We start from the raw sequence: 58,603 nt of genomic DNA, 5'->3' as shown, positions 1-58,603 counted from the left end.
CTGAGCTGTGGCCAGCAGAGCCAGCTCGGTCTGTCACACCGTGCATGGTCTGGGTGGTGAACACGGCGACTGGCTGGTGGCTTCGCTGTCAAAGCGTCTTCAGGTTGGGAGGAAGCGGTGGCACCTGGCCGTGTGCTGCGGACCACATCCTGCCATCCCCACCGAGGCCAAATCCCACCGCCCCGGAAAGCCCGGAGATGCGGGGCCGGTGTTACTGCCCGTCGGATGCTGGCGGATTGATTGCTTTCTGATTCAGTCCAATAATCAAGAGATGCTAATTGCCCGGTAATTCCCCTCCCCGCCTAATGGGCCATCTTGCCTCCGTGGCTCCCCAGCCCCGCTCCACCCAACCGGCTCACCGGGATGCAGCGGAGCGGAGCACCCCGTCCCTCTGATACACGCCCCGTCCAGCTGACCAAGACCCCCATGAGCCATGGTGGCCCTTCCACCTGGTCCTGACCTCTGGCTGACGTTCCCCATCCCAAACCCATCACTCCAGTGCTATTGTAGGACCTTTTCCTCCTGGTGTTTTCTGCAGACCCCTTATCAGCGCATTTGCGGACCATGCTTTACACCCGCAAGGGCCATCAGCTGTACCCATGCCTTGTGGCTCCCCTTATTTGACGTATAATCTTCTAATTAATAATCAGGCTTTTCAAAGTGGAGCGCAAACATTAATTAAGTCCTCGTGAGGTAGGTAATTAACAGCGATGACTCCCATTTTACTGCAAGGGAAGCTGCGATACAGAGATCTTGCACGATTCACCCAAGGTGTCAGGGAAACGACTGTGCAAAGGCAGCTCTGCTCCGGCACGGCCCTGCAGAAACCCCAGCTTGCCCAGGCTGGGTCTCCTTCCACAGAGAGCTTCCCGTGGGGACAGTCCCTGTGCGCTGGGTTATCTCTGCTCCATCACCATGGCCACCTCCAGTGTGGAGAGGATGGCATGGTCCTAAGGTGGCCTGGCAGGGTGGTCCATCACCATGGCCAACTCTGCATCGAGGGATGAGGCATGGTCCTGGTGTGGTCTAGCAGAGCCCACGGGGCTCCTGTCCCTCTTCTCCACACCGTCCCCACCAAAGCACCCATCTGGTAGCAGCCATGGTGGCGGGCGTTGGAGCACCTCTGCCAGCTTCCGGACAAGGTGCTCCTGGGGAAGGGGATGCCATCCCATGGAAAAGGGTTGCTCCTCCTGTTCCCATCCATCCCTCGTGTCCCATCTCCTCCTGTCTACCCCCAGGTAATTGCAAGTCTCCATCTCAGCAGGCTTTTGCAGGTTCCTCGTGCAGTTCTCCTCCTTTGTTTGTCCCACAGCAGGGTGCAATGCTTGGGGAGGGGGGGATAACTCCTGGGTCCCCCCCTTGGCCAGACCCCACGCTGGGGAGGGTGGCTGGCGGTTCAGGGAGGGACCCCCATCCTCCAGGCCCCATCCTCACCATGATCTCGGCAGCTCCCTGGTGACAAAGAGCTCGCTGGCATGGGCTGCAAGACCCCTGTGGCAGGGCCGGCTCTCCCAGCCCAACCTGTGATGCCGGGCGAGGGGTGTCCTGTGGAGAACAGACATTTTTAGCATATTTTTTCCCAGATTTTAATTTTTTTTCCCTGTCATTGCTGTTTTCAAACCGCTGAGATTAGACACGCAAGGTCCCCACGCCAAAGTCTGCGTGCTTCCAACCGGAAACAGATTGTGAGTGGCTGCTGCTACTTTACTTACAGGGCTGCTTAATTAACTTGATTAATCAGCCCGTGTTCGCACAACGCTCTGGAGACGTAAAGCCCTCTTGTCACTGCTGCCTGCTGCTCCGCGGACGCTGCCCTTGCCTTTATTTCCAGCCGATATTTGACCGTAACAGCCAAAGAGGGAATTGCGGAGAGGCAACCGGGGCAGGAGCAGCCACGTCTCCCGCTCCGGCAAGCTTTGGATCAAAGAGGAAAGAAACAAATATTGCCCCAATCTGACCGAATCGCTGCTCCCACGGTGACCCCCGCCAGCTCCGGGGCGGGATGGGGAGCGGGGACCAGGGCCCCCCCGCTCGCCTCGGTGCCCGGTCAGCGCCGGTGGAGCGTTTCCTCCCCCCAGGTATCGCCGCCGCCGTAGGGACGCGGCCCTTAACGGTGCCCGGGGGCGACCCCGACGTGCCCCGGGCGGGTTCAAGGGCCGAAGGCCTGGCAGCGGGCTGGCAGCGGGCTGGCAGCAGCCGTGTCGCCGCTGCCTGCTGACATCAGCAGTGAACTTGGCCCCGCGTCCCGCTCCGGGCTGGGACCCGCCGGGGGCGACGGTGCTCGCCTGGGGGTGCAGGCGACGCCCCCCCCCCCCCCTCCCCCCGGGCCAGGGCGCTGGGCAGCGCTGCAGGCAGGAGCAGGCAGGAGCCACCCCCGGCCCCGGGGGAAGCGGGGTCCCGCCGCACGTTGCCCCGGGGGCGCCCCCTTCCCCCCCTGCGGGGCTCAGCTGCCCGCCCGCCTCCCGCACAGCCCGGGCCCCCCCCGCCCCCGCGGGGCTTTGTGTGAGGGCTGCGGCCGTTCCCCTCGGGACGGGGGGATGCGCGGGGCGGCCGGACCCCCGGGGGGGGAACCGAGCAGGGGGACACCCGGCCCCCTCCCCGGCAAAGCGCGGTCACTGGGGGGGTGCACCCACCCCCACCATTTGCTCTGCCCGCCCCCCCCCCCCCCAATATTTTTTTCTCTGTGCAGGGCGGGGGGCGCTGCCGCGCCGCCGGGAGGTGGGGCGGCACGAGGCGGGGAGGCCCGGCGGGGGCCCAATCAGAGCGGCGCGCTCCGAAAGTTTCCTTTTATGGCGAGGCGGCGGCGGCGGCGGCCCCATAAAAGGCGGCGCGCGCGGCGGGCGGGAGCCGCTGCGAGCTCTGCCTGCCTCACGCGCGCGCGCGCCCCGCTCCCGCCGCCGCCTCGCTCCGACCGCGCAACTCCCCGAAGGTGAGCGGGACCGGGACCGGCGGGCTGCGCTCCGCCGTTGCACCCTTGTTGTCGTTAATATTTGCTTAATTAAGCTCATTGGGAGATGGCGTGCCCGCTCCTCGGGGGCGCCCTTTGTTTGCTGAGGGGGAGGGGTGGGGGTGTGGGGTGGGGAGACCGGCCCGCCGTGCGCTGCAGTATTTTTAGGAGATGGTGCTTTCGGGGTGCTGGTTGCATTTCGGGGGCGTCGCCCCCCTGCCGCCCGTGGGGGTTAATCCGCCTCCTAAGAGGATTGCTGGCGGCCGTGCATGGGGCCGGGGGGAGCGGGCGGCTCGGCTATTGTGTTGCGGGGAGCGGCGGGGGGGCAATGGGGCGCGGGGCTTTGTCTGCTCCGCGCTGCCACCCCCCTCCCCAGCCACCGATGGGGGGGTTTGGGGGTCCCGCAGCGCGGCTGGGCCTGGGGGCGTTGCCCCCCGCTGGGGAGGGGCGCGGTCCCCCCCGCCCGGGCACATGCAAACGGCCCCGGTGGCTTTTTCTTGCAGGGGAAGGGGGGCGGCACCCTCTCCCGAGGGCGAGGTTGTTGCATCGGAACGAGAGCTGCGTGCAAAGGGGTGGGGGGGAGAAGGGGAGAAGCCCCCGGGCAGCGGCGGTGCCCTTCTGCAGGCGGGCCGCCCGCTGCGGGCGGCGACTCCGCTTCCCGGGCTGCCCCGTGCGGGGCTGGCACACGTGCCGGCAGCTGCCCCCGCCTTGCCCGCGGATTAAACCGGCGCGGTCGGAGGCGCCGGAGCCGAGCTCGCCCTCCTCGGGGCGGGCGGGCGGCGCTTGCATAAGACCCTGGCTTTAATCCCACCCGTGCTGCGGGATGGGGCAGAGCCCCGCTCGCGCTGGGCTAGAGGGCCGGGCGGGGGGGGCTACTGCGGCTCCTCGCGATGGGCCTCTGAGGCTGCAGGGGCGCGTCTGGGGCGGCGGCCGGCCGGGGCGAGCGCCGTGCCCGGCCCGCAGGGGCTGCGCCGAGCCCCGCTGGCGGGCGGCGGGCGGGGCGCTGGGGCGTGGCCTCCCGCCCGCGGGGCGTGGCCTCCCCGCCCGCGTCCCCCCGAGCGCCGGCGGCGGGCGAGGCCGGCGAAGCGCGGCGCGCTCCATCCATTGCCTTTTATGGTAACAGCGCGAGCGGGCGCGGGGACTTCCTTTGTCCCGAGCCCGTGCGGCGCCGGGCCCGGCGCGCGCCGCCCCCTCTAGCGGGCGGCGGGCGAAGCGGCGCGGCGCCGTCAGGAAGGAAATGGGCGGGGGAGGCCGCGGCGGCACCGGGGACGCCGCTCGGTGGCCGGCCGCGCTCACGTCTCGCCGTCTCTCCTCTCCTTCCGCAGCCAGCCATGGATGACGATATCGCCGCGCTCGTTGTTGACAATGGTTCCGGTATGTGCAAGGCCGGTTTCGCCGGGGACGACGCCCCCCGTGCTGTCTTCCCGTCCATCGTGGGTCGCCCCAGACATCAGGTAGGGGGCTGGGGTGCCCGTTACCGGACAACAGAGAGGGGCTTTCTGTGGAAGCGGTTCCCTTAGAGCCGCGGAGCTTCAAGAAGCCCTTTTATTTGGCTTTGTAACGCAAGAGGCTTCCGCGCGGCAACGCAGCGGGTGGGGATGCAGCCTCCTGCAGAGCTGTCGTGCAGCGTCGGTCGGAGCAGTTGGCTGAATTTGATAGAGTGGGGACAGTAACTGGAGACCTGGCTTTGGGGAAATGGGGTTATCCACCCAGTGGGGCTTGCCCTTCAGCTGTGCTTACTGCCTTCTCTTTGTTGTGCAGGGTGTGATGGTTGGTATGGGCCAGAAAGACAGCTACGTTGGTGACGAAGCCCAGAGCAAAAGAGGTATCCTGACCCTGAAGTACCCCATCGAACATGGTATTGTCACCAACTGGGATGACATGGAGAAGATCTGGCACCACACCTTCTACAACGAGCTGAGAGTAGCCCCTGAGGAGCACCCTGTGCTGCTCACAGAGGCTCCCCTGAACCCCAAAGCCAACAGAGAGAAGATGACACAGGTGTGTAAAACTCCGCAGCTTGGAGCTACAGCAGATGTTGCTGCAGGCCAGCTCTCCTCTTTCATGTTGTCCTCTCTCCTCCTTCACCACTATTCTCCCTTTTTGCCATCTTTACAGGGTTTTCCTTTCCTGACCTGAGTCTGCTCTTTGCTGGACCTTGACAGGTTTTGTTTGCTCTTCTAAGCTGGCTTTCTCTGAGACTGAACTAGCAACTTGTCTAACTGCTGTTTCTGACTAGACACACTAACCGATTGACCAGCCTTGAGTGACTGTACTATAGTTTCCTTGGCGTTCCTTTTGTTCCTTGCTGTGACATGTGGACGGGTCTGTTGTGGTGGTGTCCCTGCTCAGGCTCTGACCTGGCAGGTGTGGGTGGAGACCAGGCAAGATAAGCATGGACTTTGAGGGGGAGTGGAGAGAAGTCTCTTACCTAGGGGCAAAAGTAAAACCATTTGCATGGACTTGGTGTGGGCCTGTAGCAAGAACCCTGTTTTTTGCTGTTGACTCAACCCCTTCTCGTCTCTCCCTAGATCATGTTCGAGACCTTCAACACCCCAGCCATGTATGTAGCCATCCAGGCTGTGTTGTCCCTGTATGCCTCTGGTCGTACCACTGGTATTGTGATGGACTCTGGTGATGGTGTTACCCACACTGTGCCCATCTACGAAGGTTATGCCCTCCCCCATGCCATCCTCCGTCTGGATCTGGCTGGCCGTGACCTGACGGACTACCTCATGAAGATCCTGACAGAGAGAGGCTACAGCTTCACCACCACAGCTGAGAGAGAAATTGTGCGTGACATCAAGGAGAAGCTGTGCTATGTTGCCCTGGATTTTGAGCAGGAGATGGCCACAGCTGCCTCTAGCTCTTCCCTGGAGAAGAGCTACGAACTCCCTGATGGCCAGGTCATCACCATTGGCAATGAGAGGTTCAGGTGCCCTGAGGCCCTCTTCCAGCCATCTTTCTTGGGTAAGTCCAGCTCTTCTATAATGCCCTGTGCCCCTCAATGTTCCTTTCTGTAAAGGGTGACCAGGAGACCATGGTAGCCAGTGACCATATTATTGCTGGTCCATAGCAAGGTCTGTGCTGTCCCACCAGTTAGCCTTACTTTCCACACAGCCTAAAGCTGTTTGAGGGACTTGGAACAGCACAACAGGAGGTTGAGCCTGCCAGAGCCATGGCTTTGTAGTGCCTTCCCCGGAAGGGACTGCTGGTCTCTTGGTTGCTCTTCAGGCTCCTTTGGCTGTGCCTGAGCCCTTGCTGACTTGAGACTGCTTCATCCTCACAGGTATGGAGTCCTGTGGTATCCATGAAACTACCTTCAACTCCATCATGAAGTGCGATGTGGATATCCGTAAGGACCTGTATGCCAACACAGTGCTGTCTGGTGGTACCACAATGTACCCTGGCATTGCTGACAGGATGCAGAAGGAGATCACAGCCCTGGCACCCAGCACAATGAAAATCAAGGTAGGACGGAGTCAAGGGAACCTGTCAGTGCCCCCATTAATGCTGACATCCAGAGCAGGTGTGGGGGGGGGTAAGCTAAATTCCTACTAGAGAAGATAGAAACCATACTTCAGTGTTTGGTGCAGCCTTAATGGCCTTGCTCTGGACAAGATGGCATCCACCCAACCATGTGAATAATGGGATTAGTGTGAACGCTGGCTGCAAGGGAGGGAGGAGGGTGTGTGAGGTTGTGTCTTAAGCCTGTTTGGACTTCATGCTGCCTTGGCCAAGGCTAGGTAAGGGAATTCGGCAGCTCTGTCCTGCAGGGCTGTGCGTGGGCGGCGAGTGTAGTATGACACTGTGCATCTGACTGATTCCTCCTCTTCCCTGCAGATCATTGCCCCGCCTGAGCGCAAGTACTCTGTCTGGATCGGAGGCTCCATCCTGGCCTCCCTGTCCACCTTCCAGCAGATGTGGATCAGCAAGCAGGAGTACGATGAATCCGGACCCTCCATTGTCCACCGCAAATGCTTCTAAACCGGACTGTTACCAACACCCACACCCTTGTGATGAAATGAAACCCATAAATGCGCATAAAACAAGACGAGATTGGCATGGCTTTATTTGTTTTTTTTTGGCGCTTGACTCAGGATTAAAAAACTGGAACGGTGAAGGTGTCAGCAGCAGTCTTAAAATGAAACATGTTGGAGTGAACGCCCCCAAAGTTCTACAATGCATCTGAGGACTTTGATTGTACATTTGTTTCTTTTTTTAATAGTCATTCCAAATATTGTTATAATGCATTGTTACAGGAAGTTACTCGCCTCTGTGAAGGCAGCAGCCCAGCTCGGAGGAAGCCGATGCCAGTTACTGGTGTTAGGTTATAATTGCTTGTCTGTAAATTATGTAACCCAACAAGTGTCTTTTTGTATCTTTCCGCCTTAAAAACAAAACACACTTGATCCTTTTTCTCTTCGATATGTCAAGCAAGCGGGCTGTGATCCCCAGTGATAGATGTGAATGAAGGCTTTACAGTCCCCCGCAGGGTCTAGGAGAAGTGGTGCCAGTATGCGGGGAGGGAGGGGCTACCTGTACACTGACTTAAGACCAGTTCAAATAAAAGTGCACACCATAGAGGCTTGACTGGTGTTGATTGTTCATTTTCTTTCTTCCATGTCACTGCTTTGACAGTTGCTGCATGCTCTGATCTGGGCCTGCCAGGCTGTGTAGGTCAGCTGTCTGATGGGGGGTGGATGCTGGTGCTGCCTGCTGTGCAAGCCAGATGGCTTGCGGTGATACAGCGGGGAAGAGCTGAGCCTGCCAAACCTGCGGGCCTCCAAGGCTGCTCTGGGCTGTGGAGCTTTGAGCTGCTGGAGGAGCTGGGCTTAGTGGGGATCCAGCTGCACCCTCTGAAATGCTGCCTTGTGTGTGGGAGGGTGGTGCCATAAACATCATGCCAAAGTGGCTGGCTTCTCCTTTGCTAGTCTGCAGCTGCCCATGGGGCGATGTCCCCTCTTGTCCCTGCACTGGGTGCCTGAGCCTGTCCTGCTCTGGTTTGCCCTAGGCCTGGGTTCAGGCTGGAAAACTCGTGCTCTCTGCCAAACTGCTTGCTGGGTGGAGCAGCTTTTGGGAGAAGGCCAGAGAAAGTCTTATGAAGTGGAAAAAACAGACTTCAGAGAGCAGGGCCACTGGGCTGTGACACAGGGGTGGTGCTGGGAAAAGGGGTGTGGGGAGAGGAAGCTCTTGCATAGCGAGTGACACCTACAGCTCCAGGAGCTGCTGTGGGCAGTGCAGGTACCTGCCTCTAGCCCAGCCGCTGCCAGGAAGGAGGTTTGCCCAGCTTCTTGGCTCTGTCCCCATCCTCTGGGCTTCGGAGCCTCCTGTGAAGCTTCAGCCTTGTTTGATGGATCGAGTTCTCCAGTTGCACGAAAAGGAGCAGCCACAGCAGAGACCCTCACAAAGCTGTGCTGGGAGCTGAGACCCTGGTGGGCACAGCAAAGCCTGCGAGCTCCAGGAGCTGCACCCACTGCTGTGGAAGGAAGGAGACGGAGAGGACCAAGGCTGCCAGGTCGGGGACCAGGGAGAGCAAAGCCAGGTGACACCGTGCATTGCCAACACAGGCAGACCAGACCTTGGAGCCTCGCTCACAGGCATGCTGGCTTCCTAAGGCTCCTCCAACCTGCCTTTGAAGAGCTAATGGCCGTGATTGTGTCATGCTCACAGCAGATGAAAGGCAGGGAACAGGCTCCATTGGCTCTTTAATCCTCTGCCTGGCCTGATCCTGCGCCGGCATCACGCTGTGTTCAGGGTGGACCTGCCAGTTTCTGCCCTTCATCTCCCCAGCCTCCCTCCCAGCTGCCCCGGGTGCAGTAGGAGCCTGGCAGGGCTGTAAGTGCAGACACTGGGCTGGGCAGACGAGTTACTGGAAGCACCAGTTTGCAACAGAGGAGGTGAAACAGGTTGGAACAAGGCCCAAACTGGGCTTATAACCTGAGGTCTTGGGGAAATGGGGTGAGGAGGCAGCTCCTGGGGAGGGAGCTGGTGGGAGCAGGGCAGGAAAAAGGCCAGGAGGCAAGAAGAGACGATGGCCATAGGGAAATGGGGCGCCTTTCTTCAGCCCTCCCTGAAACGGTCACCGGTCACTGTGGAAAAATGTGTTGAGACACAAGGAACAGAAGAGATGATGGTGGCAGTGAGGGAGAAACCACAGAGCAGCAAAACGCTGGGGGCCACAAGCAGCTCAGGCAGGGAGAGGTGTGGGCACGGGGAGAGGGTGAGCGATGGGCTGGTGCAGAGCCGCTGGGTGCAGAGCAGCTGGGCTGATTTTTGTGCTCCAGAGCGCAGCAGGCGAGGCTTTCTGTTAGCTAACACTTTGCAGGGTGTTTTTTTTCTCCTTTCTTCCTATTTCGCTTGCTGTTCCAGGCAACCACCCCCCCAATAAAACGAGGCTGAGCCTTCCACAGCCCTTCCCGATGCCTCTCCGGTGCGAGGCTGTGGTGTGCACAGCTACTCTGCAGGCTGCTCCAGCAAGGCTCGGTTTATTCCTCCTCTGGGCCATTACATGCTGGAGAAAAGAATGTGGAGCCGGGCAGGGAAGCCTGCGAGCATTACTCACTGCTCCCAACTCCAGGAAGCAGGGGGGAGCCCAGGGTGGTTTCTTCTCAGGAGCGCCAGGCGCTGGAAGAGGGGGGATTTTTTTTTTTAACCGCAGTTTCTCTGCATTTTGGAGGGCTCGGTTTGCCCCTTGCTGTTTCACAGAGGTGGGGAAATGCCGAGGGGCCTGTCACAGGAAGGGCAGTAGAGAAGTTGGCTTAGCTGTGTCCTGGCTCTTGAAGCCACCAGCCATGGCAGACTCAAAGGAGAAGACACGCAGGGAATAAGCAGTCCTGGCTACCTCCTCCTCCTCTCCAGCTAGGGGCTGTGGGGGGACCAGGAGGTTTAAAACAGCCACCCATGGCTGAGCATGTCCCCCCATCTGGCTCAGCTGCAGTGACACACCAGGATTTCTCAGGCTGCAGAGACAGCAGGACTCAGCCGTAGATCCTTGCAAGCCACCCAGCCCTTTCTCACCTCCCTTTAGTTCCCCAGGGGGAGCTGGCTCAGCTAAAGGGAGCTGAGCAAACACGTTTTATGCCCTTTCTTCCCCAGAGCTCCCAACTTTCGCTCCTGCTGGAGACAGTCACTGGCACTTCACCTGCAATTAGCTGGTGACCTGGAAAGTCACCTCGCTGAGCCGCTTATGGAATCAAGCCACCGCCAGGAATTAGTGATGTCCTTGGCAAAGGAGACGGTTGCGGCTCTCGGGATTTAGCCCTGAAGGGCCTCCTCATTGTCTCATAGCCGTGTCGGGGAGTGGTGACCAGAAACAGTCCCCGGTTGGGGGGGGGGTCCCATTCTCTCGTTAGCAAGCGTGTGCTGCTTCAGGAGAGGTGCCAGCTGGCTGCATGCAAAAGTCCCAGGAAATCCCAGAGCATTCAAACAAAACTGGCCTCCTTGCAGAAGTCCCCTCCGAGGGTGCAAAGCATCAGCTTCAGAAAATGGGCTTTCCGAGGTATCAGTTCAGGGATGGGACTGTGGGTATCGGCCGTGCTTGCAGCAGGAGGAGTCCTGGTCTTTGAAGTTGCTCTTTGCAGAAGGATTGCTGACCTGGAGCCTGCCCTGACTTGTATTATACCCATCTGTAATCTACTTTAGCAGGCCTTACTCTAGTGAACTGTGTCAAGTATTGAAAATCGCTTACAGAAGTGGAGCTAGCAGTTCACCCAAGCTTACCAAGTGCTCTGGCCACTGCTGTCCAGCTGGGCTTTAGTCATGCTGACAAAAAGATGAGATGTCCAGACTGTATCAGTCTTAAGAAGAATCAGAGGCGAGAAATGACCCAAGACTTTCCAGAAGGAAAAACATAAAATCCCCAGGGCAGTCTGGCCTTGAACAGTTAAGAGATTTTGTCTTACACAGAGCAAAATATCTTGATACTAGCATTAATTTGTTTGTGTGCCCTCCTGGACTGGGACAACATGGTATGTGCCTGCCTGCTTTGGGCTAAGAAAACTATGTATTAGTCATAAGATGACCGAAGCCTGCCCTGAGATGTCCCAGCCCTGAACTGAACCCATCTTCATGGAAGGCTCCCAAGTGCCCACACCGAGAAGAGCGTTCCTGAAGCAAGGCGCAGCAGGGAGGGTTTCTCCTCTCACCGTCTGGCCACCTCCCAGCGACCATCAAGAGAAATGCCAGAGTTCGGCTTAGCTGTTCGTTTCTTTCCTCTTTCACTACCCATCTGATGTCCCGCTGCTGCCTTGTATTCAACCTCCATGTCTTATCTACACTGCCACATTGCTCATTTATTTGGTGGATCATGAGTCCAAGTGCAGCACCTCTTACAAACTGCTGCTAGCCTGGTTTCTCCTTGGGAGGTTCTTATACCTATCTCTGTTCCCAGCTCTTATTCAGGGTTGTCAACTGCTGTCTGGTCCATGTACGCCCCAGGGCTGGAGGGAACCCGTGGCTAGGCCTAACACAGGCTGCTCCAGCCGATCTGGCTCTGAGCAGGGCTTCACTCTGCTTGTGGGCCCTGCTGGTGATTTGTTACCATTTGCATTGGAAATGCAGGTCTCCTCCACCCTGGTCTCTGTTTTCCCTGATGACTGCAAATATGGTAGGTTGGTATTTTTCCCAGATGTCAAACAAGTCGGTCTTGACTGAAGGGCCTCCGGATTTAATTTGTCATTACCGTCTCTTTAAGTGGAACATATGACAAAGCAAGCAGGTACAGATTCTTTTACTGAGGCTCTCCCTCATCTAAGGGCTAAGAGGGGTTTTCCTCTTCAACTCCAGAGCCTTCTTACAGGCCTAGAAGCAAAACAGGTAATCAAGACTTGAGGCACTTGCTATTTCTAAGCTAAACCCCCAATCTACCCCTAATCTAATTCATGGCCTTAAATGGCAACAATCAAGCAGGAAGAAAGCAGCAACCTATTCATCTTCCTTTGTGGGTCATCTTTAAAACACATTTTCTATGAACAAAATTCCCGAAGCATACACGTAACTGGAAATTCCAGCGCTCCGGTCCTGTCTGTACTTGAGATTTGGGATGAGGAGCTAACAGTAACAGTGGTGAGCCAGCTGCTCCCCTTGGACGTTTCTGTGTGCAATGGCTGTGCTCACAGCAGCCCTGGATGACTTCTGCACGGCCCTCTGTGCATCAGCGAAGCAAAGGGCCATATCTCACACCTGCAGCCAAAGCTAGAGTATTTAGCCTGGTTAGAGCCCGGATTGATGACTGTTGCGTAAATGACGAGTGAACCTGAAGCCGATGGGTTTATATTTAGGGTTTTTCCTGAGAGAAAGGGGGTGGTACCCACAGCCCCCTTGTTAGCACCAATGTGTTCAGTGCTCATGGGTGTCCTGTCTTCCACATCCCGGCTGCTTCCAGCCCACAGCGTGAATCAGGAGAGGATCATTCTCCCAAATGCTTCAATGCCTCCCTGGAAAACCAGGGCGCTAACCCAGCGAGCGCCCCGGGGGCCGCATTACAGCGCAGCAGGGGTGTCCCGCCAACCCGGCGGGGCCTCCTCGGCCCCCCGCTCGCCTGCTGAGTCACCGCTGCACCCTGCAGCTCCTTGCAGGGCAGATTTACGTTTTCAGAGCTGACTCAGGGCTTCGCGGGGTGCGGGCCCGGTGTGAGTCAGCCGCAGGGGTGGCAGAGGGCCCACAGCTGGGAGCCACCGAGGGCAGAGGCGGCCGAGCGGCTGCTCGCCTGGATCCATCTGTCTCCAATGCCTCAGCACTGGCGTCCTTGGGGCAGAGGTGAGGGAGCCAGGCCCTCTGAACAAGCCGGATTTCGTCTCCGCACCCGCTCGGGGCAGAGAGCTGCCGCCCTCAAGATGAGGGCGCCCACAGAGACGTGAGGGGACAGCACAACTGAGGCGGGCGTCCCAACATGGACCCGCCACTCCCATCATGGCGACGCCGCTCTCAAGATGGCGCCGAGAAACGGCTGACACCGCCCGCCCCTCCCTCCCTCCCGCCGCACGCCGGGCCACGCTCAAGATGGCGGCGCGGGGCGGCCGAGGGGGCGGCGGGGGTGTGGCGAGCCGCGGAAGCCGGGTCATGGCAGCGCCGGAAGAACCGTGCGGCGGCCGGGCCGGCGAGGAGCCAGGCCGGGACGCGGCCGGTTTAAGCGGTGCCCCGGGGAGGCGGCTGCGGTGGCGGCGGGACCGCGCGGCCACTGCCATGTTCCGCTGTGGAGAGGTGAGCTGGGGCACTTCCCGCCCTCCGCTCCCCGCTCCGCTCCGGCCCCTCGGAGGGCCGTTAACCGGGGCTGTAGCGGGGCTCGCCCTCAGCCGCCGTCTCCCTGGGCTGGGGCTGGGGCTGGGGGGAGCTGGGCCCCTCTCAGGGATGGGGGCGAGGCGAGAGGGGCTGGAGCCGGCCTCGGGAGCGGTGAGGGGGTTCAGATGGCGGCGGCGGGGCCGGGAGGTGCCGGCGGCCCCTCTCCCCGCGGGGCTCGGCCCGGGCTGCCCGGCGGCGGGGAGAGGCCCCGGGGAGCGGGTTGCCGAGGCGGGCCTGCCGCCGTCTAACGGGGCTCGGCACGGGCGCCGGAATTGCCCTCCTCTGGGGCGCGACTGGGGGGGAGTTTAGAGGGGCTGTGAGGTGGGACCAGCTCCCCCCTTCCCTTTAGGGGACGCCACAGCGTTAATGCCAATTTGAGCTTCATTAAAGATGGTGCTAAAGTCCCAGCCGCCCCCCGAAACCTCCATCATCACGGTGGGGTGGGCTGGGGGCCGTGTCCGGTCCTTGCACCGCACCAGGCAGCGCGCACCCCCTTGCCGCCTTGTCAGGCGGCCCGGTGGGCCTGGGGGGCGGTTGCTGGGGTGCCCCTGGCCACCTCGGTGTTGAAGGCAGGCAGCTTGGGGTGGAGGAGCAAAGGGGCTCTCCTGTCCCCTTTGGAGCCCAGCTGTCGATCGTGTGGTTTCATATGGTTAAGGTGTAAGCATGTTGCAGAGAGCTATGGGTGATCTGATGCTGGACTGCAGTTTTGTTTGTGTGTATGTGTATATATAGATATGTCTATGTTTATATAACTCTTAAGGTTATTGAAATGGATGGCACTTACTTAGAGGAAAGATGTAGAAAGAGAGTGCTGCATTATATTTAGTAAGAATCAGAGATAGTCACTTTCCAATTGCAAAATAAGTGGCAAAAGTGGAATAAATGTAAACTTTTTTCCCCTCATTCTAAAGTAGCCAACAGCGAAAGAGTGAGTGAAGGTACTGTGGCTTTGTGTGAAGTTTTGCACTACCTCCATATTGCCTTCTAAGGGAAAGCTTTTGGTTTCTTCATGCAGATGGAAGTACTTGGAGATTCAAGCGTTTCTGTTTTGTCTCACTTTATAAATCCTTATGAGACTTGGGGTATCTGTTTTCTCACAAGCTTTGCTGAAGTTTCTGAGCTAGTAGCTTTTTTTTTTGTCTGTTTCTCCCTCTCCCCTGCCCCCAGGAGATCGTAAGTGGGGAGAGCGAGGAGGAAAGTAATGGCGTCAACTTGATGGAGTTCTCAGATGAGATCCTTTTGCACATCCTCAGCTACGTCCCTTGCACAGACCTTGTCCTGAACGTCAGGAGAACCTGCAGGAAACTCGCAACGCTTTGCCTTGACAAGAGTCTAACCCATACAGTTTTACTTCAGAAAGACTATAAGGTGGGGAGAGTAGCTTGCTTCTTCTGTTAGCTATGAAGACAAATCTGACTTCTGAAAAAATGCCAAGAAGTAGAACTTTCCTATGTGTCTCCATAAATGAACTGCTCTTGAACTCTGAAATCAAATAAACAATAAACTGTTTTATAAAAGCATTTGTTTTCCAGAATGCTTTGTTAGAACAGCTCTGTGCTCCCTTAGTTATATAAAATACCGTCAGTGAAAACTATCTTCTCTGTGTTTCTGGAAGCTAAAATGACAGTAAACGTGACTTTCTGTTTGTAGCTGTGGTTGTGTAAAGTTATCACTTTCTCAAAATACATTTTCCATGTTGTTGTGCAAAAAAAATCTTGTGCACATTGCTGTCAGGCATGCAGTCAGCTAAGCCCGAAATTGTATATGTGTTATAACAAAAATAAAGCTTGGGAATGAAGGGTGATACGTTTTATGAGAACTGTATCACCAAGTGCAGGCAAGGGGAAGCCTCTTTTACTGATTTCCAAAAGAGGAAACTGGATGAAGGAGAATGGGAACATTCTCCTTTCAATTTGAGTTTCCATAGATAGCTAGTTCTGCTGAAATAGCTTTGCTGTTAGAAAATGGAGATGGTCCTCCATTCCACTATCAGTTGCTGAACAGATTTTGCCTCACAGTCAGTAACGCAGAACTGCACAGACTAAGAAGCTAAAGGAATTGTAATCTTAAGAGTCCAAAGCATGGCTAACTAAGCCAGCTACCAGCAGTATAATAATTCTTAGGCTGTGCTAGCGTCTTGCGACCTTTGGATGAGCCACGTAATCTAAGTGCTAACCGCTGTTATCCCCATCTTCAGATGGGAAACTGAGTCAGTACACACCATTGCCATATATCTCATTGAATCTGGTTTTGTTTGAGTACAGGTAAACAAAGACAAAGTGAAGCAACTGATGAGGGATATCGGAAAAGAGATTTACCAGCTGAACATGGCTGGGTGCTATTGGCTGCCCAGCTCCACTATTGATCACGTAACACGATGCAAGAACCTGGTAAAACTGAACTTGTCTGGGTGCCACATCACCTCGCTCCGTCTCTCAAAGATGCTGTCCACGCTCCAGCACCTGCGCTCCCTGGCGATAGATGTAAATCCGGGTTTCGATGCCAGTCAGCTAAGCAGTGAGTGTAAAGCCACTCTTAGCCGTGTCTCGGAATTGAAGCAAACCCTTTACACGCCATCATATGGTGTCGTTCCGTGCTGCACTAGCCTTGAGAAACTGCTGCTTTATTTTGAGATCCTCGATCGCTCGCGAGAAGGTTTTATGCTCTCTGGGCAGCTAATGGTAGGTGAGAGCAATGTGCCCCATTACCAGAACCTCCGTGTCTTCTATGCCAGGCTGGCTCCTGGCTATGTTAATCAGGAGGTGGTGAGGCTGTACTTGGCAGTGCTAAGCGATCGGACACCTGAGAACCTTCACGCCTTCCTTATTTCTGCCCCCGGTAGCTTTGCGGAGACGGGAGCCACTAAAAACCTCCTGGACTCTATGGCTCGAAATGTACGCCTGGATGCTTTACAATTGCCCAAAGCCTGGATTAATGGCTCTGGGCTCCTGCAACACTTGAAGTTCAACAACCCTTTCTACTTCAGCTTTAGCCGATGCACCTTATCTGGTGGTCACCTGATCCAGCGGGTTATTAATGGTGGGAAGGATCTTAAAAGCTTGACTAGTTTGAATCTCAGTGGCTGCGTTCACTGTCTGGCTCCAGAGTCCTTGTTTCGAAAAGCAGAAGATGACATTGACAGTAGCATTCTGGAAAGCCTGGTAGTGGCTTGCTGCAACCTGAGACACCTCAACCTCTCTGCAGCTCACCATCACAGCTCAGAAAGCATAGGGAATCACTTGTGTCAGCTTCTGTCCAGGCTAAAGCACCTGCTCTCATTAGCACTACCGGTTTGTTCCATCACAGATGTTGCTGCAAATGTGGAAAAGCCTCCCACGGCATCTAATTTGGTGCCCCAAACCTTTGGAAGGAAAGTCCGGATTGGGATACAGACATATCCGAGGAACTTAGCGGACCAGGCAAATCAGAAGATAGAGTCTTCAGTATTCTGGGCTCTGATGGGAAGCCTCCGATTTTTGGAAACCTTGGAAATAATTGGGTCCAGCTTTTCCTCTGCTATGCCCCGCAATGAGCCAGCAATTCGGAACTCGTTGCCTCCTTGTGTCCGGGCACAAAGCGTGGGGGATTCAGAGGTGGCTGCCATTGGCCAATTGACTTACTTGCAGAGCCTCACCTTAGCACAACTGCCAAATATTCTCACTGGCTCTGGGCTCATTAACATTGGATTGCAGTGCCAGCATTTGCGGACTCTTTCGTTGGCCAACCTGGGCATGATGGGGAAAGTGGTCTATATGTCTGCTCTCATGGACATGCTGAAACACTGCAAGTGTTTGAGAGATCTCAGGTGAGGGGCTGCCGTTGAACATCTCCATTGGGTTTGTGGATCTCCAGAAATGCAGCGTGTGGTTTGTTGTGGCTAGTGATAAAACTGCGAGTGTTCCTGTTCTGGTCAAAAATAGCTGCAATGGCTTGAAAACTGGGTATTTTCCTTCCTGAGTTGTGGAGAACGGGAAGGCATCGCATGCTGTCCTTGAGGGCTCAGGACATGCCCTTTAACCAGTGTTTCAAGAGCAAAAAGTCTCTGTGCTGCAACTGCCTTCCTTTTAGATAAGGAAGAGTGGATGCTGCATATTTGGGAGCTAGCAGCCTGTCAGGGCTAGGTTAAATACTACATGCCTTTGCTGACTTTTTGGCTTTGTGTACATGTACATCTCCTAAATTTCCAGGAAGGAAGAGACTCCTAAAATGTCTAGATAACGTAGAGTTCTCCTTAGGTTTCCCAATGAGATATTTTTCTGCCTTTGGTTTGTATTAAAATCTTGCCTCTTTATTTTTTTATTTCATTTTCTTTTCTTGATAATATATTGAAAACATTCCAGATTTAGAGTTTGTCCTGTTGGTGTTCCTCTCCTGGTAGGATTTAAAGGATCCTACCAAGGATCTGATCCTAAAGGGTGCATAAAGCAGCTTCACAGTAGCCAACATGGGCATATGAAAGCAAAGGGCACGAACCGTGATGGTTTCCTTGCACTAGTCCATATGAACACAAATGTTACTACTTTAGAAAGAGGCTTTTTTTCTTCTTTTTTCCCTAAATCAGCTTCTGTTGGTGAAACTGCTAGATGTGTCAGTCCTGTTGTCATTCTGTGTTCACAAAATGGGTCTAAAATGCCTAACAGTAGTACCAGCAAGGTCGCTCCTGTGATTGCAAAGATAGTGTGACCAAAATTACTGCTCATCAGCTGAAACTGGTGTTTGTGTACATGTTCCTGATCCATTGCAATAGCGAAGGGATCCAGGGTGGCTAAAACACCTCAGGAGGGTTTTAATTTTCCACCACTTCCCATTTATAACAGGCAAGGAGTGTGTTGCTCTCTCATCCAAGGGATGGCAGCTGTTGGAAATTCAGTTGCTTAACGGTTTGGGTCATGTGAATGTATATTTAACCTTCAGGAGAGTAAAGAGCCATGGAAGAACTAAGATCTGGGGAAGGAGGTTTGGGTGTGCAGTGTTGCTTTGCTTGGTCTAGGCCTTGTAGTTTCCAGAGACTTTGAAATGGAGGCCAAGAGCGATAAAGATGAGAGGCAGCGTAGAGCCTTGAATAAAGGACCAACAAGGGTGTCTCCTTGTAACAGCCAGGCGTTTCGATGTAAGCTGTCATTGTTCTTTGTTGGGTAAAGTCTAAGGTTTTATATAGGTTTAAGAGGATTTTAACGTTTAGCACTTCCTCCTGATAATGTAGTTTCCTTTTCATTTGACTCATTCTCTGCTGCTTCTACCCTTTTTCCCCTCCCCATTTTACAGGCGGAGAAGCTAGTTTAAGGGGATATTCCAAAGCAACATTGTCATCTAGCGAGGGAAAGGCAGTATTGCAACTATGGCTGTCGTGTCACAGAGATTAACCTAGAAACCTGCTGTGAGGAGGTTGCAGGGGCTTCTGTGCTTTTTGTCCTAAAATTATAATGGACCAATAACGCTGTTGAAAAATTTGAGAGGCTTCCCATTTCCTTAATATTAAGCTATTACCCAAAGCGCTCGTGAGCCGTTAGGATCTCTTCAGGCAATGCTACCTGACCAGCAGTTGCAGGCTGAGACTCTAAAACAGAATTTATCAATTAACAGGATTAAGTTGCTGAGATACCCCCGCGTACTACAAAAGCCTACACAGAGATTATCCAGATCAGGTTGGGACCGACAGCTTGTTACCACCTAATGGATTAACCTTCTTGGTGCTCTTGGCCTTGCTGACCCAATGACTGGGATTCTCAAGTGCTCTGAGGCCCTGTAGTAAATCTGCGCTCAGCAGACGTACTCTGCTGGTGACACCGGCCCCCAGCAGGTTCTGTTTCCTGCAGGCTGGTTTCTGTGAGGGAGTCATCCCGTTATGCTGCTAGTTAAAACATGGACCCCTTGTTGGTCAGGTATGGCTTTACCATGTCATTTTGTTGTCCTGCTCTGGGCTGTAATGTAAGATTGTGGATAGCCATGATAGAGGATCCTGTCTCTCTTCTCTGGGCCAAGTGTTTAAGATAAAGGTTGAATTGATGATGGTGGTTCTTCCTGTGGGAGAGCAGTAGCTTTGATCCTTTGCCATCCTCTGACTGGGGAGGGCTGGTTGTGGTCACTCTTGGCTCAGAGGCCCAAGTTCTGCATCACTGTGTATGCATTGTGAATTTTTCATGCCTGCTTCTCTAGGCGGTAAACTGAAGATGACCAGTTTGATCAGTGTTTGGTGCACTGGAACAGTGAGTCCCTAAATCCACATCAACTGCTCGCTGGATGTCAGGTAGCAAAAGCCAGGCTGTGCTTCTCATAAGACCAGAATGGATCTGCTGGTCAGATCTAAGGCCCATCTTACCCAACGTGCTTTGTGGAAAACTTGTAAAACCAGGGTTACTCCCTGTGGGTGCTGGAATTCTGCAGTTTAGGGCCTTTCTGCCTATTTGTGTCCTTGTCCTTTAGCACACACCGTTCAAGAGTAGCTAGCAAGCAAGAGATCTGAGCTTGCAATGTCGGGTTTGTTAGGCCATACTGCTGGCACAAGCAGGTAGAAGGTTATCGCATATGTAAGTGAAACAGGCGGTGGTGGACACTGGCTGCTCGCATTTGCCAGCCCCCCATGAATGTGCTGTCTTCCCTCTTGTCTGAAAGTGGCCCAAGCATGAATTGCCCATTGACTTGGTTTTGTTTATTCTTGCAGACTGGAACAGCCATACTTCTGTGCGGGTGCCCAGTTCTTCCAGGCACTGAGTCATTGCTCCTCTCTCCAGCGGCTTTGCATCGTCTCCCGGAGTGGGACTCTGCAGTCTGACGCAGTGATGTCATTCATGGCCAACTGCCTTGAGGTCATCATGTGCCACATGTTTATGGGAGAATCTCTTACCGTTTGCAAAAATCTCCAGCAATCTATTGTCCGGAGGTGAGTGCGGAAAAGGGCTTGATGTGGGATTTCTGGAGCTGTTGAAGATTTATCTCCATTTCCTTGCCTGCCAAGGTTTATATGGCTTGGAGCACTTGTTCCAAGAAGCTAATAGGTACTGTGTAACCGCTTGGCACATGAACTAGCCTCTTATTTTAATAAGAGTGAATCAGTGAAATATTTGAAGGTATTATATGAATTTTTGATTCCATTCCCACCCATGTTCTCTGCAATTCCATTGGCTGAGTTTAAGTTCTGGATGTAAATCTTCATCATAAATCAAATGACACTTTTCGTGTAAACAAAACATCTGCCGACATTTTAAGTACTGAGAGATTTGACCTTGAAGCTTTCCTCCTTTCCCACAAGTGACTAAGATAATTCTTCGTCCTCTAATCACTTGTAAATGTCACTTACTGATAATCCCCTGGCAGCGCAATTCAAAGCTTTTAAAGGGTTGCTGTGAAGGGTTTTTCTTCAGGGGGTGTGCGTGGGGGAGAATTGGTACAAACTGCCTTTGCACGTTTGGCAGTTCTTAAATGCGTTTTGCTTGGCCCCTTGCAGTGTTCTGAGGCTCACGTGGTGGGAAACGTTTGTGTGTGAGCCGTGAACTGCATTTGAAAAGAGAGCTTTTAATTACGCTTGGCTTGAAATCTTCTAATAGTGGCAGTCATCTTACAAAATATTTCCCATGCAACAGACTTTCCATTATTATTTTTTTTCCTATATGGCTTTTTCTCCGCCTTCAGTCTGTTTTCTTTGTCACCTACTGTTGCTTTGCCCTGTTAAGCTCTAATAAAAATTTCAAATCACACGGCATTATTACTGCATCCTAAAGGGTGCTCCTCCCCCCCAGCCTTTCTCTACCTTCAAACTGACTTATTACACTTGGCTTGTTTCCGCGGATCAAATCCAGAAGAGCCTATGACTATATTAGCTACCTACCAAACTGCACACGAGATTGTTTGTTACAGCCTCTAAAAGGCTCTGTGTCCTTCTGGGATAGTGATTGTTGGAAATATCTAAGTAAATTCCTTGCGATGTGACAAGGATTCTTTGAGTTTGTTTTTCACGGGGATTCATATCTGTAAAAACATTTCTTGGTGGATTTCAGTTGTGCTTTGGGGATCCTTAGAAAGAATCAAGAATCCACAGTTCCCCTTTCTAGTTTTGCCCTCCCCTCTGAGATGCCATTGCAGCACCGGCCAAAATTTTAATGTCCACTTACTGAGCAGAAATATGCTGTTCTGCAGTCTTTTCTCCCTCTTTTTTCTGTCGTGGATGGATTCTCACTACATTCTGTACCTCTCAATAATTTAAACCCTGGGAACTTTCCAAAGAGCAGCTGATGCCTCATGGAAATGTTAAAAACTATTTTTATATTTAGCAACAGTTCTGGCTGTCATACTATTTTTCTTCTTTTGTATTTTATTAATAGAGACGTTTGTATGAAAACAGGATTTTTTGAAGTTGGTTTTTTTTCTGAAGAGAGCATCTGCTTCCACTGCAAATTTTACACCTGAAGTCATAATCCTCTATGACATTGTAATTGGTGGCTCTGGAAATGATTTTGATGTCACATAAGATTATGACTTCAGGAGGAGGATAAGCAGTGGGAGCAGATGCTCTCCTAAGCAACAAAGATCCCGTTCTCATGCAACTGTCTCTGGTAATAAAATGGAAGGAACAAAATACAGAAAATGATGTGTAAGCAAAGCCTGGAGTCTTCCACGAGCCATCAGTGAGTCTTTAACCACGTGACTTTTCCAGTGATCCCATTCTCATCCTTGCACAAATGTGCCTTCAGATGGGGTCAGGAATTGACTTTCTCTTGACTGCATTTTGTCTGCTACTCCAAGGGCAAAGAGATGTGCAGTAAAATCCGTGTGTGAGCTAGTTCATTGCTTAAACCGGCGGATAAAGCCCTAATTCACACAGCATGGCTTCCTCTAAAAACGTGCTGCTAGTCGCTCTTTAATCCAAGTTTTAAATTGGAAGAGCCCATTGGGCAGCAAGTTTGAAGTTACATATCCTTGTGCCAGAATGAAATAAGGTGATTTATCTCTTTTTTTTTTTTTTTTTTATGTGTGCAGATGCTGTGTGTGTGGGGAAACCATGGAGAGTGGGTGGGAAGGAGGAGGCAAGAGCAGGGAAGGCAAGGCTGTGAGCCTTTCTTTGTTTGCTCCCTTTCTTGAGCTGAGGGAATTGATCCATATTCCTCAGGTCCCATTAAGGGTTAGAGTTCCTGTTTTAGGGCTATGGAGATGGTCTTGTTTAGGCTGAGAGCAGCCAAGTGATTCTGTTTTTGAACAGAGAGATGGGGCCAAAGTGACTCCCATTCTCCCAGTGCCTCTAAAAAGAGAAGAAATGCGAGTGGGAACTGGAAAGGCCTAGGGCTGGGCATGCATCAGTAGTTTGCTGCAGGTGGTAGAGCTGGGAGGGCTTGCAGATGCAATCTACTGCAGTGCAATCCTTTTTCAGACATGGATGCACAGGAGGGTTTGGATCAAAGAGGCTGGGACCGATTTGGGGAGAACAGACTGGTGTCAGCTGTGGAGTTGTACTGGAAGATGGTGTATATACAGGGTGTGGTGATGGGTGCTTGGGTATTAAATCTCCTGCATCACACCGATGGCTTAAAGCCTGAACTGATTCTCAAACTCCTCCCTTTGACCGTAAAATAAGGTTAGTATTATGTATTTCTGTTCTATTGGCCTGAAAAGAGCGTTGTTCTCGTGTCTGTCTCTCTAAACCAGGCCCTGTGGTGTCCAGCTTTCTTGTGGGCAGTTTTCTGGTTGAAGTTTGCTGCTATTTGGGACAAAGTAGTTTACGTATTTAAGTCATTAAAAGCCTCTGATTCAGTTCTGCCTGTTTTGCAATGAAACACAGTAAGCCGAACAGCACTCATCTGGAGCCCTCATCAGCAAACAAGAGGCTTGCAAGGGCAAGGTCTCCTCTGAGCTTTAGAGAAGACTGTTTCCCTCTGGGCAGATAAATCATTGCAGTGTTTTTCTTTATTCTTTTTCCTTCTGTGTGAATGGGAGGGGTAATCTCCTTTATGGTTCAGGGAGATACTTTGTGCACATAAGAAGGGCCTAGTGGTTAGAGTGGGAGATGTGGCTTGAGTGATCCATATCCACTTCCCTGATCTTCCTCAGATTTCACATATGACGGTGGTCTAGTCTCAGTTTCACTGTAAAATGACCTTTTTTTTTTTTTTTTTCCTGTCACATGGTGCTCAGCTGCTGCCACACTTCAGATAGCAGTGGATCTAACGAACACAACGTTTTCAACGTTTTCCCTTTTATGCTTGGACCCTAACTTTGCCAAAGTGCTTAGCTCCAAGCGCATGTTGTCTTTGTTTAAATAACTCTTCTGTTAAAACCACTGCAGTGGTAATTCCAGAAACACTAAAATACCACAATTCAAGGACCCACAGTTGTAGGCTCAAGCGTGACCCCAGACCTGTTGCTGCACGAAGAGGCTTCTTTGCAGAAAGGGGAGATTTGCTTCTCCCTTTTGGGCTGAGTTGCTGCGCTGGGATTCTTTCTAACTGCTTGCAAAGAGCCCTGTGTCCAAAGCCCGGTCCGAGGGGACGGGGCTGGCTTCGCACAGCTTTCCCCGAGGGTTTCCACACTGTTATTTTGTGAATAGTCAGTAGATGGAGCTGTGACCTATGGAAGGTGTCCCACTGCTTACTGATGCGTTGCATACTAAATAATCGTATTTATACGCCTGTATTTCTCTGCCCCAGAAATCTTGCGGGCAAGGAATTTGGATGACTTCAGGGTTGCACAGCTACGTGGCGTGGTTAGTGGGCACTTCACAAATGTGCAGGAGAAGTCGCTTTTCTGGTGAAGCTTACCAGCAGAAAACAGGCTGGAAGAGGGGATGGGAAATGGTTTGGCAAATATCCCCATGGCCTCAAGGACAGATTTTATTTTGCAGTGTGTTCCTTCAGAATTTTGTCGGTTTTAGCTTAAGTGTTTAGATAGCTCCTATCATTGTAATGATTTCAAGGACTCTGCATCACCAGACAATACAAGCCTGTGAAAAGTCCTTGAAAAAACACCTTGGAGAAGATCAAGAAAGCAACAGTAAAAAAAACCACCAAAGTATAACAAAAAATCTCTGAGTGCGATGTCATTAGGGATTCTTCATACATAGGGGGAAAGTGTCACAGCATAGAGGTGGGTTGTGATTTATAGAAACACAATCCAAGATAAGCCATGGTAGAGAGCGTGGTTAGGAAGCGAAAGATTGTGGTGCAGCTGAAGTGTGTTTTGGGGAGGTGGGTGGGTAGCTGGGCTCAGCTGCTCACGCCTCCCAAAAGCACTGTTGTCATCTCCTGGGGTCTGATAGCTGTTGGGAGAAAGTGCAGAGGGCTGGGGCCGGCTGGGGTCCTGGTGTAGCATCCTCCAAGAGCTGCGGGGTGGGGAGTGGGGGGCTGGCAGTCCTAGCTCAAGCTCTTGGCCCCTGTTCCCCTAGCCATGCTGGCTACCTGTATCCAGCAAACGGCTTTGCAAAGCGACTGACTCAGGTGACTCTGAGGGTTAACCAGTGCTAGCAAGCACGGAGAATTTTACTGTTTTAGGACAGTCTGCCTGTTCTGGGGATCCACGACCCAGAGAAAGAGAAACACTAACTTAACCTTCCTTCTGCCTGCGTCAGGTATGAGCACCGCTTGGTTTGAAGTGACTTTCACGATAGGACTCCTGCCACTTTCCAGGAATAGCTATTTCAGTCTGAATTAGATCTTACTATTCAAGCTTCTGTAGCATTACCCAATTTTCCCCCTGCTTGTTATTGTCCCTTTTTAACATGAAACTCTTGGCTGAATCTTACCTTTTCTCAAACTGCTGATTCCAGTGGCCCTGTGTGGCTGTGAGAGCCATGATGCTCGCTGAAGGGATGAAGCACCCTCCTGGGATTCAGTTGCAGAAATAGGGCTTCCAGGTGGGAACATGGGGATGAAACTGAGTATTTGGAAAGTGCTGAGTGAGCCAGTCCCTCTCCTGGCATTTGGCACAGGACTGAACTATCACAAATGAATTTTTGCTCACCTCAGAGCTGAGCATTCCCCCCTCCCTTGCTGCTGTTGCCCTGGATATCCCTGCAGTATTCCTCTTGCCTGGCTTCTCATTGTGGGCTCGGCCTCAGAAAAGCCCTTTTGGGTAATCCTTTTTACTGTTAGATTGGGTGGGAGAGGGCTGTTAGGGCAGTAAATGAGTGCAGGATCATCTTTGAATTCTGCAGAGTCCTCCAGCATCCCTCCTGCACTGCCCACCTGACCAGTGCAATTGTATTGACACTGCAAAAAGCTGGTATTACCACCCAGGGCTTATTTGAGATTTTCAAGCTGTTTTTGCGTCCCTTCACCACCCTCTATTCTTTCTGACCTTGAAAAAGTCCCTCTCAGTACACTGCTGGCTTTCCTGGGTCCCAGAGCCAGCACAGTAGCTGCCAATCCCACTCCGCTAGCCTAAGCATGTTGTGGGCTCAGGCCCTGCGTCTGATTGCAGAAGACTTAATGTATCGCTAGGCTGGTGTAGTGAATCATTAGCATCCTGTTCCAGCTTTCATTGTCTGTTTCATTTCCTGCTCTTAGAAACCCCTGAATCATTCTGTCACAGACTGAATAATAAACTGCATCTTTGTCAGCTTGCGTTACCCGAGAATTCGTTGGCGGGCTTGGCGAAGGTTGACTCTGCTTGAGGTGTGGCCCAGACACCTTTGCTTCTACCAAGGATGTTGTTTATGGGTGGGTTCAAATAGTTACAAGCCAGCACGGCTTCTGGGACCACCCCCAATTTGGCATATTAATGTATCTTCTTTTGGGGGTACTAACGTACCCTTTTCTTAAATGCATTCCTGTGGTTGACCCAAATGGCTTGTTCTAACGGCTAGGTCATGTGTTTTGAAGGGAATTCAGTCCTGAAACCTTCCTTGGAGGGTAGATTGGTTTGTGCATGAAATAGGTTTCAAGGAGTGTCCTCCTCTCTCTCTTGGCTGAGAAATAATGTTGGAATAGTATTGTCATGCTTTCTCTTCATGAGGGTGTAAAAGGCTGAACGGAAGCATTAACTGCAGCTTTAAAGCATTTCCATAGTAAAATAAATCTAATTGAGCAGTTATTGCAGTAGCTTTTTAATTTGTGGAAGAGATTAGGAAATAACTTTCAGCTTGCTCTGGCAGAGCACTCCCCTAGGACGTGTCCTGGGCGCTCTGGCATCGCTCTTTGGGTTCTTATTCCCTCCCCCTCTAGTTATCTGGTCACATTTGACTGATGCAGAGTTCAGCTGGCAAAACAATGTAAGAATCTCAATCTGTGAGCATGTTTGATATAAACCTCAGTTCACAGGAGAAGTAGCGGAGTGCCAGTCATGGCTTACAGAGAGAAACCACGTTAGAGAGATGTAATTTGCCTCTACTGGGGATGAGTCTGACGTGTATTGCTCCTTCCCCATGACACGGTGCAGTGGCAGAGGATGCTGCATTGAAGATAATGGGAGAGTTGGCAGTGTTGTGTGCGAGTGACTTCCAGGGTGCCATCTACGCCCCTTCATCTCTCAGGTTGGAGGCTGTGGTGATGGGACTTCAGGTGAGGGGAAATTGCAGGCCTTGGGAGAATGCCAGTTTGTCTGTGTAGACATGAGGGGATGGAAGACACCCTGAAAGGAAAACATTTTATGGAGAAAAGATCTCATTGTGTGGAGTTAAGAGCAACCTGAGGAATCACAACAGCTTTCCTCGGGAACTTTTGAAGTCCATTTCTGAGGTTAGAAAATGAAGTCTGCTCAGCACTGGTACTCTGGCAGGGTTGGAAGTGAGAATGGCACTAACGAACGGGTCTGCTTTAGAGTCAGTGCATGGAGGCTTTGGACCCCTCTTGAGAGGCTTCTGGGGGATGAGTGGGGGGCAAGGATCCTGCCTGCTCACGGAGGAAGGGGCCTGGGGGAATCCCACCCACAGCTTTTTTTTGACGTGGCTGGAAGATGCTCTGGAGAAGCTTCAGTTTACGCTGTTGGCAGTCACTGTAAGCAAGGAGAGCTTTTGCAGTTTCCTGGTACTGAGTTCAGGGCACGGCCAGTGGAACAAACTTTGAGTGTATGTCTGGCCTTCCCTGAAAAGATGAGAAAAGTGTGTGTATGTATGTTGGGTCATGCCACTTGTCAGCTGCTCCAGCTTGTCCTGGCACTTCCTCCATTCCACCCTGCCATGCTTCAGGGATGGGAGTTTCCAGCCTGGCTCAGGTATGCTGGCTGAAGCTTTCAAGACAGATGCCACATTTGAACTTTCAGATGTGAGCGTCTTCCAGTGAAAACAGACTTACGCTGTGCCTGGCGGAGGATTAACAGGGTTTTTGTGCATGTAGGTGAAAGAGCTGTGATAGAGGGCAAAAAAATGAGTTGGTCTCAATTCTCTTCTCTTGGGAAACTTGTGCCTCTCCAGAAGCAGCTCAACAGCCTGTGGGGAATTCAAAACAGAAGGGGGAGAAGGTGTGCGACTGCAGCAGAGATTGGTTTGCATTTGTGAGAGTCATGCAAACCGGTCCCCGCTGTGCTGTGTTCCCCCAAATCAAGCTTCTCCTGGTTTCCTTCCTTACTTTTCTTCTCTAGAGCCTCTTTTCCCATAAGCTCATCAGTTTGTTGAGTTAAAAAATCTGGCCTTGATCCGCTCCTGATACACCGTATTTCCTCATTTTATCTAGTGTGTGCTGCTGTTGTTGCCAGTGCTTAATTACACCACCTTGCGTGCCCTTATTCCTGCTTGCCAGCTTTTGTGAAGTGGGATGTGCTGAAATGTCTGAATTTGGCGTAGGGCTTTTCTTAGGTTTCTCTGGAAATCTCAAGGGGAAATACATTCTTCAGTCCTGAATACTGCCTTATCCTTTCCTTACAAGTAAGAGAGGGTAAGTTTGAGCAGCACCTAATGCAGTGGAGCTGTCGTCTTCTGGGGTCTATGGTGCAGGGAATTGCAGGGGGGCATAATCCATCGTTACAGGCTCGCTGGTGAGATTCTCCTGTGGCTTTGGGCTGCTCTTTAGCTCTATCAGCGCATGGAGTCCTGGGGGCTCACCGGCCTCTCTGGAGAGGTATGCCTGAAAACACACACTGAGAGTGTTTGCCAGGAAATAACTGCATTCCAGGGAGTGACTCTTTTGTCTTGCTAAAATCGAGGAAATCTGATCAAAGTGCAGCCTTTTTTTTTTTTTTTTTTTTTAGACTTTTTCTCTTTCTTTTTGACTTTGTCCCTGACCTACATATTGGATCCTGCCACGCTGGTTGGAAGTAATTGAGACTGTAGTGTTAGGCTATTTACCAAGCTGTTCACTTGAAAATAACCTTACTGTGTCCAGTCCACACCTGTTCTGGGATAATTTTGGAGGCAAATAACAAAGCACCATTAACCCTTTCAGCAACCTGTTCGAGATCTAACTGTAGAGTGATGTTATACCTCTGCTGATGCCAGGAGGAATTTGTCATACAGGGTGCGCTTCGCTGTTTGTTTCCCAGCTCCATGGATGATTCCAGCCAGCTGCTGAAGCCAGGCCTGCTATGTGTCCACATCCAAGTGAGGACGCTTCGGAGACCTCCTTGTAAAAGTTCCTGCTGGGTGGTTGTTGGTTTGGTGTTGAGTCTGCTGGACCAGAGGCTATGCTGGAGAATATGTGTGTGTGTGTATTTTCTTTGTTATCCCAGTGGTTGTTTCTGATTAAAGGATCTGTTTTGAAGGGGCTGCTAGTCAGTTGCCTAGAAAACTTGCTTTCATTTAATTAATCATGATGAGTTTAGTCTGGAGGTTTTGTAGGAGAGAGCAAGCAAGCATATCCGTGGCTTCTTTCCCTTGGAAAAAAAGCAGGGTTTCATGTCTGAAACTGCAGCTCTTTTGTCTCCCCAGGTCGACATCCTTCTCTGTCCTTCGGGTTTTAATTTTACAAGCCATGCGCTTGCAGAGGTAGATCCAGTTTGAAGTCCATCCAGGTGTGGAATGAGGAAAGAACCGTCAAGAAGATTACAGGAGCTATTCTGCAACTCATTAACTCGATCTCTTCCCCTTCTTGTTATCTCCTCCCCATGCCTGGGGCCTTTTGAACTAGTGCTCTGAGTGTTTCTCACTTAATCTAGCCCACCTGGACAGGTGTATGAAGAAAGGAATTGCCTTCCGGGGAAGGACTAAAGGAGCATAGATTGCGGAGGGAGTCTGCTTTTGGGAACTGCTAATCCCAGTTTAACATTATGACAGCTGCTCGTTAAAATCAGGGTGTTTTTTAACAGGCAGTTAAAGGAGAGGCTTTGCACGCACGTTTAGCTGAGAATAATAGTGAACCATGTGCATTTGATTTTTTTTTTTTTTCTTAAATCACGCAAATTGTACATGGAAAGAATTCTCCGGCGTCAACTTGCTGGGGTATGGAATTTACAAGGTTTGCAGTAACATACAGTTTCCTGTTGGGGGGGGCGGGGGGGGGGAGAAAATGACAAAGCTTGCTTGTTTTCTTTACTTTTTTTTTTTTAAGATCAAGTTCAAACCTCTCATATAAATCCAGCATCTTTGGAAGGTATACTTATTGTGTTGGGGTTTTTCAGTTGTCTTGGTGGCAGATTGTCATGTAAACTTGTCTAGGTTCTTGTTTTTATAGCTACATGTAAAGGCTGCTTCTAAACTACAATTTTGTATAGGGTGAGAAGGCAGCATGCAGATCTAATTTGGGAGAGTCTATATACAAAGAAAGAAGCAGAGGTTTCTTTGCCTTAGGGAGATGGCTGTTTCTTCCTAGCTGAACTTCAGTAAACTTGGCCTATTAACATGATTTTCTCTGCAGGACTGTGGTGTTGGATAAGAAACATGAAGAGCTGAGGCAGAGGAGGGACTATCAAAGAGACATTTGCTGTATTTTATGTAATTTCACTGCAGACTTTACCAACTGCTTCCCAGATCAGCGGTTATTTGCTGGTTGAATTCTTGTAGGCAGTGCTGTGGAAGTAAGAAACTGCGCAGCTCCTACACAAGCCCCCAGATCCACTCAAGGAGCAGTGTCCTTTTCTGCCAGCCCTTAGGCATGAGGCATGAAGGGCAGGTCTGTGATGCAGAAAGATACAAAATTGCCCCGGGTGGTTTTGTTGCTGGAAATCCTTACTCCTGCAGCTACTTAGGTTCAGGCAAATTAATTTAACCCACCAGGACTGAGCAACTAGCCTTGGAATGGGAGTTTCTCTGCTACATTTTTGGCAGCTCTACTCCATATCATTTGTGGATGGGATCATTCTTTCTGTCTCCCTGGGAAATGCCAGTCTCTCGTAGCCTTTTCTTCAGCTGGCTGTATTGCTACCTGGGATTTTCATGTGTGTTTCCAACAGCTGAATCTCCAGCTGTTCCTTCTCTGTTTGACAGAAATCTGTCCGTTTCAGAGCTAGAGATGAGCCAGGAATTTTCCAGACACACATCTGTATAAGAGAAGTTTGTTGAGCAGTGAACTCCTCTTTCGACCCAACACAACTTGGTTCAGCCTCAAGGGCCTGGTGCTGCCAGTTTGACTCTGCCTCCTTTAGAGCGATAATGAACGGGGCCTTGTCACACGATTTGGAGGAAGCATCTTGGTGGCATCAGGCTAATAGTCACAAGTCTTTTAATCTTAAGGGTGTAACTCTTAAGCTGTAGCGTAACTTCCCTTTACCTCCCAGCTTTAAAAGACTGAACTCTTGTTATGCTACATTGAGTAATACTATTTCCTCTTCCCCCATGTTCTCTTACTCACCAGGTTGCTATCATGTAGAATACTTGCTGATGGGGACTTGGATTATTTTTGTATGGCTCTTTTTACATTGTATAAATGGCTTTAACTTTTGCTGTTCTCTTCCTCTGCTCTGTAGTTATAACCCTGCTGCTCCTCTCTCATGTTGTCATGTTGGGCATCTCGCTCGCAAGGTCTGGGATGCGTGCTGGAAGGCAGACCCAGCGGTGTGATGTTGGCAAGAAGAGCTGGGAGGGCAGGAGGAGAATGCAGATTTCTCTAAGAGGGGACCAAAAGGCTAAGGCTGTAGGTTCAGAAACTGGAACCCAAAATTCAAGTGGCAAACAGGGATACTTGTGTGTGTTTCTGTTGGGGCAAATTCCTGTGATGCCAAGACAGGTTTTCTGCAACTTGGATTAAAACAGAGGCTGCAGTGTGTTCGTATGTGTGTGTGTGTGCGTGCACACTTAAATGCTTATCTGGAGATCTGAGCTTTCTAAACTTGCTTGTGCTCTAATTGCAGAGTGTAGACTGCATGCAGAACAACCCAGCCTGAAGTGATAATCCTAAGCTCATCCCTGAGGGAATGCCTGGCACTGCTCTGGCCTGATTTTCTTAATGGCTCTCCAACTTGCTGCTAGTTAAATTGTTATCTCTGAGCACCTTGCCCAGCTTAGGCAGAGCTCTTAGGATCTCTGGTCCTCTAAGAATACCTGTATGTTGTGATTTTTTTTTCTTTTTTTTTTAAGAAAAAACATCTTCCTCCTTCCCCATGTTAGGCCCAATTTGGGCTTGTGTCAGCTCAAGAGACTCACTGAAAAGGGGTGCGAGCCCAGCCTGTGCTCCCTGCTGACGCACGGGAGAGTGGGAGACCTTGACTTCCAGCTGCCCCTCCTGCCTCCTGTGAACACCCCTTCCTTGCCTCCACCGCTGCATAATCTACATCCATGCAATCCCCTTCTTTTGCACTGGAGAATTCATGTTTCTCCTCGGCTAATAACCTGTGTCTGATTTAGTTTCCAGGCGGACCGCCCTGCATTAAATGTCGTCATTTTCCCTCTACTTCATGAGGACTTGACAGAGGTCATCAGAGATGTCCCCATGCGGCATTTGGATGAAATTACCTTGTTTAAAAGCAGAGTGGCCGAGGAACCTCCCAACTTGTGGTGGTGACTGTCACAGCATGGAAAGGACAGTCAGCGTGAACAGATGAAATAGCTTCTTGTTGGCCTGGATTCCCTATCTTCAGCTCCTGGCCACCTCACTGGATGCTGGACAATCACTTTAAATAGGTGCAATTGCAAAATAAAAAAAGCTGGTCCTTTGCAGTGGGGAAACATCTACTGGATATTGCTTACATATGAAAATCGTGTCTCAAAGGCTTCTGGAATCTGATGAGTATTTCCTTGTGGTTAATATGAATTTCTTTGTTATTTTACTGAAGTTAAGGTAAGAGAAACTGACTTAACGATGCTCTTTTCCCTGTGTTGCCTGTATTTCCTAAGGGCCCCTGTGTACTTTGGCAGTGTGCTTTGTGATATTGGTGGAAATCATTCTTTGCTTCGGTCAGTTTTTGGCAAAGTAGAAAGCCTAAGCCAGCTAAGAGGCACAAAAATGTGTTGCTCAGTTGAAGTGCATCACATCTTTTCTATGTTACAAATACGCATTTGTAGTCACACACATGCAATCACAGATATTTAAAGGGTTTTTTTGATTGAGAAGTGCCACAAGGACTCTTTTTTTTTTATTTTTTAATAAGAAATTAAGGTCATTAGCGCCTCGACCATGGTATGTTCTTGCTGATGCTATTTCCATCAGTTGGTCTGGTGGAAGAAGTTCTCAGCTCTTTTGGAAATCCTTGTCCTAGGGTAGATGGTGCCTACAGTGAATAAGTTGAGGCTCAGACCTGATTTAAATGCAGTCTGTCTTGCAGTGTAGATGGGAATGTAGTGTTCCAGTTCTGTCCTTAGATCCCATGCCTTGAGCTCATGCTAATCTTAGAGATGTTATGAAGTATTTTCACAGTGTGATTTCAGTCACCTTCTCTGCTCCACAGAACTTCCTCAGGCATCAGTAGTGGTCTGGATCACTTTCATATTGCCTTATTTACTGAGCACTTCTGAAAGCATCAGACAGCTGTACCAAAAGCCAAGTTATGAATTCCTGGAGCAACGTTTCTGGGTGGCAGTTGGATTTTCCTTTTGCCTGGAGTATTTTGTGGTAGCGCACTGGGTCTGTCTTCTGCAAAACAGCTATCAACCGGAGCTAACTTCTCCACCTGTAATCTCTTAAACACTCCCTAGTGTGTTGAGCAGTGCTTTTCTGGGGAGACCCAGTGTCGTCCAAAGATGATGTCTCCATTTCCTTGTCAACATTTTCTACACAAGATGCCATCTCCCAAATGCTGTTCTGTGATCAGTGGTTCGTAGGAAGCCTGGTCTGATGGGACAGGTTTTAGAGCAAAACACACCTCACAGCTTTGGAGGACTTTCCCTCCTTACTTTCCCATCAGTCAGGTGTGAACCTGCCTGGAAATCTGTCTTGCTGGTGTAAATCTTGAGCCAGACTGCGGTAACCCTTGTGCTCAGGTAGGTTATGGTGTTAACGAGCAGGTTAATGTTGGCCTTCTACTAGCACAAGTCTGTGTGTTGCTAAAACTAACCCCTGCATGCATTTGCTGTCTGCCCGGAGTTTCTCTCCCTTCCCCACTCAGGACAGGGTGCCAGCAGCAGTCTCTGGTGTGCAGCTGGTAGCAAGGTGGTGAGGCCAGCTCGTGCTCCTCTGAGAACGGCTGCAGCTCAGCTGTGATCGCTCCTGAAGTATTTGAGACTCTGCCTCAGGTTAGACACCGTGCGGGTGAGTGCGAGGAGCTGGTGCCCTGCTCTTGGCATCCTGCCACTGTTTTATCTCCAGCTCTCCCGACGAGGTCATTCTTTCTACCTCTTGTCATATTACTCGCCTGTTTGAATCCCTCTTTCCCTTTCCAACAGCTTTCTTCTTCTCCCTCACTTCTGCAAATCAGATGCACTTTTTGGCAGGAACACGAGCCACTGCTCTGTCCAGTTCAGGGCACTCCAGCTCTGCCTGGTTTTTGTCTGTGTTTCTTTCCTAGAATAAATAGCGAGGGTTAGGCAGCAAGTGTTAGGCAGCAAGCATTTGCAAAGCTGCTTTCTCCTCCTTTTTTGAAGCATTAGCAAAGCTGCTTTCTCCTCCTTGTGCCTCTAGCCTCAGGGCAGGGTAGAGGGAAGGCTGAGGGTATGGAGCCAGCTCTCTGATGCCTAAGGGGACCTGTTTTGTCCTGTGGAGGAATCCTGACCTTTGGTATGTGCTAGTTTGGTATGTGCTACAGGAGTGAGGCCATTCCCACCCTCAGCAGGGATTTCCCCTCCATATATACGCTGTGGCACCGGCAAGAGTTCGGCAGAACCGCCAGCTCGCCTGTTCCTGTCCTGCTGGAAAACCTGGGCTGGGGGACAGTGGTATGCAGAAAACACCTGTTGCTTAATGGTGGTGTTAACCCTTTGGTCTTGGGAGTTAGAGTACCTGATGAAACATGCTGTACCTCTTGCTTGGCAAAGCGATACCCATCTGCCTCGTGTCTCGCTAGATGGGGGCAGGCCATCAGGCATGTTTTATAACGCCATTATTCTGTTGCCTGGAGTATGATGTTTAGACATCTGTATTCACACAAGTGGGTCAGAAGTCCTGGTGCAAATGCTGCCAGTTGTAATTGGGGCTAGGAAAGGTCACCCACAGATATTAAAGATAGCACCACAAATAGTGATAAAGAGCTAAAAACTCCTTCCACCCGCGACACCCCAACTCTGGGCCAATGCTTGATATCTCTACTACAAATCCTCTTACGGTGAGTGAGAATTTCCGCTGCTTCTGCACTCCAGGCAGGATTCACCAGATGTTAATAATGTGCTTATTTTCTCTAAGTGCTATTTTGGCATCGGTGTTAATTACAATTTATATTCTGCAACATTTACACTGGGAAAAGAACCCACCCTAATAGTCCCCAATTGGCAGAGCTGGGCTATTAAACATAGCACCATATGTTCTGAGCAGAGCAATATATGGGACTCAGAGCCCACTCAGCGCTGAGACTCCGGCATGCAGCGTTAGAGGAGGAGAGGAGAACGGAGAGACGGGTGTTTTGTTCCTAGCTTTTATTTAATATGAAATTCCACCTCCTTTTCTTTGGTCTCTGTCCCCATCTCTCCAGAAATCTCACTCCCGCTCTCTGTGAGCATCTAATGAGGTGATCTCTGAGCCTGCTGATGCCACTGTCCGTAGTCTAAAATAAATGAATTCAATTACAGAAGGTGCCCTTCTCGCAGGGGCTGCCTCTGCAGGATTCCCAGTTCCTGCTGGCGTGTTTCTTGCTGTGCTCCAAATGAGACCTCCAGTCTTTGGGGACTGCAGAAGAAATCTTTGCTTTCACCACCAACAAGGTGTCCGTGCTTCTTTGGGAGAAGAATATTCTGGGACAAGTGCCATTAGTGGGTAAAATCAGAAGTTTTTTGGTGCTCTGCTAACATCCGAAGTCTTGTTTAACAACTTGGCATTTGGTTCCTGCAGGCTGGGAGGGTCTAGACCTGAAGAGTGACAATGGTTTTGGTGTGGGGAATTCGATCGGGTTAAGTCATCAGTGTTTCAGTAGGTTTCTTAGGACTGTAGGTTAAAGGATTGCTTCCTCAGCCGTTTTGCAAAGCTGATTTCATGGTCTCTTTAGAAAATGGCAGTGTATCCACTGCTCAGTTTGGAAAGGGGGCTGCATGGCAACGGCCTCTCCCTTCAGGAGAGCTTGGATTGTAGTTGCTCGTCTGTCGGGGAGATGGTTTGTCAGGAGGAGAAGAGGTGGAGTGAAAGGAGGCAGGGCAGGAGTGTGATGTGGACCTCGAACTGGAAGTCAGACACGCACTGTGAGACTTGGCCTCAGTTTCCCCACTTGTGAAAGGGGAGGAGGGCTCTCTGGCCTAGCGCAAGGGAGCTTGCAGGGGTGCAAAAGGCTCTGCCCCCCTCCAGGCGAGGTGGTGCTCCCTTGGGAGGAGAGGGCAGGGCTGGGGTTGCTAATACAGGTAGCAGAGCAGCGACCCTGCTCACTTTAATTTGCATGACTACCTTCTCCTCTGCCGAGGCATGCGAGACTCCCAGGCGAGCAGAGCAGGATCTGTCCCTTTGCCTTGCTGATCTTCAGAGGCATGAAAGTCCTGGGGCGACGTACAGGAACGGGACTGTGTGTTGTGAGGTGCTGGGTGCTTTCTCCCACTGGCCCTTTTTTAGGATGGGGTGTCCCCCCGTGGCTGCAGAACTGTGGGGCTTTTCCATTTGCGTAGCTAGTCGGTGCAGAAGGGTTGTTTCGTCTGCGTGCGGGAGGTGCAATCCCCCCTCGGCCGGTCCCAGTGGAGAGCGTGCAGCCACAGCTCCTCGCCTCTGTCTGCAGGGAAGACTGGTGCAGGGAGCCACACGAGCCATGCTGGGCATTGCAGAGGCAAATCTCCTTCCATTGCAGCTCTCCTGCCTCTTTGATGAGATGCGCAGGCAGCCGGGGTACTCTAGCAGGAGAATCATTTCCATAGAAACCAATTGGGATGTTGTACGGGGAATAATGATTAATAGTGAATGGATGTTGCCTCAGGCCCTTTTCATTTTTTAGGGGGCAGTGAGGGATAAACCGGAGCACAGGTGGGGGGACAGGCAGGCTCGAAAACTAATGAAAACCGTCCCTTCCATTAATTTCCAGGGCAGCTTCCCCTCTTCTCCTCCTGCCCTGCCCCCCACTGCTGCTTCCCAGCTTTCGTCAAATTTTCAAAATGGCTAACCTGGTTAGAAATAATCATAATAATAAAAAAGGATGGATGAGGTCTGACTACTAACATTGTTGCTGTTAGCAGCAGGATTTCAGCCATAAAACATGAAGCAAGGGAGGCATTGACCTTTCCGCTGTTTGAAATGAATGGAGACATCAATATCTATTGTTTTGTGGCATTGACCTCTGACGCTCTCGTTTTGCCCTCCCCTTTCTTTTTTTTTTAATTTTCCCCTGACACTCAAGGAAAGGGGTCAGTTTGTACCATCTATTGATCCCGATCTTACTTGGTGATAGGGAAATAATTAGAATTTTAAAGATCGCCGCCGCACGCTGGCGAAATACATACACAGACGCGCACGCTAAGCCCCCGCTTCCTGCGTTGCGCTCTCCCCCCTTTCTTGCGGAGATTCAAAGCCCTGAGATCTGAAGGAAGGCAGATCAATATAGGTTTAATCATGATGGGGTTTTTATTTCAGTTTTTTAAATGGTAAAGTGTAACGTTTTATGTTAATGTCGTCGGAGTCTGGCTGCCTGGTGCCTTGTTTTATTTATTGTTTTAAGTAGCCCCTTCTTTTGTGAACTTCATCTATGTACAGAGAATGTGAAATCAGGCATTGCTAATTAGCTATATGACAATTAAGTAATGTAGCACAAAACCATTAGGACACTGGATTTGTTTTTGAAGTTTGTCCTTTGAAGTGGAAGCTGCAACTCCCTGCCCAAGGCTGCTGGGGAAAATGTTTTTCTATCAAAACTTTCTTTGAAAATAAAATGTCAGTGTAAGAGTCCCTATTTCTGCCGTCTCTCCCTATAAACAGCGGGTGGAAATTGTTTCTCATTGTAAAAACTGCTGGCATTGATAGAAAGGGGAATTCAGAAAAGCATTACATGGGCAGTTGGTCTCCAAACACCCTCGGTTCTGGTAGAGATGTTACCAAAACTGCTTGATTAGCCTGGTGAAAGAGAAGGGTGCTGCCTTGGGAGGGAAGACCCAGGTCACCACCAGTGCCCCGGAGATGGCAAAGGGAGGTGGCCCTGAAAACTGCAGGTTAGCTTCTGATGCCTGAAATGCCGTCGCGGTGCGGTGCAGCCCGGTTGCAAAGACCAACGAGCTCCTCGGTTCGGGCTCCTCCATCTGTGCGCTCATTTGACACTTGTGTTTGCATCTGGCCCTTTGTTCTAGTAGTGAGTTGAATTCTGAATGTGCAACTTTCATGTACGCTGGTGGCATGTAAAACTTCAAATAAAGAGTGAAACTGATTTCGAACCAGGTCCCTCGTTGCCTCCTGCCTCTTATTTCCCTCTAAAACCAAGGCCCAAAGCCATCCTCCTAGGAGGCACGTTTTGGTGTCGCATTTTAAGTTTAAGCGATGTGAGGCGAGTTGCTGCAGCAAGGTGTGTGTGGGCAGGGATGTGCCTCGGTGTAGCCCCGGTCTGGACTGGGAGCTGTGGAAGCGTCACCCGCTGGGAGTGCTGGGGTGAGCAGTGCTAATGGGATTTACAGCCCTGTTCCCCCAGGTCTGAGGTTTGCGGATGCTGCTCTGTGCACCTCGGTGCTTGTGGCCGTGGGCTCAGCTGCACGTTAGAGAAGGAGCTACTTTGTGTTTAGGAAATGCTTTTCCTCTGTGGATCTCTGAGCACTCAACTGCTGAGCTGTGTTGCTGTGGGACAAAACAAGCCTTATCGCTGGGTAAGTGAACCAAAGCGACTTGCAGAAGGCCCGTCACTCTAAGACACCCAAGGCTACAACCTATGCCTTGCTCTGACCGCTTCAACCCTGGGGCAGCAATCTGGACCTGCACCACTTCTTTGCATGAAGCCGAGAGCTGAAATCGAGGGTCTGGTTAAATGTGGACTGGGGTGGCCAAAATCCTGTTAATGCCACTGTGACTGCATGGATGTAGTTGAGCTGGGATGGCTGAGGCCCGGGAAGGGGAAGCTGGCATGGTAGAAGCAGGCAGCACGGGCTGCTCGTGATGAAGGAAACTGCAGGCATTAGCCTGCCCTGGCAGCAGCCGTTCTGCCCTCGCAGCCGCGGCCGATGTGCAGTCCCTGGGTCCTGGGGGCCTGCGGTGGTGGCTGAAAGCGTATTGCCACCAGATATTGAAGGGATGGAGGGGAGTGGGATGGATGTGCTGGACCACAGCCCTGTGCTCGCTGCTGCTGGAGCAGCGCCAGCCGCAGGGCTTGCCTGCATAGAAAGGCTGGTCAATGCTAAAGAAACTATACATCCTATTGAGCTGTCTCTTGTGTTGCTGTTTCTAGGGCACAGGATAGTGATACAGGGGGAAGCTGGGCTTCAGAAAGAGCTTGGTGGAAAACAGCGCAGCTCATGTCCACACGTGCTTAAATCAGCTCACCCCAGGTAGGTGAAGCACTAGGAGATCACTCAAAATTGATGTGATCCATTTTGAGAAGGTGAGTGAGTCCATGCATGATTTCTGGTGGGACTGCAGGAGAGCACGTGTGCTGCGGTTTCTCCCTGCAGTGATCCAAGGTCCTGCACCAGGTTTTATTTCAGAGGGGATCATGGGCTGTCCTCTGTTGTTTTTCTGTTCTGGCAGGTCTGCTCACCGGGTCACGGAGCAGAGACCCTCCCTCCATCCCTCCTGCGCTCGTGTTTAAGTTATGGATTTTATTGTTCCAATAACTTTTATCTAAACATGGTTTTGGGGGAGGGAGGAAAGAGATAAGGAGGGAGGAGGCTGAGGAAAGAATGTGCTTTTGGACTCTGCTAAGCCTCCAACTTATCGCCAGGGCTTGCTGTGGGGTTTCGGCATTAACGATCCCAGAGGAGGACTTCAAGGGGAAATAGCTGAAAGGGCCGTGGTCGATATGATACGCTGGTGGGAGGAAACCCAGGGAAGGCCCATGTGGAGCAGCCCAGTTCCCATTCGGTGCTGATCTTCTGCCTTCTGCCAGCTTATCTGTGGGCAAGGAGGGACATGACTCAGTTTCCAGGAGAGGGAACTGGAATAGAGGTATGAAAGGGTTGAGCGGTGGAGAGCTCAGCTTGGCAGGGGGAGAGATCTCCCACGGCCCCTTGGATGTCTTGGTGTGTTTCTGGTTTTGCCCTCACCTGTACAGCCAGTGTTTGGGCAAATAGAGTATTAATCTCTGCGAGGAGGAGTCAGGGAGACAGGGCAAGAGGCACTTCTGCTTGCTGTGGGGAAGGAGGAGGCTGGGCAATTGCCTCAAACCAGGTCATGGTAGTCCGGGATGTGTTTAAAGAGAATAAAAAATAAAATTGGGAAGGTTACTGGCTTGCCCTGTGGGTTTTCTCTCTGCTTTCCTGCCTGTCTCCCAATGCGGGTGGGTGACTACAGGGCTGGAGCCCTGCGCCTCCAGAGATGCTTGGTAGTCCCCGGGCTGTCAGAGAGCTTTGGGCTAGCAGCAGTATGCGGACGTGCAGACCTCGGAGGACAGTTCCCAGATCCTCGTCGTCCTCCAGACCCAGCTGCGTGAAGAGGGTAGGGTGGGACCTGCCGGTGGAGAACAAGGCTGCGCCTGTCTTTGCCATGTGAAGGGGAAAGGAGGCCTTGTACCTGCGGGTCTGGGTTGTTAATGATTTCCCCCGCCTGCCGAAGTGCCGCGCAGTGGGGCAGCGGCTCGCCCCTGCTCTCTTCCCCACCTTTCTGCTTCCATTTTCTGCCCAGCTGGTTTTTTTGCTGCCTGGTTTAACAGGGCTTGTTGGGCAGCAAGTACCAGCCTGCTGGGAAAGCAGCAGGTTACGGCTAACACCGCAGCTCTGCAGCATGTGTGTGTCGGGCAGAGGAAGGTCAGTGTGGGGAGCTGATGCACGTAGGGTGTGAAGAAGTCCTGGAGATTCAGCAAGGAGGCAGGGGCAAAGCATCTTTAACAGTATCTTTAGCCATGGAAAGAAGCTGGCTGGTAATTGTAGTTAAGGGTTTGGGGAGGACATTTAATTGGACCAGATGATCCAGTTCTCTTCTGCCTGGAGATCTGGTCCTCTTCTCACTTTGCAGAGTCTCTTGCTACTGGATACCTGAGCACTGCAGGTCAAAATGGGAAGTGTTGGATGAACACTAATGCTGCTCTCTGGGCTGGTCCACCTGATCTATTTTTCATATCTCACCCGCTGCTCTTCAGCATTCGATGCGTCTTAGGTTGAGAGCACATCAGAGGGGACAGGTCTGCAGGGTGCTGGCTAAAACACCTCCCAGACCCTCACTCTCAGCCTACAGCAGCAAACACTTATTCTTCCATCTCCTGGGACCTTGTCTGGGAGGTCTCTAGGCCTGGGATGGCAGGAGGAGAGGTCCTCTGGGTCTGTGCTCTGAGTGCAACCTCTCACCCCCTGGATCAATTTGGGAGCAGCTTGTGCATCTCCGGCTCCAACGTGGAGGCAAGGGAGAAGGGAGTATGGAGGACAGAGGCCAAATTGCTTCATCTCCCAGAGGCTTCGTCTGTGGCCGCAGGATGCAGCTGACAATTTCCAAGGTGCTCATTTTGACAAGAGACAGCCTCTGCCTGGGGGCTGACAGGCGAGGCAGAGGACACGTGCACGAGTGAGAACCTGTGTGTGAGTGAGGTTCTGATGCTGGGATAGGTGGAAAGTCTTGGGAGGGTTCAAAAGGAGAGGAGAAATGGTGGTGTCAGGACATGGACAGGCTGTTCACTCCCCATGATCCAGCCTTCTTTGTGCTGTCCCCATGGGACACGTGATGTTTCTCATGGTGGTGTGGACTGTCCCATCAAGCAGAGATTTGGAGTGGGGTGGTCCTGTAGTGTCACCCTTTGGGGCTGGGAGCCATGGTGGCTTTCTGGTTGGCATCAGTGTGGATTCCAGTGTCCCGTTCCCAGTTCACCATGCTTGGATTTTCTTTCTGGTGTGCCAGTGAAGGCCTGCATGGAGTGGGAGAGCCACAGCGAGTGGAGAAGAGGAGGAGAAGGATGAGCTTTCTCTCTCTTACAAAGCATGGAGGGATGGAGGAGTATTTCTGAACAAACAAGTCTCTCGTCCCTGTCTCCTGGAAGCTGCATTATCAGAGTACCATCGCTGTCCTCTCTTCTCCTTCCCCGCGATGAACAGGAATTAAAAATACAACTAATAAAACCCTTTTACTTTCTCCAGGAGGAGGAAAAAAAAAAAAAAGCCTTGAAAATGCTAACGGACATAAAGGGCATTCATGAAAGGGTTGGATGGTGGTTATTGCAGCAGGGGGAAAAACAACATTATTTCACTGTGCAGATAAAAGGAAGTGGAAAAGCAGCATATTTATAGCTAGGGAGCCTGGATTCCTTGTTAAGCCGCTATTATCAAATTAATGTCAAAATGCATCAAACAGGCACGAGTGTTCTGGGCCCCTTATGCAAAGTGCTTGCAAATTGGTTACAAATACATTTGTTTACAGGGTACGAGGCAGGAGCGAGCTAATTAGTCATTGTAGCATTGTGTCTTTTTTTTTTTTTTTTAATTTTTTTGGCAATTACACAAACAAGCTGTTTTGAAGTATAAATACGTGCTGCGTTACAGCCCCTTTAAAAGGGAATCAAATAGAAATCGTGGGATGCGGAGGGCTTGACGTGAGCAGTGTGGAGCATCGTTGCCTCTCCTCCCCAGCCTCCGTGCGGACACGGCGGCCCTCGCTGGGAGCTCAGCTCCGGGAAGTGGCGTGAAAATCCATCTGAGAGCGTCAGGAGGATGATACATGGGTGGAAAGGGAACAGCTTGTGTTTTTGGGTTCTCTGGGGGGATGACAGCTGCCCCTCATGTGGGGCACGGTGCCGGAATGGGGATGGCTGTAGCTGCCCCAGCTAGATGAGTACTTTGGATGCCATGAGGTTGCAGCCATGTCCCATGCTGGGGACTGGCCCTTTTGATACGGGGCCCGTTAAAGTTTCAGCTGCCCACCGATATTGCGGGAATTCACTTTGGGCCTGGGATATTTCAGGGCTCTTTGGCTGTCAGCAGCACCAGCTGCCAACTCAGGTTATGAAGAAGCTTGCGCCCAGCTAGTGGGTACCGACACGGTTTTGGAGGATGCTTGGACTTAGAGAGCATCCCATGGATGGGTGACGGCATCCACTTTGCATGAAGAAAGGAGTCTGGTGTGAGCTCCTCCAGGTAAAGGTGTCTTCAGGGCTTCTGTAACCAAACCACAGGCTGTGCCTCCCAAACCTCTTAATGAGGAAGCGAAGCAGGAAAGCTCATCTGATCCTCAGCGGTGGGAATGGCTGGGGAGGGGAATTTGGTTGGGGGGCAAATGGAAACTTCCCGCTGCCCTACATCTTAATGTGTCCCATTCTGGGAGTAAATCACACCTCTGTCACTCAGGGAAGCTGCTAATTGAATCTGCTCTGGTGGGGGAGGTTAAAGCCAAGGGGAGTTTACTACCATTATTATTATTTTTAATTTACTAGGAAAAAGAAAGGAGAGAGGAAGAAACAAGTTGTTGCCCCTCTCGTGCTGGAGGCCCCAACATTTCTTGGCAGAAGGTGTGCAAACAGCCCCGCGGCTGCTTCTCCGTTTGGATTTGTTTCTGGTAAATCTGCCCTTCAGGCTGGAATAACCCTTCTAAGCCGGTCCTGCACTACCAGAGGTGCTGGGAACATTGAGTTTAATGTCGTCGTAAAACCCTGCTGTGGTTTCCATTCCCTCGAGGGGGGCAGTGACCGTGCAGGACTGCTGTGTTCAGCACAGCTTTCATACCGCTGCTTCCCAGCCAGCAAAGCCTGGGGTGCATCAAATCCTGCCATGGTGTGGATGCAGCTGGGTGGCTTCCTGAGGTCCCTTCTGGGATCGGAGCTTTCTTCTCAGAAGCATATGGGCTTGGTCCAGCTGAAGGGACATGAGCCTAGCTGAGCTCCACAAACTACGTTCATGATGGTGGTTGATAGTCCCAAGCGTGATGAAGAGGTGTTTTGTGTCTCCAGCCTCCCGGCTCTTCCATGGTTTGCAGATGTTGGGTGCAGCACATCACTAACATCTGGGTGGGAAGTGAGGATCACCAAGCGTGCTGGGACAGGGCAAGGCTTTCACCAGCCTCCTGCAGAAGCTCTGATTTTGCACCAGGTTTTATTCTTTTAAAACTCAGGGTAACGTTTCTCTGCACCTAAGACCTGCTTTTCCGTGGTACCTTCAAACTCCAAATCTCTCATTACCATTTTCTTTCTTGTCCTGTTGACTTTTGCAGGCTCATTTGTCATGGGGAGGGTGACTGGCTCCATCAGGATCAGGGAGTATGATTTTGAGGAATGTTCCCATTTCCAGTGTAATCCTACCCCTGCCCTACAAGCTCCACAGGAGCACGGCTCAGCTGGTCAACAAATGTGTGAGCAGCCTATTGCAATCAGCCTTTAACTAGGTGCCCAGTTGTTTTAATCAGAATGTGTCTCTCTCCATTTGTAGCAGGGTTAAGGCTGTGGTTTGACTGTCGTCTCCTGTTATTGCTGGTGACCATGTCAGGGGAACAGATCCTGCTCTGTTTTGAGCAGCTGGGTGTTTCACGCTTGCTTTTCTTATGCAGGGGTGTGCCAGCGTCTCCTTGCTCTGATGGTTGGGAGCAGACTTCAAATCCCCACCCTCTTTAAGTTACACTGGTTTGTACCCTTCTTGGATCAGTGATGACCTTCAGCTGGATGAGGTCTTCTGTCCTTCTCAAGATTTTACTCCCCTTGAAATATCTACCTTTCAGATGAAGTTCCCCCAGTGTCTGGTCTAATGGTGCTTGTATTCCTCTGCCTTTACTGAAAACGCTTCTCAAATTTAAAATTGCATTTGCCTTTTCACCCATCAGTGGCTCTCAGTCAGCTCCTGATGTCCCAACGCACCTGGGTCCATCCCTTCCTCAAGGCTGCCTTCGTATACCCAAAATTTGTCCTCACTGAATGTGTCACCTTCCCCATCGTGCTGCTGGGGGTCACCTCCCTTCCATGGCGCTGCTCCTCAGGGCCACCCAGTTCCTAGGGGAAACTGGCTTCTCCCAGAGCTGCTGCCACAGACTTTTCTGTTTGTGCCAGGATCAGCTGCAATCCCAGGACCGATCTTCCTTTCTCAAGAAAGTCAGGTGATGCTGGGGAAATCCAATATGATCTTACTTTGTTTGGGTGTAGGTGACAAAATGTTGGTCCCATGTATATTTTTGCTTTACACAGCATCTCTCTAAATGGGTTTTAGAGCCTCAATTTACTACTGACATTGGCCTAGCAGTCTTTCATTTCTCCCTTGAGTTGCTTTCCCCTTTCCTAATGATGGGGAGGGCATTTGCCCTCCTCCTGTGCTGTGACACCCCTCCCATCTTGCTAACAACATCTATCAAAATCCATCAGTTCCTTGAGCCACCTCCTTCGACGTCCTGGGCTGGAGGTGGGGGTGGTCAGATCTTCTGCACATGTCCCTTACTGACAAGGGTCCATACGGACCTTCTGGGTCCCTACTGCCTTTCCTGGGCTGCAAGATGCACATAGTAAGAGCCAGCTACTCCTGATGGCCAACATGCAACTTGCAGCTCACCCTGGTGAGTGATGTGGACGTGGTGGTGACTGCATGACTCGATGGAGCTGTGTTAGCAGGTGGGCTCACTGCGCGGACCCTGTGCTGGATTAACCACAGGAATCCAGCTCTGTTTGCAGTCTTGGATCAAAAAAGAAATAATTAAAAGACTTGAAGAAAGCTTTAAGTGTACGTGACTCCAAGGGCTTATAAGTTACAGCAGACGGGAGCGAAGGTGGTGCGGGCAGCCCTCCTCACTTCTCGGCAGTAGGACGCAATCTCTCCTTACGTTGCCAGGAGCTGCTGCCTTTTTAAGACCACCAAGATGCTCAGGGTCTCCCCACTGCTCTGGTCCTCTGAGAATGCCACATGACTCCCAGTTTGCTTTCTCCTTCCCTGCCTGCAGCCCTGCCGACACCAGCATCGCCCAGTGCCTGGATCAGGCCAGCTCAAGAATGATAAACGGCCGGGTGGTGACGAGCCCTGCGTGCTGGTGCTGGTCAGGGCAGCGGGGAGCGCTGGGCTGGAGGGATGTGCGGTGATGTGTGGTGTATTGCTTGGTCTCCTGGGCGCCACACCAGGCAGGTTTGGGCATTTGCAAATGCTCTGTGGCGATGCTGATGTTTCTTCTGTTAGGAAGAGCACAAACCACCTTGGGATCACAGACCACGGCCAAGTTAGTGCCCTCCGCTCTCGGGGCAAGATGCTGTCTTTGATGCAAACACCCAGCAAAACCTTGATTTACACTGATATGAGCAGGTGGCTTTAACCCGGGGCTTCTGCGTTGGCGTGTTGAAGGGTGCATGTACACACATGCAGGCGCTTTCCTGCCTCTGGGCAAGGATGAGAGAGCAAACATGTGACAGATGTTAGTCACTGCTGGCGGTGGTGGGGATGCAGCGGTGATGAGCACGCCGGGAGGACCTGAGCAGAATAGCACCCGGGTAATGAGCGTGGGAGGGAGGATGGGAGTGGAGACAAGGGGAGAGCGTTTCGGAGCGGATGAATTTTTGTTGCTTTCTGGTGAAATCTGTGGATTCCCTGGGATGGGGAAGGCTGGGAAGCGGCTCCGGGCAGCAGGAGCTGCAGAGACTGATGGTTTTACCTTGGTGGGATGGGGCGATGAGGCAGGGCACAGACCTGTGCTCGGTTTTTCTTCTGTGCTGTTAATTAACTTAGCAAAGGTGGAACCTTTCTTGGAGAGACAGGAGCTGGTACTGTGAGCCCAGATCAGTGTGGCAGTGACTTCTAGGCTGCCTTCGGAATGGATACCCCTCAGTTTCCACATGTGCCCCAAGTACCCAAGGACCATACTTGGTGTATCCTTGGATGTGTTCCCTTATGGCCTCCTCTCCCATGTCCAGAGGTGATGGCAGCACCGCCCTTCAGTTCTGGCTCCTGTACCCACCAGAGAACAGGAGATTCCCATAGGATTGAGGTGTCCAAGGTTTCTTAAACTCTTGCAACAAAGAGGAAAACATCACAGTTGTCTGGTCCTTGTGCTTGTTGAGCAAATGGTCAAAGGATGAAGAGGTTTCCTCCAGGCTTAGGGACTGGACTTGAGTCCCAGCCATCGTCCGCCTGAGTAGCAGGAAGGGTGCGTAGGTATGGGGACAGACACAGCACCAGGGCTGGGGGACAGCATGGGCATCCAGAGGGCTCGGGGACGTGCTGAGGGTTTGCTCAGCTCTGTTCACGACCTGGAGCCGCCGTCCATCCCCAGCATCCACCTGTCTCACCCTGCAGCTCAGCTCTGGGACCAGCGGTTCCCTTACGGCCGTGGAGGCGGCGATTACCCCGAGCGTGGGAGCGAGCGTCGGGGTGGTGCGAAACTCGGCACACGCAGGGTGCCCGCCGCCCATCTGATAAGGCTGCGAGTGCTGCTGGCAGTTAATATTAACCGGGCATCCTCTTCCTCTCCCCGGGGAGGTGCAGGAGGGTGGGGGGGCCCACGTGGCCAGCACGAGGGCTGAGCTGGGCTGGGTGGCGATGTGGCCTCTCCTGATAAGCCACTCTGGTTTCTGCTCCTGCAGATTTACAGCCGGGGAGCAGGGAGGCGAGTGCCGCGCTTTTCGGTGCGGTGATTTATAGCGGCTCAGGGTGGCAGCTGCTTTCCTCTCCGGCAAGGTCTTGGCAATTGCACCGGGTTTTACGGCTGCTGTGACTAAGCTGTGGGCAAGTTAAAGGCTTGGCCAAGGTCACTGTGTGGTGGGACACCAGTGAGAGCTGGTGCCTTTTAGCTGTGGCTTGGAGAACGTCCCCATCTCGGCGTGGGGAGGGCTGGGGCCGTCAGCCTCCCCAGGGAGGGGGCTGCTTCAGCTCTGCTGCTGTGAAGGGCTCGTTTCACGGTGGTGGGGATGATTTCAGCCCTCTGATCCCTGACCCTGCATGCTGGAGCCTGCTGAAGACACAGGTGAGATGAGTTTGAGGTTCTCAGCTCTCAGACCTATGTGAGAGGTGAGACCCCGCCATGAACATCACTGGCCCCACTAAGCAATGCCTGCATGGCCCGGTTGCTTTTCCATGTGTCCCTTTGACGCAGACTGAGCAGTGCTGGGAGGGATGAGCTGCAACAGGCGAAGAGGGGGATGATGAGGAAGGAAAGGTCAGATGCCATCACTGTGCTCCCTTCCATGCGCCAGCTCCTGCCCGGGTGAGCTCCCCAGCTCTTCTGTTTTGTTTTAGAGGCAGCGCGGGGGCCCCAGAGCCCTGCAAACCCTTCGCGCTCGGGGTTTTATTGGCATGTGGAAATAGTTTTGTCTGGTTTCAGATCTGGCTGATCACTAACCTTCCCGCCGCCCTCCCCCCAAAAACGGCTGACAACCGCAGGCAAATCAACCATGCTCGTCTTCCTCCCTTTCTTTTTTCTCCCCACATAGTTCTCCAAAATCCCAGCTGCTGCTTTTCTCCTCCCTCCCTTTCCTATCCTTGCACATCAGCTGGGATGGAAGTATCTGGTTTTTGTATAAAAGCTCTTTTTTGTTGTTGTTGTTGTTCGTACTTCTCCCCCCATCCTGGGGGTCCTGGGGTGCCTTGCTGTGTATTATCCTCCTCCTCGGGGCTGTGCAGGGACAAGAGAAAGAAGGCCGCTGTGGGCACCCTCACCGTCACTCCTGGGCTGGTGGTGGCAGGAGGAGAGCGTTGGCAGGCGTGAGGGCACCAGCATCTCCAGAGCCCTCATTTTTCCTCTCTGATGGAGAAACTTGGCAGATCTTGGGGGCCAGAGCCACCACATTCCTCCCTTATTTATCTCTGGTGAAGCGCTGATGCAGGGCATTCCTGGCGAGCCAGCTCCCGTAGGATGGGATGGGGCAGGTCTCCTCGTGGCCATGGGCAGGTCTCCTCATGGCCATGGGCTGCTCTCCGATACACCACAGGCTCCTTCCAGGACTGTGTATTTATGTGCCAGTGCCTGGCTGCAGCTCCTGCACTCAGCAGAAGAGCTGCCAGGTGCCAGCCCCCATCCCAGCTGTGTTCAGGCAGCTGAGCAGATCCCCCGGGACCCCCTGGCATTGATGGGAGTCTCCACCCTGGAGGAGCTAGGAGGAATCTTTGGAAGTGGTTATCCATCATCTTGCTGTTAGGAAAGCCTCCTCCTGCCATCTGTCTGGAAGATCCTGCTGGGTGCATGGGTTGACCATGTGCTTTGAGCCTTCCCGCTTTGTCAGCAGTGGACACGTAGGACACTGAGCTCTGGACACCCACTTGGTTTGGTAGGATGTGACCTCAAGAGCTGGTGGCCATCATATGGGATGATACACCAGGAAAGATGGATGCCCCTGCTTATCTCACAGTGGGGCCCAGTAAGGAAGACTAGTGAGATATATCCATGCTGATGCCTTCTTTGTCCTTCAAAGAGTACCCTGGGGAAAGGGGATACAGCCAAGGCAGCAGACAGTGAGACCAAGCAAGCACCGTAGAGGCATGACCCAATGACCCACTTGATACCTGAAGAGATGCTTGGTGTGAGCCGATCAGGGGGTCCCCAATGTCCCCACCCACCCTTCCTGGCCACTGGCTCCCCTTCCCAGTGCTCAATGGCTTTTTCTACCTCCAGGCTTCCCACCCAGCCCCTGCCCCACGAAGGCACTTGGGAGGAGATGCAGGTAGGAGCAGCAGGGAGGAGGAAACTTTCCTGGACTTCCCAACCTGAGCCCCAGGGTCGTTCCCTTTGCCCAAACCTCTGCCCACGTCTCCTCTCCTGCCAGGGATGCTGTCTACCTCTCCTGCCTGCTTACTGCCACCCCTGCCAGTTTGCAGCATGTAATAAATCGCTCCCTCATCAAATTTGGGCAAAATTCTGTGGATTAACTCACCAAGACCGTCTGTCTGGGCTGTCCCAGCTGAGATGGAGATGGCTGCAGGCTGAGGACCACTTGTCTGAACATCCTGGGAGGTGGCAGGAGCCAGGTAAGGGTGAGGAGCAAGAAGTGGAGGAAGGCAGCGTGTGACACCCGTAAGCAAGTCCCTTCTTGAGAAAACCCTCCTGTGGGCTTCATCCTCCTTTAAGTGGGCTCTGGCAGCCCAGAAAGCAGCTTGCATTGGTCTGGTACCTCCTTCTTCCCCGTATGCCCCTCCACAGGACCGTGCCTCTGAGTTAGCATCTCCCTAGGTGATCACTTTTTTTTCTTTCTTTTTTTTTTTTTTTAAATAATTTTAAATGCATGACTGGCAATTCAAGAGAAAAATAGAAGAAATGCTTATTATTGCTGAGGATCTCAGCCCAGCCGGAGGAGATGTGTTCCTTTTGTGTAATGAAACATCCGTCAGGGAACAGTCATGCAAATTTCTTTTGCTTTTCTTCTTTCTACCTGTTTCATTGATTCAGACCCTATCGTAGTTGGCTCACGGAGAGCAAGGTTCGTTAATTCGGGAGTCTTGCAATGCCTTGGTTGGTGGAGGATGGGAGTTTGTGGAAGCTCCTGGCTCGGGGGGATGCTTTGTGCCATGAGCGGGGACCGTGGCAGCGTGGGCTGGGACACCAGCCCTCCCAGGGAGCCCAGAGAGGTGTTTGCTCTGGTCCCTGGGCACCATGTGGTGCCTGGAGCGGCCCTGGGAAGGCAGGAAAGTGGTTGCCAGCTCTGCCAAAGCTGCTTTCCACCATGACAAGGGTCAAGGACCCTTGGACATGCTGCTGGGACAGTCACCACCAGCCCCAGGGTGCTGGGTTGCTAGCCCTGAGGAGCCACTAAATGTGAGTTAAATGCTTAAAATCACAAGATGGGTTTAAAAAAATCCAACCATGAGATTGTATTTGGTTTTATTATTATTATTAGACTCTTCTGTATGTCTGGGTGTTTGCAGGAGTCACCTGCCAAGCTTTTCTCTGCATTTGGGAGTTTTAGGATCCTGTAGCTTGCAGTGGGGTGGGTTATTGCTGTGTCTTGTTGAAGAGAGGCAATTCCAGCCTGACCGCTATCTGGGCATCTATGGCTCTGTCTTGGAAAAGGTGGCAGGCTGCCTTGCGTGATTTGAGTCTTCTCCTTCACCAGTCTCTTCTTCTGGGAATGAAGAGTAGATGGACCTGCCTGGGCAAGGGCCAGAAGCTGGTGCTCTCGCTGCTGTGGAGGATCTTCTGCTCTGGTCAAGGGAAGAGCAAAACCTCCCCGGGAGCAGCAGCGGGTCCAGCAGCCGGAGCCCGAGGAGCCTCAGCACGAGGTTGTTGCCGCTGTCATTCCCTGTGTCCCTGCAGTCCTGCTCTTCTTCCTTTCTGCTGGAAGCATTGCCTTATCGTTCAAGAAAATTTCTTTTTTTGCTTGAACCGAGTACATTGGAGGTTCCCCCCCCACGCCCCTCTCTGTGTGTCTCTGCAGGCCAGCTCTGCTCTGTGTGCAGGAGGCAGGGACCAAGCCCTTGGGCTGATGACTCCAGATGAGTTAAGACACGTGTGGGTGTCCCCACAAGTGGGCTTGCGTGGCTGTAGAAGAGCCACCGAGCAGTCCTGCTGCCGAATGAACCAGGGAGATACCTCATTAAAACAATTTTGGAGATATTCATCCAAACAGAAATGTGAATTTATTTTGCTCGTGCTGTCTTTCCTTTGGCGTCCTCTTCTATGAATCTCCCAGCAGAAGAATTTGCTGGTAGGAAACAGAAAACCCGGGGATGTCCAGGGGCTCTTGGCTGGAAGTTGAGCTCCGTGGTGGAAATCCAACGATCCAGTACCTGCTCTGCATCCATCCGCTCACTTCTGCATCGTCTCCGGGGCCCATTGCAGCTCTGGGTATTTCTTGCACTACAGATGCTTAAATAATCATAACTACGCCGTGTCTTCCCGAGCTGCGGATTCACCCTGACAATGATTTTTCCTGTCATTTCAGGTATCGCCTCTTTTCCCCAGGCTTTTCCTCAGCCCAGCAACGACTTGTCTGAATAATTCAACTAAAAATTCAGGATCACAAATAAATACGGGGTAATTGCTAACAGCTCGCAGACAATCCGCTGCCAGAGGAAGGCTAAACTCCTGGTGAATTATTTATCCGCTATGAATTATTTGCTCGGCCCTGTTACAGAAGAAAAGCTCCTTCCCAACCTTTGCCTGCCAAATGGCCTGGCTGGGGGCGACTCTCCTGGTGCTGACTCAGCCCTTTCCCCGCGGCTCCCGGCTCCCATTGCCTGCCTGCCCGCCTGCCTGCCTGCAGCTCCCGCTGCCTGCACCGCTTGGCAGGGAAGCAGCTCTGGGGAGCTGACTCCTGCCCTGTGCGGTTCCTCAGCTCCTCTGTGGACCCACAGGTGTAGGGCAGGGGGGCCTGTGTGCCAAGCCTTGGGGATGTCGGGACCTGACCCCTCTTTTTCAGCTGCTCTGGAGCTGTCCCGCTTCCCCATGGTGTGGCCAGGCCCTGGTGTGAGTCCCATCAGGAGGTGAAGGCATCTTTCTGGTGGGGTCTTGCACCCTGTGCAGGCAGGAGTCCCTCCGAAGCAGCCTGCCTGCAGGATCAGTGCCCCCATTATAGTCCCTGCCCGCAGGCTCTCCCTGCACCTTAGGGAGAAGCTCTGGAAAGCATCAAGTCCTTGGGAAAAAGGCGGCTTGGCCCCGGAATGCTGCAGCCGATGGCTGAGCTGAACCTTGTCCTCCAGTGATAGCACCAAGCAGGGTCTTCGTCTCTGTGTCTGGTGTCACACACGGTGCCACTGAGTGTTTTCAGTGCGCGGAGAAGCTCTGAGCAAGCACCTCTCTTTTCAGGGGCAACATGGGGGTACCCTAAGGCAGCTCCAGCCATGCTACTGGGTGCCTGGGTGGCTGCTAGAGCTTTGGGTTGCACTTGCATCCTTCAGGGTAGGTACGAGGGTCTTAGTCCCAAACCATCCTGTGGCTGCAGAAATACATCTCTCCACGGCAATCATGCGCTGCCTTACAACGTGAGCCTGAGCAGCTCTAGCTGAGGGAGATGGAAAGGGCTCCGTGGGTGCTTTTCCCACCTATGAGCCCTGGAAAGCGCAGCCGGTGCGGGGATGGAGTCAAGGATGGAGTCAGAATAGGGATGGAAGCTGGAGGTTTCCCACGGGATGCTTGCTAGCTTAAATGCGGTAACACTGCAAAACGGTCCAGGATGATGTCTCTCAGCCTGCTCCGCAGCAAGCAACTCCAGGCTGAATCAGGTGCCTGGGAGCTCTCCTCTGGCCACGGGTGATGGCCTCTGCGGAGCGGGACTCACGGGCATCCTGCTGCTCGTTCCTCCCCCCGGGAACACAGATAGAAATTGCCCTCAGAGGTGCGCTGCCTGGGCTCATCCATCTCCATTTGCATCCAAAAGAAGAAAAAAAAAATGATTTAGGAGAAAGATCAATATTCAAAGAGCCTTTTTTTTTTTCCACATGGTTCTCTGGGGGTGGGAAACTCGAGGCAGGTACTGGGAATAAATCCTCCCGGCTACCTTGATGTAAATCAGGAAGAAGATGATGGATTTATGGGAGTTGTGTCTGATTTACGCTCCTGTGTCTGGTCCCTGCAGGTCTGCGCGTGCCCCTGGGGAGGCAAGGTGCCGGATGGGGACCGGAGCCACTGCCGCACCTCCCGCCACCGGCCCCCCGTGTCAGCATCCTGCTGCAGCCGAGGTGGGACTGGGGCTGGTGTGGTGTGTCTAGGTGAGTTTTCTTTGCTTTTTAAGCCCAGTTCAGGAATTTAGGTATTTTTGCTTTGCCTCTTTCTGCTGGTGTTCAGCAAAGCACGTCCGCTTGGGCACCAGTCCCAAAGTGTAGTGATGCCCTGCTGGCGGCTGACTTTCTGACTTGGTAGAGGAAAAGACTTTCGAGTCGCTCCCAGCGATGCTCTCCCTCTCCATGCCTCCTTCTCTCCCATCCTGAGAGCCAGTGAGGACTTGCTGCCAGCAGGGTTGGTGTCTCCATGGAAAGGGGGAGACTCTTCCTTGGGAAAGCCTTCTCTGAGGGCTTTGAAAGGCCCCAGGGGCAGCGATGGGGTGGCTTGTCCTGGCTCTGGGGCTCCCCTTACCAAACCATCCCAGGTTCCCGGCCGTGGCGGGGCTGGAGCTGGTGCAGGGGAGCTGTTGTTATTCCTCTCATGTAGCAGGAAGGATTTCTGCGAGTGCCATAAACCCGTCACGTGGGCAGAGCCTGGGTGAGCTCTAATTGCTTCTATTTGCATAATGAGGCGAGGCTCAGCATCCTGCTGATATTTGAAAGAAGAAAATCAAAATCAGCTCTAGATAAACAACTCTCCCCCTCACCCCACCCCTACCCCCACTCCTCATTTGCCCATTTTCTCCCTTAATGCAGGTTTTTCAGCTCTTTGGTCTTCTCAGGAGCACCACGACCCCCCCCCCGGGACCCTTCCCCACAGAGCCTGGGTGTTGGGGAGGTGCTACCCCTCTCCCCTGGCTGCAGTGGTCTGGGGGCTTTGCCTGGAGCTGGCAGTGGGGGACGCAGTGTGGAGGTGTCCGAACAGGAGCTGGAGAGGATCAGAGCAGTCTTGTGCAGGGCTGGGGCTGGAAACGCAGAGCCCCTGCTGGAGTTGGGAGCCCCCAGGCTCTGTGCAGGAGCAGGGCCTGGTCATGGCGTGGGGCTGTGCGGTGCCGGAGGGTCTGCGGCCAGCCTAGGGCCGGAGGGTTTCCTCGAGCAGGAGCCCAGCAGATGTCACTGCAGCCTGGTGTCACGGCAGCCTGGTGTCACTGCAGCCTGTGGGGGACCGTCCCGTCTGGGGGACACGGGCCAGCCGGGGCGCAGTCCTGCTCGCGCACTCCGTGCTGGCCCCGAGTGTCCTGCCAGCTTCTGGGGACCTGCCAGGGAGGGATGGGACAGGACCCTTCCTCACCTGCGAGCCCCCTGGGTGGGAGGAAGGGCTTTGCTTGCTCCTGCCCTGGGACCCTCCGGGACCTGGAAGAAGCTCCAGAAGGACCTGGAAAAGGAGGTGACGTCCCCTGGCTGGGCTGTGACACCAGCCCATGTCCCCAGATGTGCTGCCCCTCTGTAAGCCCTTTTCCCCACTCACCCACAGCCCAGGGGACCAGGAGCATCCCTGCCCCTCCTGTCTCCTCGGATCCCCAAGGATCCTTCCCAGCAGCCAAACCTGGGTGTCCCCTTGGCCCTGAGGGGACCTTGGGCATCTCCAAGTCTTACTTGGCATCCACGGCTTTTGGGACCTGGAGGGGCTGTTCTCCTGGTTGGGGTGCCAGGGGGGTTTGCACCCATCGCCCCGGCGGGGATGGTGCCTTGCTCGCTTGAGGCCAGGTAGCAGATACCAAGCAGAAACATGCAATGTCCCTTCCCCGGGGGACGGGGCAAATCGGCTCCTTCCTCCTGCTCTTCCTCCCCAGCACAAGGGCTGGTATCCTCTGAACCCTTCGCTGCCCTTCGGGGGAGAAGTGCTGACTCCAGATGTTTCCCTAAATGAGAACCTTCTGCAAACAGTGCCGGTTTATTTTCATATTGAAAGAAAATGAAAGGGCTGTTATGATGATGATGATTAACATTTTTGCAGCCCGTGTTTGTAGTGGGGGCTGCTGTGCTGGTGGGAGAGCAGACAGACAGATGGACGGACTTGTGGGGAAGCTGTGTCACCCCTCCACCCCCTGCTCTCCAGGTGCATCATTGGGCTGGTTTGCTCTGGCCAGCTCCATCTTATCCCAGCCCTCCGGGTTGGGGATGGGCAGCGAGTATCCCATGGCCATGGTCTCCCCGCCCTTCCCCAGCCCTGGTGGTCCAGGGATGAGCAGGGGGGCAGGACTGGGACCCCTGGGAGCGGGGGCTGCAGCTCAGCAGCACCGGGAGCACAAAGCACCCATGCTCAGAGATGCATGAGGGTAAAAGGACAGGGGCAAGAGAAGAAACCTATGTGTAGTGGTGTTACCGAGAGCAGACCCTCATCTGAAGGGCTCCCGTGCCCCCCGCCGGGGCTTGACCACTCACTCCAGGTGTGACTGAGGAGCCCTGAATTGCTGCCATGGCCCAGGGCCCTGCCTGGTGTGGAAGGGCAGCACCAGTCCCCTCCTGAGCCAGCTCCTGTTTCTGTCTAAGCCCAGTCTCTTGCTGGGATGCTCTTGCTGCTCTGGTGGTCCCCTCCAGTGCGAGCTGTTTCCTCCCCCGACTCCCATTTTATTTAGGCTGGTGATAACCCATGAGCTCAGACAACATCAGCCAGATCTGATTTAACGTTTGCTTTCAAAACAGCAGAGCTCTGCTCCTCCAAAGCCACCAGCATCCCAGCTGTTGACCCCCGCCCGCAGACCAGTACCTGCTCTCATCCTTTTTGCTTTCTTGGCCCGTCGGTGTTCAGTGACCTTCAGCCTGCAGCAGGGCCAGAGGGACGGGGCAGACCCTGCTGCCAGTGCTCGCTGCTCCCTCTGCTCTCCTGCCCGTGCCAAACCCCTGGCCGGGGCTGCTGCCCACATCCCCATCCCGGACCGGGAAGGTCCCCCCTTCCCTTGGTCCTCATGGTGTGCGAAAGCCCCTCCTGGGGCTGGCATGCCAAACAGGAGGGGAGCAGCAATGCTTCCCCCCAGCCCCTCCTCATTCTCCGGCCCCAGGGAAGCTAAGCAGGGCAGGATGGAGAAAAGGAGGAGGACCTTCAAAGGTGGAAAGAAATCCCCCCGGCAGCTCTTAATGGGGGGGAGAAGAGAGGGAAGAAGATGGGAGGAGAGGTTGCAAGCGAGATAACTGGTGCTTGCAGCAAGTGAGCATGTGTGTGTATGCACGCCGGCTTTCCATCAAGCTGATGAAAGGACCGGGAGCTCTTGAAGCTGAAGCCAAGGCGAGTAACCTGTGGCTGTCCCAGGGGCGGCGGGGGGGGAGGCCTGTTTACTCAAGAGCAGCAGGGATGCTCTGCAGCGGTAACAGCTTGCTGAGGAGGGGTTGGATTTCAGCATCCCAGCCAGAGCCGTGAGGAGGGACACCAGCCGGGCAGCTCCGCCATCAGCCCCTGAATCGGTGGTCCGGGGGGATGCATCAGCTGGGGGTGTGGGATGGATGGAGGTCTGCCTCCTCCCCGGATCCCTGCAGCTGAGCATGGGGTGCTGGGGCTGGTCCCTGCCATGGTGGGGCTCCCCAGGGCTTCGGCGGAGCCCAGACACCAGCTGGGAAGGGATGGCTTCATGCTGGCCTGGGCGAGGGGTCTCTGGTCCCTCCTACCCCAGCAGCGAGAGGGTTTTTCTTCCTCCCCTGCAGCCAAGAAGCTCCCATTGCTGTCGCACAGCTCTTTTTGCCCTGCCCAGGGTCTCACTTGCACCCCACGTGCAAATTTCCAAGGGCTTCCTGAGCTCCCTTGTCACCCCCCATTTGTATTTAATTCTTATTTATTTCTTCGTAGGTTTGTCCCTGTCATTGCTGCTGTTCCCGGCCTGGCTTTCCAGCAGGTTTGCTCTGCAGAGAGCTGCAGGTTGGCTATGAAATATGACAAAGCGTTCATTTAAATGCACACCGTGATGTTGGCGAGTCCATTAGGGGAATTAATTTGAATGGTTGGCATTTAATAAACAGCCTTGTCCCTCCTCTCCCCCCCTGCTGCCATCTCGGAAGGGTTAAAAAGAAACCACATGTGGATATTGGAGGGAGGGGGGGAGCAAGTATCTGAGGGGGGGGAATAATAAAAGAGAGATGGTGTTATAAGAGGAATTGCAGTTTGTTTTGTTCATGGTAAAAAAAAAGCACATGTGGAAGGCGGGCGAGCCGAGCAGTTTGGGTTCACGGGGTGCTTGGTGCGTGTGGAAAATAGGGGGATGAAATGGTGGTGGGGCCAGTGAGGACGCGCTCCGGCCGGGGGGTCCCAGCCTGACTCCAAACACGCGGGGCTGGGGGAAGGCGGGGGGTTCGAAGGACGTTTCTCCCCATATGGTGTGTATTACAAGCTCCTTTCTAGTTGTAAAGATTAATTTAAAGCCTTTCTCACCTCCCCCCCATCCCTCTTTCATTGACAAATGAACATCTGGGCTGAATGCTGCCCAGATCCTAATCAAAGCATTTTTTCAGGGCCGTTGTCTGCCTTTATGGCTATCTGCTTTTTGGATTCTCTGCAGTTTCAATGCACTTGGTAATTCAGCCTGTAAATACCCCTCTCTGGGATTTATGATTCAGGCTAATGTGATTTTTCTCTTTGCCTCTTGATTCGTTTGTTTGGTTTAGTTTAACGACATTTTCTTGTCTGTGCATAAGTTAAGGCACGAAGGGATTTCCCCCCCCCCCGCCTTTGCAGTAGGTTATCAACAATTAGCAAAAATGGCTTTTTTGAGGGGCCACACTGCTGGTGGGGGCACCGGGGGCCCAAAGCCAGCCCCGAATCCCTGATGAGCATCCCCTGGCCGTCCCAAGCTATCTATTTTTTTTTACAGAAAGCTTGTTTTTTGAGGTTTTGCCGAGAAAGCAGCTTTCCACCAAAGCGAAGCCAAGCCTTTTCCACGATACTCAAGGGCTTCTCTGGCAGGGAGAGGCAGCGCGAGCCACAGCCCAATATGGAAAAGCCGTTCGCTCCCCGAAACGATGCTCGAGCGGCTGAGCGGGTTGCCTGAAAAACAGGGAGTGCGGTGGTTGGGATCCCATTCCCCTCAGTTTTGATTTTTCCCCTGCAAGCTCCAGTTTGGGAGTTAAAAGATTAATATTTAAAATCTAGCTGGGATGGTGAATAACATCTGTCGTGTTCCAGGTGCTATAGGAAAGGACGGTGCTTGATCCTGTAGCTGGGGCAAAAAGGGAGCAAAGTCCCTTTAGGGCAAATATAGGGATTTGCAGGGGGCATGGTGCAGGGTCCCCTGCGTTGGTCCCTATCCCTGAATAAGAAGAGAGCTGGGAAACACAAAGATGACATTTTTTGAGGTATATTCAGAGCATATTCATTCCTGCAGCAAACCTGCCTCCTCGCCCTGGGCTTCCCCTTCGCTTTGGCAGAACGGCAAGGCTGGTTATTTACCCTGACAGACGCCTTAATTAAGGTGTGTGATTTTAGGCCATTTAAACCATCAAGGAGAGGTCTTGTTTATACAGCAAGTGCACGGGGTAATGGCAATATTAATTAAAAATGTTCTCCTAAGTGAGAGAGAAAATCA

At 52.3% G+C, this 58,603-nt stretch overlaps 2 protein-coding genes across 5 annotated transcripts; both read left to right on the top strand.

Moving 5' to 3' along the window:
• The first annotated feature begins 2,904 nt into the window (after window positions 1–2,904).
• Window positions 2,905–7,540, top strand: ACTB (actin beta). Its single transcript, XM_087731291.1, has 6 exons — window positions 2,905–2,929; window positions 4,273–4,401; window positions 4,709–4,948; window positions 5,479–5,917; window positions 6,237–6,418; window positions 6,791–7,540. The coding sequence occupies exons 2-6, from the start codon at window positions 4,279–4,281 to the stop codon at window positions 6,932–6,934; spliced, it is 1,128 nt and encodes a 375-aa protein (XP_087587417.1). The 5' UTR covers window positions 2,905–2,929; window positions 4,273–4,278; the 3' UTR covers window positions 6,935–7,540.
• A 5,089-nt stretch (window positions 7,541–12,629) lies between these two features.
• Window positions 12,630–57,042, top strand: FBXL18 (F-box and leucine rich repeat protein 18). Of its 4 annotated transcripts, XR_015699041.1 has the most exons (7): window positions 12,638–13,150; window positions 14,396–14,596; window positions 15,493–17,033; window positions 19,890–20,108; window positions 31,860–32,292; window positions 53,069–53,201; window positions 56,875–57,042. XR_015699041.1 is itself a non-coding variant. In XM_087733477.1 (5 exons), the coding sequence occupies exons 1-5, from the start codon at window positions 12,860–12,862 to the stop codon at window positions 32,014–32,016; spliced, it is 2,406 nt and encodes an 801-aa protein (XP_087589603.1). In that variant the 5' UTR covers window positions 12,630–12,859; the 3' UTR covers window positions 32,017–37,935. The 4 variants fall into 4 exon arrangements, 2 of the variants coding, with proteins under 2 accessions (XP_087589603.1, XP_087589602.1); XR_015699040.1 differs by lacking the exons at window positions 53,069–53,201; window positions 56,875–57,042 and adding an exon at window positions 51,437–51,486; XM_087733477.1 differs by lacking the exons at window positions 53,069–53,201; window positions 56,875–57,042 and having other exon boundaries at window positions 12,630–13,150; window positions 14,399–14,596; window positions 31,860–37,935.
• The last annotated feature ends 1,561 nt before the right edge of the window (window positions 57,043–58,603 follow it).

Source organism: Nipponia nippon, unplaced genomic scaffold (assembly GCF_047370975.1).
Source record: "Nipponia nippon isolate SJK-2023a ecotype South Korea unplaced genomic scaffold, ASM4737097v1 scaffold_5, whole genome shotgun sequence".
Classification (NCBI taxonomy): domain Eukaryota; kingdom Metazoa; phylum Chordata; class Aves; order Pelecaniformes; family Threskiornithidae; genus Nipponia; species Nipponia nippon.
The sequence above is the reverse complement of the archived record's forward strand: the minus strand, read 5'-3'. Positions and strand labels throughout refer to the sequence as shown.

Coding starts and splice junctions, on each gene's coding strand:
- ACTB (XM_087731291.1), top strand. CDS start 4,279: ATGGATGACGATATCGCCGCGCTCGTTGTTGACAATGGTTCCGGTATG. Junction 4,402..4,708: donor TGGGTCGCCCCAGACATCAG/GTAGGGGGCTGG, acceptor TTTGTTGTGCAG/GGTGTGATGGTTGGTATGGG. Junction 6,419..6,790: donor CCAGCACAATGAAAATCAAG/GTAGGACGGAGT, acceptor TCTTCCCTGCAG/ATCATTGCCCCGCCTGAGCG.
- FBXL18 (XM_087733476.1), top strand. CDS start 12,860: ATGGCGACGCCGCTCTCAAGATGGCGCCGAGAAACGGCTGACACCGCC. Junction 13,151..14,395: donor CCATGTTCCGCTGTGGAGAG/GTGAGCTGGGGC, acceptor CCCTGCCCCCAG/GAGATCGTAAGTGGGGAGAG. Junction 20,109..31,859: donor CAGCAATCTATTGTCCGGAG/GTGAGTGCGGAA, acceptor TGTCTGATTTAG/TTTCCAGGCGGACCGCCCTG.